The sequence below is a fragment of the Choloepus didactylus genome, chromosome 24 (assembly GCF_015220235.1).
Source record: "Choloepus didactylus isolate mChoDid1 chromosome 24, mChoDid1.pri, whole genome shotgun sequence".
Lineage (NCBI taxonomy): Eukaryota > Metazoa > Chordata > Mammalia > Pilosa > Megalonychidae > Choloepus > Choloepus didactylus.
In genome coordinates, this window is record NC_051330.1 from 4,341,943 (window position 1) to 4,413,058 (window position 71,116).

At 43.5% G+C, this 71,116-nt stretch overlaps 2 protein-coding genes and 3 pseudogenes across 4 annotated transcripts; 3 read left to right on the plus strand and 2 right to left on the minus strand.

Annotated features, from left to right (window-relative positions):
- The first annotated feature begins 24,078 nt into the window (after positions 1-24,078).
- On the plus strand, positions 24,079-30,769 carry LYPD8 (LY6/PLAUR domain containing 8). Its single transcript, XM_037817520.1, has 5 exons — positions 24,079-24,152; positions 24,546-24,668; positions 26,189-26,353; positions 27,807-27,944; positions 29,815-30,769. The coding sequence occupies exons 1-5, from the start codon at positions 24,098-24,100 to the stop codon at positions 30,066-30,068; spliced, it is 735 nt and encodes a 244-aa protein (XP_037673448.1). The 5' UTR covers positions 24,079-24,097; the 3' UTR covers positions 30,069-30,769.
- Positions 30,770-38,184: 7,415 nt separating this feature from the next.
- On the minus strand, positions 38,185-43,016 carry LOC119519787 (annotated as a pseudogene).
- Positions 43,015-43,707, plus strand: LOC119519789 (annotated as a pseudogene).
- Positions 43,708-52,764: 9,057 nt separating this feature from the next.
- LOC119520108 (protein RoBo-1-like) lies at positions 52,765-68,720 on the plus strand. Of its 3 annotated transcripts, none has more exons than XM_037817866.1 (6): positions 52,765-53,280; positions 63,138-63,229; positions 64,190-64,300; positions 64,819-64,965; positions 65,559-65,690; positions 67,528-68,719. In XM_037817866.1, the coding sequence occupies exons 2-6, from the start codon at positions 63,157-63,159 to the stop codon at positions 67,713-67,715; spliced, it is 651 nt and encodes a 216-aa protein (XP_037673794.1). In that variant the 5' UTR covers positions 52,765-53,280; positions 63,138-63,156; the 3' UTR covers positions 67,716-68,719. The 3 variants fall into 3 exon arrangements, with proteins under 3 accessions (XP_037673794.1, XP_037673796.1, XP_037673795.1); XM_037817868.1 differs by lacking the exon at positions 52,765-53,280 and adding an exon at positions 62,480-62,682 and having other exon boundaries at positions 67,528-68,720; XM_037817867.1 differs by lacking the exon at positions 52,765-53,280 and having other exon boundaries at positions 62,860-63,229.
- On the minus strand, positions 54,765-55,008 carry LOC119520109 (annotated as a pseudogene).
- Positions 68,721-71,116: the final 2,396 nt, after the last annotated feature.

A 71,116-nucleotide genomic window follows, 5' to 3' on the forward strand; every position in this document is an offset into this window, starting at 1 on the left:
TACAGGTGAGAAAGGAGTCGCTCAGAGAGGGGGTACCTGTCAGCCCTGGGCCAAAGCGATGGGTGCTGCTTCTCTCTTCTCTCCCTCCATGAGGGCTCGGGCAATGCGCTCTGAGCCTCACAGGAGGAAGCACAGGTGACGGGGGCTGGTGCACTGCAGGGCTCGAGTAGTGAGAGCCGCGGGGTGTTTGTGCATGTATCCTCCCAGGAAGCTCTGTAAGTCATCTGGACAAGCGTCTGTCCACTGATCACAAAGCCCATGCCAGGGAGCACGCTGCTTCATTCTCTGCTGTCATCATCATTATGGAAAACATGCTAAACTGTCCCTTCTGTTTGCACGGTTCTCCACAGTTCACGAAACAAATTGACAGCCCTGTGTTGTCTGGTCTGCTCTGCACAAGACGTCTGCTGGGGGGAAGCTGCCTAGCTGCAGTGGTACAGCTGCGGGCACTGCCTCCTGCGTGGTGTGCTCAGGTCCTCCGTCCGGAGCTGTGCCGAGGCTGGTGCCTCCTGCCTCTCGGGTTCTCGCGGCGTCCCTCATGGCCCAGCTGTGTCCGCTTAACGGACCTCTGCTGTTTGTGGGCGCGAGTCTGTCTCACCTGGAGGGCTTTTTTTTTTTTTTAATGAAATTCAGTTTTATTGAGATATATTCACATACCGTACAATCATCCATGGTGTACAATCAACTGTTCACAGGACCATCATATAGTCGTGCATTCATCACCTCAATCTATTTTTTGAACATTTTCCTTACACCAGAAAGAATAAGAACAAGAAATAAAAGTAAAAATGAACACTCAAATCATCCCCCCCATCCCACACTATTTTCATTCTGTTGTCCCCATTTTTCTACTCATCCATCCATACACTGGATAAAGGGAGCGTGAACCACAAGGTTTTCACAATCACACTGTCACCCCTTGTAAGCTACATTGCTATACAATCATCTTCAAGAGTCAGGGCTACTGGGTTGGAGTTTGGTAGTTTCAGGTATTTACTTCTAGCTATTCCAATACATTAAAGCCTAAGAGGTGTTATCTATATAGTGCATAAGAATGTCCACCAGAGTGACCTCTCGACTCCATTTGAAATCTCTCAGCCACTGAAACTATCTCGTCTCATTTTGCACCCCCCTTTTGGTTAAGAAGGTGTTCTTAATACCACAATGTCGGGTCCAGATTCATCCTCGGGAGTCATATCCTGCATTGTCAGGGAGATTTATACCCCTGGGAGTCAGATCCCATGTAGGGGGGAGGGCAGTGAGTTCACCTGCTGCATTGGCTTAGCTAGAGAGAGAGGCCACATCTGAGCAAAAATAGGTACTCAGGGGGAAGATACTCAGGCACAGTTATAAGCAGGTTTAGCCTCCCCTTTGCAGTAACAAGGTTCATAAGTGCAAGTCCCAAGACAGAGGGCTCTCAGCACACCAAATGGCCAGTCCTCAATGTTTGTGAGAACATCAGAAACAATCCAGGTGAGGAAGCCCAACACCTCCTCATTTCCCCCCAGCTCCTCAGGGGGGCCCTGCATATATGTTTTTATTCCCTGCCCAAATTACTTTGGGGGGGTGTCGCTATTTCACTCTAACCCATACAAACCTACCATATCTCACTACCTGGAGAGCTTTTGCACCACCTGCCACCCTCTTGGAAACCGCCAATCTGGAAGTCACAGTGAAAGGTGAAGTATTATATGTAAAATTTCCCAGAGCATGAAACTCATGGCTCCAAGAATGCTGTGAATGCAGATCCCAAATTGCTTCTGGAAGAAGACTGTGTGTATAAGAGCCCTTAAGTGATGAGGGTGGCCGGGGGGACCCTATGTGGGCACTGGCGATGGAAAGCTGAAGCTGGAGACCCCAGAGTTTGCCTGTCGGATTCCATAAGGATGTTCCTTCTGGTCTAGCTTCATCTTGTAGACAAGACACTGAATTCTTTCTTCCCATTAGACTGCAGCAGGTGTCTGTCCACAAACACTGCTGTCTTCAACCTAAACTTCCAGGTTAGAAGCCCTGGCGGGTTATGTCAACACAGTCACCCCTGTAGGGGAGATTCCATGTGGTGAGCAACTGGGCAGCGTGCTGGGTGCTGCCACTCAACGTGGGGCCACTTTCTCCTCCTCCTCCTGTCCTGGTGGGCCTGTAAGTTGGGGGAAATAAGCTAAATAAAGCCTGTCTTCACTCACCTTGGGTTCAGCTCTCTACATGACCACAGTTGTTTCTAGAAGCCTTGTTTAAGAGGGGTCTGTCTAGCTCTCTCTGGTGCAGACATTTGAGAGAAGAGAGGGACACATTTGCCCTGGGGGAGGCTCAGAGACTGGCAGGCAGTAAGTGGGAAGAGGAATGAGAGCGATTCACACAGAGAGAAAGGGAGAGAGACCGAGAGAGAAGGACACAGAGAGAATGACAAAGAGACAGAGACGGACAGACAAAACAGAGAGAGAGACAGAGACACAGAGAGAGGGGGAGAGGGAGGAAAGGAGGGAAGGAGACAGAGAAATAGAGAGAGGAAAAGAGAGAGAGAGACAGAGAGGCAGACTGAGAGAGACAGAAAAATGAGGGAAAAGAAAGGGTACAGAGCAGGGCAGAGGCAGAGAACCAGCTGAGCGAGTGGGGACAAGGAGAGGAGAGGTCTCACAGAGGGGGTGCAAGAGTCTAGAAGGCAGGGGACAGTTACTGGCCCCGTTTGCATCTGAAAACTTTGGTTTTGGTCTCCTTCCCTCATAAAGAAATAAACCTCCTCACAAAGTAAAACTGTGGGCCGGTGAGCTAGCTCGGGGCTTGTGTAAGCCCCAGTCAAGAGGCAAGAAAGATACGTCAGTGAGGCAGGAATTTAGATGACTTCCTGGTTTCTGGCCCTGCTGACTGACTGGACTGTGGAACCACTACCTGAAATGGGAGGGGACGTTGGAGAACGAGCATGTTTGAGGAGGGAAGCGGGGCTGGTGTTGACTGTGGTTGGAGTCGTACGAGTCTCCAGCCACCTGTTAACGTCCTGGTGGAACTTGTTGTGGACAGTGGGAGGGAGACGGGGAACGGCCCTCAGCAGAGAAACCTTCTGGGATAACTGGAGGGAAGGACCTTGAATTCACTGTGTTTAAGTAAATGACTCACAAGCTTTAGTTTTGCAGTCATTATTTATTAAAGATGGCTTGGGACACACCTCACAGCTTATTTGAATCCTGTAGAAGACACCACGGTTGAGGCGGCTGCCCCAGGAGAGGCTCGGTTTTCTGCGCTGTGTCTCTGTGGGTGTTTGTGTGATGCTGATTTTTTTTTTTTCAGGTTAAAGATGCCCAAAGCCAATTCTGAGCAGTGCTATCCCAAAGGGAGTTGTGAGGATGGCGATCCTCTTCCCGCCCCTCCCCAACGTCTCCCCTCTGAGGAATGGCGTTTCACTCAGGCCCCACCACAAACAGATGGCAGGGTTTGTGCCAGGAATTCCCTGGAGGCAGCTTTCTGTATGCTGGGGCCCCGGATTTTACAGTAACTCCATTAAAAATGTACAAGGAAGGGCTACTAATGATTAACTCGTTCCCATGCCTGTCCTTGATGCTCACTGTTAGTAGGTGACACCCATATACAAATGTCGAGGGGAGGGGATAGGTGGGGCTGGGAGGGAGCTCGTGTGCTCCTTCGGATCTCCAGTGTGACCTTGGATCTGTGCCCAGGTGGACAGCACAGGTGCTGGGGCCATTGTAGGATGTTCTGGGGACCCAATCTGGTCTGCCCAAAGTGTGCAGGAGTGGGACACATGGATGTGTGCAGGGTGCAGCTGTGGTCGGAGGGGAGGTTTGGAGTCAGAAGGCAGGATTCTGAGTCCCAGCTCTGCCACTCACAGCTGCGAGAACTGGACGACCCCGGGTCCCTCTTCTTTAGAGGGGTTGACTTTGAGCCCTTATGGGTATGCAGGGAAATGTCTGTTTTAGAGACACGTTCTGGAGTATGTAGGGAAGTAGGGACATGATATCTTGAATTGCTTTGCATTGTTTTCTACAAATTGAAGAAGTAAATAAGGCAAAAGTATGACAAAGAGGGAAAGGGAAGGAAATAAGCTGACTTCTCCCTCATTGTGCCTCCAGGATCCACTGGTGTCTCCAACTGGCCAAACCTAGTTGGAAGCCAGGGCACAAAGGAAGCTGGGAAATGCGGTTTGCAGGGGAAACCTCCTTTCTGAGCAGAAAGAAGAGTGAGAAATGGATCTATGAGCAAGTGGACTCTAGAGGCTGAGCTTAAAAAGATGGTGTTTTGGGTTGATGCCTCTCCAAAAAGATCTCCTGGAATTAAAACCACTCACCGGGTAACAACACCCTCTGAGCAGAGGAATGGAGAATTTTCATCCTGACGACAAGACAGTGAGACTTAGGGGCAGCCGGTTTAGAAAGATGAAGGCCAAGGGATTTGACCCACATTTATCACCCTAGGAAGGCTACGGAGAGATTCACCATGGATCCTGCCACTAATCCCACACTGTCAGAATCTTCCCTTCTCCAGACACCTGTTGACATTTGAGAGCCAGGGTTTTAGGAAAAGTAGAAGAAACTGCGCTTTCAGATGTGGGGTGATAATTTGTCTTATGTCTCTGAACCTTTTGTTAAATGGTCAGCCCTTTAAGGGAAAGGGCTGTGCATACCAAATGAGCTCTGAGTAAGGAGTAACATTTTAGGACTTGTTCTTCTCCTCTCCACAAGGCACTTAGAACTGGAAGAGGTTGTTGGAATAATCAGGACAACTTCGCTGTGTAGATGAGGAGTCTGAGGCCCAGAGAGGATCAGTGGTGGGAGCAAGGCCATATGATGAGAGGTGAGCCGGAATCTGTGACAGAAGTCCCTGCTCAGCTCTTCCAGGATGCCCGTCAATTACCGGAGGACGATCCACAGTTAGCCGTTGAGTGACACCCAGAGTTGGGGGCACTGGAGGTTGGCATCACGGGGAACAGCCAGGCCTTGCCCACACCACCACTCAGCAGGCCTCAGATTTGGAGGACTGACCAGGGGAACCATGCTGAGTGAAGGCACGAGAAAGTGGGCAGGAGTCACCCCCATCCCCACACTTTCAGGGAGAGCGTTTTCAAAGGGTCTGAGCTCACCGCCACCAGGCCCAGCGCTCAGGTTGGCTTTGTGGGGCCATTCCCCTCCCACCACTGAGCTGCCCGGACTTCTGCTCCCCACCCCCACTCTGCCTTGCCTTTTGAAGTCTGAAGACATGACTCCTTTTTCTGCCCCAGGAAGTACATATCTTGAGAAATTACTAAATGGGGATTGACGTTAGGGCTAAGGCGGAGGGGCAGCACCTGAGACCTTTGAGCCTCGTCCTGTTTTCTCTGCCTAGAAAGAGAAGTGACAGGAATATTCCATTCCTTCTGCCCTGCCCCACGGAAGAGGGCTGTGCGGGTTCTGGGGCTTTCTCCTCCCCTCGGCCACACAATCCATTGCCTGTCTGCGTGGGGCTGGTGCCTCCCCCTTCCCCCAACCCCCCAGCCATCACCAGCCTGTTCCTGTCGGGACTTCATCTTTGATGGAAGCTTCTGGAAACTCTCTTCCTTCTTGCCTGTCTCTCTTCCCAAGAAGGAGAAAGTGAAGTTGTGTTTCCCACCTTACAGCTCTCGAGGGACACATTGGTGACACATTCTGCAGTGTCTACAGTCGAACACTCTATTTAATGCCCATTTTACTAATCCTGACACCAAATGATAAGCCTTTTGAACATAGTAAACAATTAACAGTCCTCTAAATATTTGCACATGAATTTAACACATTAAATTTCTTCAAATACAAAAACACTGATTGGTTTAAAAACCTCTAATATTTAACTAAAATTGCATCAGTTTAGAACAGTTTTATATTAGTTTCTCATTAAATAGTTTATCCCTTTTAAAGAAAAGGAAAGCACACACAATTTTGCCATCATTACAAAACCCATTAGTGGGAGGACACAGAACTGCTTCTAAAAGCTCAAATGCCACCGGTTTACAACCATTAATATTCTTTTATATGGAACTTTTTCTTAGGGTTTGACTCTCTAGGGTCTCAGGAATTTCACTATTTTTACTCCTCCCCATGGTTGTGTAGTCTTACCAGACTCTTTAAACAGAAATAACATCTGCCAACCACATTCCTGGAATCAGGGAGGCTGAGCAGGTAGTTCTCGATTGGGTCCTGACACGGCTGTGGGGTTCCAGATGGTTCAAAACTACCCCACTGCTCTCTTCTTCACACTGTTCTTGTAGGTTTTGTTTTTTATAACATATTATCTTTCCCCAAACTGTGTTCTTTTGGCTTCTCACCTGGTCAGCATTGAGTACCCCAACGCCTCATCAGTATGATATGGAGACCTGACTCACTGGCAGTGTTAAAGTGGGACTCTTGTCAGTATTGTCCTATAATCAGCAAGGGTTCCAGAGGAGCTACTACTGGGAGGTGGGGAGGTGAGACTGGGTAGTGGGCTCTCCTTTTAGACCTTGAGCTCATTCTTCAACCCAGTCCACCTCTTCTGAATTCAGGTTCCTATTTTTTCTGCAATTTGGTGCATTTACAATTAGTTCCCAGTGTTTTTTTTTTTTTTTCCTTTCTGTGCACACAGATAAAATTCATATCTAACACTTTATAAAGAGACATGTACTCATTAGAAGAAACAAAAGATCCATTTTATATTGACACTCCTGTATTAGTATCCTATGGCTGCTATAACAAATAACCACAAACTTGGGGGCTTAAAACAACATACATTTATCCACCCACAGTTCTGGGAAGTCTGAAATCAGTTTCACGGATCAAAAATCAAGGTGTCTGCAGGACTGTGCTCCCTTCAAAAGCTCTAATGGAACATCTTTACTCTTTCATCTTCTCATGGCTGCTGGTTTTCCCTGACGGGCAGCTGACAGTTCCAGTCTCCACCTCTGTAGTCACATTGCTTTCTTTTCAGTGTCAAATCTCCCTCCACCTCTCTCTTATATGCATTTAGGGCCCATGGGGATAATCCAAGATAATCTCCTCATATCAAAATCCTTAATTTAATCACACCTGCAAAGTCTTTGCCATATAATATTCACGGGTTCCAGGGATGAGGAGCTGACATCTTTGGGAACCATCATTCAGCCGATGATACTACCCAACTTAGTAACATCAATAGCAATCAAACACATTTAATTATATTGATGTTTCTTATGAACCACAACTGACTTTTATAGTATACCAATATGAACGTTCTTCTTTTGAGTGTCATTATGAACTCATGGTCTTTCAGACACTTGTTTAAACATCTGTAATTTGGTGTTTGGATTGTCACATTGTGGCCAGGGGGCTGTTTTGGTTTGCTAAAGCTGCTAGAATGCAATATACCAGAAATGGTTGGTTTTTACAATGGGGATTTATTAGCTTACAAATTTAGAGTTCTAAGACCATGAAAATGTCCCAATTAAGGCATCAACAGGATGATACCTTCTCTGAAGAAAGGCTGCTGGCATCCATGGCTCCTCTGTCAGATAGCAGGGACATGGCCGGTGTCTGCTGGTCCTTCACTCCCGGGTTTCCTTGCTTTCAGCTCCTGGGTCCAGTGGCTCCTCTCTGAGCTTCTGTGGGTTCTCTCTTAGCTCCTCCAGGGCTTTTCTCCCTCAGCAACACTGGGAGCTTTTTCTGTAAGCTCTCTCCAGACTTCTCTGGGTGTTTCTCTCTGAGCTCTCTCTGGGCTTTTTCTGTCTTTTATCCTCATAAAGGACTCCAGTAAAGGATTAAGACCCACATTGAATTGGGTGGGTCACATCTCAATTGAAACAACCTAGTTGAAAGTTCCCACCCACGATGGGTCCACACCCATAGGAATGGACCAAAAGAACATGGCCCTTTCTGGGGTACAAAACAGCTTCAAACCAGCACAGGGCCCTTGTTGGTTGGCTCCTTTGTTCTTTCTACATTGCCTTAAACATTTGTGAAAGAATTCTCTCTTTCTGGTACAACAGGAGAGTCCAACCCCGTTATGCTCTTTCCTGTCTTGAGATATAGAACCAGCTGCCCTCCAAGGACTCATGCTACTTCTAGATTGAGACTAGAATTAGATTCCAAGAGCTGGTCACTCAGTGGTATGTAGTGCTGATGCTGGGGCCATGTGGCCATTTATAGGGTTTCAAAGATGGGTAAGATGCATCTTTTTAAGGCTTTGAGTTCCTACAGGCTTTTCCATCATAGCATACCATGTGGCTAAGCCTTACTTTTACCATGCTGTGAGGTTTCATCAGTATTACGGCTTTCTTTGATGCTGATAGTCAGCAGTGGTCTTTCTCAGGGATCCTCCTAAGGGATGACTATCCTTGGTCCCTACCCTTTTCTATTATGTTGACGCATTTCACCTGACCTCCCTCCTCTGACTGTAGGCTTCACATCCCCTGTCTCTGGCCCTATACTTGAAGGAAGAAGATCTTGCCATCTACATATCTCCCCTTTATTGTAAGGAGCAGATTATCCTTCACTGATGCAACCTCTGCACTCCAGAGTGGATCCCTTATGGGAAAGCTCTAAGAGGAAGCAGATGGCCCCAGGGTGTCCTGGTGAGCTGTGAATCAGAGAGAGGGGAGAGGGTCATGATGGGGGGAGCCAGCCAGTCTAATGCACCTGTCTGCACAGTGTGGTCCCGTTGTCCCGACTGCTTGCTTGGGTACCTGCCCACACTGAACACAGGCGTTCTCCTCTTCCATATTTCTGTGGCTGGGCAGCCTCCCCTCATCTGAGAGACTCAGTTCATGTTTGTTGGGGATTGAATCATGTCCCCCACAAGAGCAAGTTCAAGTCCCAAATCCTAGTCCTGTGTGTGAGGCCATTTGTAAACAGGATATTTGAAGATGTTATTAGTTAAGGTGAGGCCAAACTGAACGAGGCTGGGCCTCCATCCAATATGGCTAAAGTCTTTACCAACCAAGGAGATTGGTCACAGAAAGAGAAGTCACGGGGAGAAGCCAGAAGCGAGAAGTCAACGGAACCTGTAAGAGAAAGAAGATGCTGTTACGTGCATTTCCCTGTGAGGGAAAAGACAAAGAACCCCAAAAGTTGCTGGCTAGCCCAAAGGTATCAACCCTGGGAGGAAGCAAGCCTTCTAGCCTCAAAACTGTGAGGCAGTAAATTTCTGTTGGAAAACCGACCCATTGTGTGGCATTGTATGGCATTTGTTTTAGCACCTGGGGAACAAGAACAAGGTTTTAGTCTAGCCTAGGGATTCTTAACTCCTGGATCTGTCCCATTAGTGGGTTTTATGCATTGAATTGTGCCCCTCAAAAAGATTTGTTGAAATTCCAACCTCCAGCACCTGTGAATGTGACCATATTCCTTAACCAAATGGAATTAGTTAAGTTAAAATTAGGACATAGAAAAAATCTGGACACAGACTCAGACAGACACAGGAGGAAAGAAAGCCATGTGAGAGACACACAGAGAAGATGGCCTTGTGACGATGGAGAGGCAGAGACTGAGCGACACTGCAAGTGAACCAACCCCAAGGGTTGCCGGCCAGCAGAGAGACAAGGAATATATTCGTCCCTACAGACTTCAGAGGAAACATGGCCTTTCTGAAATCTTCATTTTTGGGCTTCTACCTCCAAAGCTGAGAGACAATAAATTTCTGTTGTTTTAAGCCATCCAATTTGTGGTATTTTGTTAGGGCAACCCTAGGAAACCAAGACAGCGGGTCATAAAATCAATATAGTGGTTCTTGACCAGCTTTGAAAAATAATGATTATTACAGTTATGACAAACATATAAACATTCCTCATTGTCAGGCTCAGTCTTAAGTGCTTTACATGTATCTACTCATCTAATCTTCATGAGTAAGGTGCTAGCATTATTCCGTTTACAGAAGGGGAAACCGAGGTACAGTGATCTTAGGTAACTCTTCATAATCTCAGAGCTAGTACATGTCAGAACTGGGATTTGAATATGGGAGGTCTGGCCCCACAATCTTTGATCTTAACTGCTGTAATTTCTGTCCCTCCATATAGAAAAAATCAGAATAAAAGCAGAAGAGACTAGAATAGAAAATATCAGATGGCATTGTATGTGGTAAGGATTAAGCATTATTTAGCGAATTTTTTTTTCAGTTATGTGTGTGTGTGCATGTGTATTGGGTCACAATGTAAAATCTATTTCTTAAGGTTCATTGTGATCAAAAAAGTTTGAAAGGTTCTTACTGGTCCACAAGATGTTCTGTCTAATGTGAATTTACAAATATCAGGTCTAGCCCAATGTAGAGTAAATTTATGGTTAAACTCCCAGATGGTAATGGAAATAATAAACAGTGATGTAACAGAAGGCAATGGCATTTGCTGTACTATGATGGCACCCACCATTTATTGAGCTTGCACTGAATTCTAAGCACTTTGCTCAAGTCTTCACATCCGCTGGGCAGGGTGGGAATGGGAGGTTGAGATGCAGGTAGATCAAAAGGCTAACTTAACTGGAATCCAGGATCTGCATGTGATTTCTTTCCAGAGATACGATCCCTCAAAACTCTCTTGCAATTTCCTGGAATTAGATTTGGACAGAAAAACTGCCCCCAAAGTGGATCTGCTTCATGGACAAACTTCTCATGTTCTTGAGAAAGCTTAGGAGAGAAACTCCCACATTTTCTTCATCCTCCAGGATGCTGCCTCCTCCATTCTAAGGTCCCTGTCTCCTCTGCACCTTTATGCCCTTATATATTCAAGCAGTGTTTCACCTCCGTGAGCCTCGTGTCTGCTTATCTGTGAAATGGAAACGGTTGCCTAATCCAAAGACGTGAAGATTTACACCTATGTTTTTGTCAAAGAGTTTTATAGTTTTAGTTATTAAATTCAGGTCTTTGAACCATTTTGAGTTAATTTTTGTATATGGTATGAGGTTCAGGTCCACACTCATTCTTTTGAACGTTGTTCCAACACTATTGTTGAAAAGATAATTCTTTCTCCATTGAATGGTCCAGCAACCTTGTTGAAAATTGACCATAGATATGTGGGTTTATTTCTGGTTTATCATTTATATTAAATTTAGATTCAATTGATAAGTCTATCCTATGCTGATACCATACTGTTATGATGATAATAGCTTTGTAGTAAGTTTTGAAATCAGATTGTTTTGGATATTTGGGGTCTTTTGCAATTTCAATTTGAATTTTAGGATCATCTTGTATATTTACATAAAAAGTTTGATAGGAATTGCATAAAATTTGTAGATCAGAAGATTGTTGCCATCTTAACAATACTAAATCTCCCAGTCCATAAGCAAAGGATGGCTTTCCACTTATTTAATTCCTCTTTAATTTTTTTAAATAATGTTTTACAATTTTCAGTGTATAACTTTTTATCTCCTTGATTAAATTTATTCCTAGATATTTTATTCTTTTTGGATGCCATTGTAAATAGAATACAACTGAGTTTTTTATGTTGATCTTGTATCCTGCCACTTTGCTAAACATATTCATTAACTCTAATAATATTTTATGGATTCTTCAGGGTTTTCTGCATATAAGATCATGTCATCTGTGAATTTACAATACAATGTTGAATGTAAGTGGCAAGAATGAGCACCCTTGATTTGTTCCTATCTTAAGGAAAAAGCTTTCAGTCTTTTACAATTAAATATGATAGCTGATAAATGCTCTTTTCAGAATGAAGATGTTCCCTTCTATTTCTATTTTGTTGAGTGTTTTTATCATGGAAAGTATTAGATATTGCCACATTCTTTTTTCTGCTTCTATTTGAAATGACCAAGTGTTTTTTTGTTTGTTTGTTTTCCTTCTTTGATTCAAGTAATGTGGTGCATTATGTTGATTGATTTTCATGTGTTGAGCCAAACTAGCATACCAGGGATAAATCCCACTTGATCATGGTGTATAATTCATTTAATATGCTGTTGAATTTACTTTGCTTGTATTTTGTGGAGGATTTTTGCATCTATATTCATAGAGGTATTGGTCTGTAGTTTTCTTTTCTTGTGATGTCTTTTTCTGGCTTTGGCATCAGGGTATTACATATCCCGAATATTGAGTTACGAAGTGTCCCCTCTTCTCTGCTTTAGAAGTGTTCAAGATGGTTTGATATGACTTACTTAATTCCATTAAGCCCATCTGGTCTTGGGCCTTTATTTGTTGGAAGTTTTTAAAATTACTGACTCAATCTCTTTATTTGTTATATGTTGACTCAAATTTTCTATTTTTCTTGAGTCAGTTTTGGTAGTTTGAGTGTTATTAGGAATTTGTCCATTTCATCTATTTTAGCTAATATGTTGGTATATGATTGTTCATAGATTTCTCTTTTTATTTTTGTAATGTTGGTAGTAATGTCCTAACATTCATTCATGAATTTAATAATTTGCATCTTCTGTCTTTCTCTCTCTTCTCCCTCCCCAACCCCCCTCTATTTTCTTTGGTCAGTCTAGCTAAAGTTTTGTTTTTTCAAAGAACCAACTTTTGGTTTCATTGATTTTTTATTCTTTTTCTATTCTTTGTTTCATTAATATCTGCCCTAATTTTTATCAATTCATTCCCTGTGCTTGCTTTACATTTAGTTTGCTCTGTTTTTCTCATGTCTTAAGGTAGAAAGTTATTGATTGGAGATCTTTCTTCATTTTCAATAGGGCATTTACAGCTACATATCACCCTCCAAGCACCTCTTTCACTGAATCCTACAGATTTTGATACATATATGTATTCATTTTCATTCATTTAAAGTATTTTCTAATCTTACTTTTGAATTCTTCTTTGACCCATTGGTTAAGATAAATTAAGTGCTGCAGCTTAATTCACACATGTTTTTGAATATCTGAATTTCTTCCTATTACTGATTTCCAATTTCATTTCATTGTGGTAAGATCATATACTTTATATTATTTCTATTCTTCTAAAGTTATTGAGGATTGTTTTATGGCCTGGCATATGGTATATCCTGGAGAATGTTTCTCATATTCTTGAGTTGTTGAGGCTCTTGGGTGAAGTGTTCTAGAGATGTCTGGTTAGTTTAGCTGGTTTTTAGTGTTGTTCAAGTCTCCTGTCTCCTTATTGATCTCCTAACTATTTGTTTTATCCATTACTGAAAATGGGATATTGAAATTTCCAATTATTGTTGAATTGCTTATTTCTCCCTTTGTTTTTGTTAGTGTTGCTTCATGATTTTTTTAGGTGCATGCATGGTGTGTAATTTTTATATCTTCTTGATGGATTGACACTTTTATCATTATAAAATGTCCCTCTATATATCTAGCAATATATTTTTTAAATTTTAAGTCTATTATGTCTGGTATTAGTATAGCCACTCCAGCTTACTTACGGTTTCTGTTTGCATGATATATCTTTTCCTATCCATTTACTTTCACTCTATATATTTGAATCTAACGTGTGTCTCCTGTAGACAGCACATAGTTGGATCTACATTTTTTTAATCCAGTTTGAAAATCTTTGCCTTTTGATTAGATTGCTTAATTCATTCACTTTTCATGTTGTTAGTGCTCGTCCCCTTGGCAGCGTTTGCCTGGAATGTGGCCTCTCAAATATGCAGCTGTAGGGAAAGAGAACTGCTGGCCCCAGAAAGACACTGTCACCTCCAACTGAAAACTGGATTCTTGGCTGCATCCACCGGAGTGGAATTTCCATCATGTTGATCTGGGAGAGAGTGACTGGATCCTAGTTAAACGCTTTCTGACTCACTCTTTTCGGTAGATTTTTAAAAATAAATATATTTCTTCCTTCACTGTATATCCTTAGCACAATTTCAGAGACTTTTATATGATGGCTGTGTTTTGTTTTTTTTTTTTAAATCATTTTCACCAGTTATGCTTATTTCCCTGAGGAGACATCCATGGGGCTCCTAATGCTGCCGTTCCAGAAGTGGAACCTAAATTCTACTTTTTAAAATACGGATTTTCTTTGGAGATAAATTGTGTTTGACCAGGGGTTTTGTCTTTATCCTTCTCTTCAATATTTTAAGCCCATTGGAACCCACGGAATAGTTTTGAAAGTCTTCGTATGATGGCTTCACACCACGACCATCTTTGGACTCTAAAAGGAGCCTTGAACTCTGGGGACTGAACCTTCAAAGCGGCTGGTTCTGTTGCAATAATACACCTGAAACTTGACAGGATTCTGGGCTTATCAGTGTTTTTCTAGTGGAACAAAAAGAGGAAGTACTTTGGTCAAAGTCACATAACCTATGAAAACCAAAAATAGAAATCAGCCTCCTAATCCCCTACAACCTTATTACCACCAACATGGAGACAGACCCTTCACAGTTTCACCCTTTGAAATCTCATTTACAATTTCTGAAACAGCACGACGCTCCCTAAAGGAGCAGGCTGTGTGAATGAGTCATACATTTACGGGAAACCTGTCCCCATACCTGTGAGCAAATAACACACATCCTTGGAAGGAAGACGCAGGAGACACCCTCATAGGTTGTCTTTTTTATTTTTTGCTTCTTTTAGTCCAGTCAGCCCTCTTTAACCCTTTCCAAGTCTAGCTGGTGTCTGTATGACAACCTGAATAAAAGACGACCATCCTTAGCCACCATCAGAGTGATTATCACATCCTTCCTTCTAAAATATGCCAATCTCGCTTGCCTCCCTCTGGACCAAACACACAAAGTGTTTGGTGGAGGCTGACTCAGTGACCTGCTGGGTGGGAGCAGCAGAGCAATATCTCCAGAAAGAGCAGGAAATGAGGCTAATTCAACTCCCTTCCCCGGGGCCCAAAGAGGAGGCAGGAGGAGGGAAGGCTGGTTCTGGAGGACATTTCTTTCTTCTGGTTCTTTACCTCTCCTTGCTCCTTCCTAATGCCCTTCATCTGTCTCTGAGGCCATAACTCCTGTCTCTCTCCTCCTTTCTTCTCACTCCCCAGGGGAACTCCACTTCTTCTCAAGGGGCACAGAGCTCCCCCCTCTCTCCCTTCTGGAGTCTCACTCTCCCCATCCCCTCAGGCTCTGGCCAGTTGTAAATGGGGCTGTCTGGAGGGTGGGAGGGTGACTGGAGTTAACTGGCTCCAGTTCAGTTTCCTCAACAGTGGTGATGGGGGCAGATCACCTCACTCATTACGTAGAAAGCAAAAAATGAGTGTTAGCATTTTTCTCAGGACAATGTAATTCAGTCTTACATTAGAAAAGCACATTCTTCCCGTCATCAAGTCTTTCACTCTGCTCCACATGGAAGCAATAACTTTGCATGACTGCTAGAGGATACAGGACTTGCTCCTAGCCTAGCTCACATATCTCATACCAGTGGCAAACTGATTCTTTCCCATTCCATTTCATAGATGAGGGGGAGGGGTTCACCATTCATTTTCCTCCTGGTGTGTATTACTCATCCTGTTTTATAGATAAGGAAATTGTAACTCATGTAGAAAAATTAACACGACAAAGTTAATTGCGCAATTAGATATTGAACACCCATTTTCTGCCAACAAGCCCAGTGCGCGTTGCACTTCATCTCAGCTGCTTGTGATAAATGACATAAAATGTTGAAATGGCCTTGGGAGAAAGGGTGTGACTACTGACCTTTCAATCCTTCAATAAACTGGTATTTCTTTGTCCGGTTCCTTGAGCAAGACACGATCTTCCTCTGCAGTGGGCCTTTTTGGCCTGTGCTTTTTGTCCTGGTTCTGGAGCCATCTTACCCTCTGCCTTTCTTTGCCTGGTTCCTTCTCATCTCTCAGAGAGATCTTCCTTGACCATACTCTTTAAAACTACCTCTCCTCCCCCAAAACTCTTATGTCCTATCTTGCCTTCCATTTTGTTTCTATCACAAACCTTTGATTTGCAGTTATCTTTGTCTGTTTACTTTTTAAAAAACCTGTTCACTCACTTGTTTGTATTTGTTGTTATTTGCTTAAAACTTGTTATGGATTGAATTGTGTTCCCCTGAAGAGACATGTTCAAGCCCCAAACTCCCAATCCTGTGAATATGAACTGATTTGGAAATGGGATCTCTGGAGATGTTATTAGTTAAGATGAGGTCAAACAAGATTGGGGTGGGCCCTCAACCCATATGAATTGTCCTTCTAAGGAGAGGAAATTTAGAGAGAGAGGCAGAGATTGCCACAAAACAATCCAATCCAAGTGAAACAGGCACTCTGGTTCCTTTTTGTTGATGAAGATACTGCAAACCTTAATCAAGTCGAGCAGCTAATAACTGGTGTAGACAGGAGTCAAGCCAGACCAGTCTGTTGTTTCTGTCCCTTCTTACCAGCTCGAGGAGAAGTTTACTTTAGTAGACAAAGTGGTTTTTAAATGTTGGATTCAATACGTCAATTATACCTTAAATTTAGAGGCTGACGTTTTAGGAAAATAGTCATATAGAAAACATCCTGAGATGATTAGCTGATTTGTTCCCAGACACATTGCCTGCCATAAGGAAAGCCCAGTGACCGAGTTAATGATAATCATATCAAAATTTCCTTGGGTTGAATTTATAATCTTCTATGCCCTTTGCAAAGAGTGTTGTGTGTTTTCTCTCTTTTCTGCTCTTTACGACAAATTACATATTATGGCTGTACTTTTCTCTCAGTTGCAGAAACCAAGTCTCAGAGAACGTGGAACCAGCCAAGGTCATTCAAATGGTAAGTGGCAGCGGCGGGCTCTGGGCCTGAGCCTCCGGTGCCCGCCCCTGGGCTGCAGTGTCACCAGCAAGAGTTCAAGGATTTGCATCAGCAGGGGGGGCTGCTATTTGAGCCCCTATGATGCGACAGGCACATGCTGAATGCTCCTTTGAGCATGAGTAGATCTCTTTTGAGCCTCAGAACAACTCTTAAGAAGTGGCTGCTTTTGCTTTTTCCATTTTACAGATGGGGAACCTGAGAGGGAGATAATCATTTTGCACGAGATCATGGACTGTTGGAAAAGCCGATCTCTCAGGACACACCTTTCCCCTCTGCGTGGTGGCTGGGGCCAAGAATGTCAGAGACGGTCTTTTCATGGTATGCAGCCTGTTCTCCTATTTCCAAGCTGCAGGAACGACCCGGCAACGAGAGCCCCCATGAGTGGACACAGACGGAGAGCAGGTGGGGCAGGGGTGGGGGTCCTTGACCGGACCCCTCCCTTAGCTTGCGCCTCGGACCGTGTTAGAGATGGATTTCTTGATCAGAGACCTGACCCTGCGCACTTCATCATGGTTTTTCCAAAACTGAACGGTATCCTCTGGAAAGAGGCCCACAAACTGCACTGCTGGTTGAGGGAAACCTGGGAGAGAAGCCCATTTCCCACTGAGGTCACCTCCCAGTTCTGCTCAGTCTTGCTTCCCCCGATGATGGCTCTCGGTGATGTGGGTGACTCCAGGGTTGGCCAAGGAGAGCCAGTGGTAAGGAAAGGCAACCTCGTCCTTGTTTTTTAGTTTGTTTGTTTGTTTTTTGGGTGGGCTGACATGTCATATTTTATTCTGGAAGAGTCCAACAAGCATTTGTCATGTTCTCAGTCCTATAATTAGAGCACTTAATAATTTTGCTGAGCAAATAGGGGAACAGAGATAAACTGGAAAGCAAGAGACGTTTCCCAGGAAAAAAAGTCTCACAGCCTTGTGTTTTCGGTCTTAGTTTTCATGAAAGTTGCATGCTGTCCCAGTCCCGTGGTCTCACACCCCTACGGTCAGGTGATCCCACAGACCCGAGTCTAATGGTCTGCAATGTGCTGTCTCCAGTCTTGTAATCCTGCAATCTTTTTCTTTTCAATGCAATTTTATTGAGATATATTCACTTACCAGGTAATAATCCAAAGTGTATAACCAGTGGTTCGCAGTGTCATCATATAGCTGTGCATGCATCACCAAAATCAATTTTTGAACATTTTCATTACTCCAAAAAAATAAAAATAAGAATAAAAATAAAAATAAAAAACACACACACCCAAATTCCATAACCCTTATTCCCCCCTATTATTTATTTATTTTTGTCTTTGTTTTCTTACTCATCTGTCCATACACTGGATAAAGGGAGTATCAGTTGCAAGGTTTTCACAATCACACAGTCACACCTTAAGAGCTGTATAGTTATACGATCGTCTTCAAGAATCAAGGCTACTGGATTACAGTTCAACACTTCCAGGTATTTCCTTCTAGCAATTCCAATACTCATCTTCTTTCAAGCAGCTGATGGAAACCGGTGTTCCTAAGGAGTCGTGCCCAGCACTATTCAGTTTACGAGTGAAAGTTGGGCTCTTCTGATAAGGGGTTGGCAAAGAGCTCCGTGTTGAGAGGAGCCATTTGTTGAAATCTGGCTTTTGTTGGGTCTCTTGAACTTCTTGGCTAGTCAAAAAGAGTGTCTTCTTTGGAGGTGCTTTACTGTAACGCCTCGTGACTGGGGTAGGGCCCTCACACCCTGAGAGCCCTGGGACCAAAACACAGAGGTGACCCTAGGGCAGGATTAAGTGCTCAGCTCAGTGCCCACCACCTCACGGACAGAGGCCGTGTCCCATGGGGCTGTGTCATCAGGGAGAGATTGCTGGCCTTGGCATCCAAAGGCCTAGGGGGGCCTCCTGGGTGGAACTCAGGGGAGGACTCTTTGGGCCTCAGTTTCCTCATCTGTGAAGGGGGATAACAATAGCTGTATACACACAACTCAGGGGCTGCATTTACAGAGACTCTGAAGCCAATCGTAGGGCAGGTCTGCATGAGACCAAGTATGCAGCAAGCTGTGAAGCTTATAATTCCCGAATGAGTGCCCCATTTCATCCTTATTGCATGGTCTTTGGAGAAACAGTGGCATGGGGTGAGGATTCCAAGAGTGAATAAATAATCAGCAGACATTTCTTTAGGTGCTGATCATTTTATAGATGGGGGCTCGGCCTCAGGAAATGCATTTAAAAAGGCACTTGCTCGAAGTGTGATGTGAGGGGCAAAGTTTGGATTCAGACCCAGACTTTTTTGGTAAGCTTTGGCCCACCGGCCTTGGTATGGTATCTGGTGCCTGATTTTGGTGTGATCGGCCTGACACCGGAGGGTGTTATCTCAAAGGGGACATGTGTGTGCCCCGTGAAACCCTCCACCTGCGGCTCAGGGACGCTGGGTGCGGGGCCCATCTCTCATCCCCATCCCTGTCTGCTGCCCCTGCACCCAGGTCCCCAACTCTGCCCTGAGTAAAGAGTTGTGAAATAACAGGATTTTCTTATGGAGGGAGCTGCCTTTGTTTAGGAAAATGCTGTCCTAAGAGGGCAGTAGTTGAGGACTGGAAGAGACAGCAGAGCCTCTGCTTATAAAAACAACTCACATTTCACCTTTTCCATGAGGCCAATCCTGACCTTGCCACTTAAAATTGGAACCTGCTCCCTCCCTAGAACAGTAGATCCCAGACTCTTCTCTTTCTGCCACAGCAGCCACCGCATTCTAATATACCCTGGGGTTTGCTTATTCGTTATGTTTATTTGGGTTGTCTGTCTCCCCATCTAGCCTGCACTCAAGGGGGCAAAGGCCTCTGTGTCTTTGCCCACAGACACATTCTGGAGCTCTGGAGCAGCTCTGGTACATGCTAGGTGCTCGGAAAATATTGTGGAATGAAAGAATGAATTTGGAGGGAGAGCTGAGCCACAGACTGGCCGAAGTGGGCAGCAAATGGCCAAGGGATAGTTAAAAAAGCAGAGAACTCCACTGCTGAACTGCAGGCTCGGTGGGGATGGTATGATGTGCACATCCCAGCTGGCATCCTCAGCAGAATGGACCTGTGTTGTGTGTGTGTGTGTGTGTGTGTGTGCATGTGTGTGTGTGTGTCTAACCTGGTAGGGACAGTGGATGAGGAGCAAGAGGGACTCGAGTCCACGCTCAAAGCACGGTGGCATGATGTGAGAAGAAGGCAGGGAGCGTGGGCTAACGCGGGACTTCCATTGATGGGGAACGGTGGTGTGGCCCCAGGTGAGCCGCTTTCAGTGTGGGAGAGGCTGGCGGCCACACCGCTGGCCCCGCACCTCGGTGTACAGTGTGCATCGCGGTCAGGGGCTCGCAGCCTGCACACTGCACCTCGACACTGTCCGGTGGATGTTCCCTTCTCTTGGCTGGAGGACCTGGAGGCTTAGGGAGGTTCAGCTGCTTGTCCGAGAGGAACCGAGCTCCTTTCCCTGAGCCAGGAAGACACCATGTGGCACAGGACATCAGGGCAGGGCATTTGCCACCGAAACAGCCTTATTCTGAGCCCTAGTTCTGCCCTAGCTGTATGACCCTGGGCAAGTGTGCTACATTTCTCTTCTGGGCCTCAGTTTCCTCATCTGTAAATGGGGCTAGTAGTGTCTATTTTACAAGGTTGGTGTAGGTGGTGATTGTGACTCATTAGCAGCTCATGGGATCATTTTGTTGATCGCCACGACTAACCCTGGACGAAACCACAAACACAACTTGCTCCCTTGTTTTTGCCAAATGTAGGCCCAGACCAAAGTTGCTCCCCATTCCAGGAAGCCTCAGAGAGGAAGTCTTGGGAGCCTTGGCACAGCTACCAAAGAGTTAAGCCACCTATGGCCCTGTTATTGGGCAGGGCACAGGACGACAGCCAGAAACCTGGGGAGAAAGGCCCACGTGATCCAGAAACCTCTCCCTGTAGGTGGCTGTTTTCTGATTGCACGGCCACCTGCTATATAAGGCCCCTCACACACCCATCCCAGCTCTGTGCCGGGCTCTGCCTTCTGCAGGGCAGTCTGCAGGCAGACCCAGAAGGCGAGGTAAGCGGGGCTGGGGCGTGAGGCCGGGCCGGGAGTCCTGGGAGACACTGACACAGGGATGGGCATTCAGGCCCGTCTGGAGTCCCGGGGCTTTCTCCTGGATCTTATCTTCGGCCCTGATTTCCAGTGTTGCAGGCACAGGAGGGGAGGGCTGGCCTGGTGGAGGGCAGGGGCTTGGGATGGGGTTCGCCTCTCTCTCTGTGCTCTCTGTCTGTGTGACACTGTGTCCACACAGCCTCTCTGAGCGCCAGTTTCCATGTGCATAAGACAAGAGCAGTTGTTGTGGGACCCTCCAAGACCACAGGAAAGGCAGAATGAGAGAACAAGTGACAAGAATGCTACAAAGGGATGTACAGAAGCTACTTGTCCTCATTCTCCATGTGGGGACCCCTGCTCTGAGCCCCAGCCTTGCCATTCCCTCTCTGCAGAGGCAGTGTCCAGAGCAGAGATTCTGGATCCTGTTTCTGGGTCACCTCCAGAATCTGCTTCTTTGCTGTGTGTCCCTGGACAAGTTCCTGACCTCTCTGGGCCTTTGTTATTTCCCTATGAAAATGAGGCCAATAATCCGGTCTATATCATAGAGCTGAGGCAGTTTGTGCACTTAATGTCAGCTGTTGAGGTCTGTGTACTCTCGCTTCTTTTTTCCCCCTTCTTCCTTTTCACCACCAAGAAAGCTCGAGAGGCCCTTCCCCAGGGGGCCCACAGTGCACAGGGGCAAACAGCCCAGGTGTTCAGACCTGGAGGAGTGACCGGGCCTGTGGCGGATGCCGAGTCCAGTGCGTGCCATGTCACCACGAGGTCCACACCAGATGCACTGGATTATTCTCCTTGTATTTCTAAATCGCAGGCCTTCAGGCCAACAGATGGGCCCTGCCTCTGCTGAGGGGACCGGCTTCTCTTCTACCCCACAGACCCATAAGTCCAACAGGGGATCCTAGTGCATTGTGTGTTGTGGTGAGATATGTGTGTGTGTGTTTGTGTGTGTGTGGTGTATTGAGGTGTGTTGCAATGTGTTATATGAGTGGTGTGTGTATATTGTGTTGTGGTGTGTGTATGTTGTGATGTGGTGCATGTGTGTTGTGGTGTGTTGTATTTTGTGTGTGTATGTTGTGATGTGATGTGTGATGTGTCTGACTATGGTGTGATGTGTGCTTTGTGTTGCAGTGAGGTGTGTTGTGGTGTGTTGTGTGAGTGGAGTGTATGGCTGTGTTGTATTGTGTGTGTCTATGTTGTGATGTGGTATGTGATGTGCTGAGGTGTGTGGTGGTGGAGTGAGTGTGTGATGTGCCTGACCATGGTGTGATGTGTGCTTTGTGCTGTGGTGAGGTGTGTTGTGGTGTGTTGTATGTGAGTGTTGTGATGTGGTGCATGTGTGTTGTATGTTGTGTGAGTGGGGCGTATGGGTGTGTTGTATTGTATTTGTGTATGTTGTGATGTGGTGTGTGATGCACTGAGGTGTGTGGTGGTGGTGTGCGTGTGTGATGTGTCTGACTATGGTGTGATGTGTGCTTTGTGTTGTGGTGAGGTGTGTTGTGTGAGTGGAGTATATGGGTGTGTTGTATATGAGTGTTGTGATGTGGTGCATGTGTGTTGTATGTTGTGTGAGTGGGGCGTATGGGTGTGTTGTATTGTATTTGTGTATGTTGTGATGTGGTGTGTGATGCGCTGAGGTGTGTGGTGGTGGTGTGTGTGTGTGATGTGTCTGACTATGGTGTGATGTGTGCTTTGTGTTGTGGTGAGGTGGGTTGTGGTGTGCCGTGTGAGTGGAGTGTATGGGTGTGTTGTATTGTGTGTGTGTATGTTGTGATGTGGTGTGTGATGCACTGAGGTGTGTGGTGGTGGTGTGCGTGTGTGATGTGTCTGACTATGGTGTGATGTGTGCTTTGTGTTGTGGTGAGGTGTGTTGTGTGAGTGGAGTATATGGGTGTGTTGTGTGTGTGTATGTTGTGATGTGGTGTGTGATGTGCTGAGGTGTGTGGTGGTGGAGTGAGTGTGTGATGTGTCTGACTGTGGTGTGATGTGTGCTTTGTGTTGTGGTGAGGTGGGTTGTGGTGTGCTGTGTGAGTGGTGTGTATAGGTGTGTTGTGGTGTGTGCATGTGCTGTGATGTGGTGTGTAGGTTGTGCATGTGTGCTGTGGCATGTGTGTGGTGCGCTGTGTGTTGTTGTGGTGTGTGTGTGCTGTAGGTGTGGCGGGGGGTCAGTTCTGCCCGACCAAGTGGCAGCTACAGGATGCAGCCTGGCTTTAGAGCGTGAAGGACGAGGACTGGAGCCCCAGGTTCCACCTTACAAGTCGGGGGACCTCGGCCAGAGCTTTCCTCAGCCCTCCGAGCTGCAGCCTCCTCACCTGCAGATAGCCCTGGTCAGCAGACCCTTCTGCAGCGATGGACACGTCCTGTGTGTGCCCCGCACAGATACGACAGCCACCAGTCACATGGCTCTGTTGAGCATTTGGAATGTGGCTGGCGCAGCTGAAGAATAGACTTTTTCATTTTATCAAACTGCAATTAATTAAAGCTTAATTGGTCACATATGGCTTGTGGCTGGGAGGATTACATGGAATAACAGTTAGGAAGGACACAACGTAGAGCCAGAACCTCCCCTTCCTCCTGCTTTGTTACACCAGCAAGTTGAAATTCCAACTTAGGATCCTAATATTTATAACTAAACCTTAGATAGCCTCAAAGGTGTGACCCCGACAATTTACAGGCACGGAAAGGGAGGCCTAGAGAGGGGTGGCATGGCAGTCAGAAATGTGTGGGATTCTCTGATTCAGCCCTGGAAGCCAAGCCCGTCACAGGCCTGGGCATCTAGACACCTTGGTCTGTTGGAAGGCAACGCAGAGTGGCTGAGACCTTGACTTCGTGTCACTTAACCTCGCTGGGGCTCATGGAATGAGAGTACCTGCTTCAGAGGGTTGAAGATCTACAGGAGATAACTCATGCAAAGTGCTTGGAACAGACCAAGCACTCGTCTGGTGTCACCTGTTGAGGCCATGGTGGTAGCAAGAGAACACATAAGCACACGATGCGAACACTGTGAGACACAGGCTGGAGGCTGGAGCAAGATGCTCGGAGAGGAGAGGGGATGGAATCCAGCCAGGATCTTTCTTCTTGAACCACATCCCTGGACAGGGCAGGCAACTGGCCAGCCTCCCTGTGTTGTAAATGAAGTGGCTGCCCTGGAGACGCAGCCCAGACTGGGTTTCACGTCTGTGTGCAAGTGCTCTGCAGGTATTCAAGACCAGGAAAGCCTGGCTGGTAGGAGGGCATCTGCTGGAATCTTCTCCATAGCTCTGTGCTCTGAGCTATAGACCCTGATTCTGTCCAAGTCCTGCGTGAGATCCAGTCTCCTTGGGGATGACATACCCCAGCAGCCTTCTGAGCCCTGCTCCCAGGGCCACATTTTTTTTGTGTGTCTCCAGGCTTGAGGCTCTGTGGCTGTCGACCACGGGAGAAATCAGCTCCATCGCCATGAAGGCAATCCTCATTGCTGCTGTCATCACAGCCCTCGCCGTCGAGGCTGTAGGTGAGGAAGCCACGTGGGCCCTTTTGGGGATGAAGACCCCTTATCTCATTCCACCAGAGAGTCGTCTTGCCCTTGGTGCTCCAGGTGTGGTCACTGGAGAGCAAGAGAACCCTCCGTGCAGACTGCCCTCAGGGGGGCCTCTCTGAGGGTCAAAATTGAATCTTTCCATTGGAGAATGGTGATACAGGAAGAGATGGGAAGGGTGGACAGTGGGGAGAAACTAAGGGGATGGCTCTATTCCGCAGTGTTAATTTTGGGAGCCCCCCAGAGAGCAGGGATGCCATCCTATCCGCCTCTTTCATCTCCAAGGTGGGTGCTGCATCTTGCCCAGTGTGCAGTCTGTAAGTGTCTACTGAATGTTGACTTACGTTGGACATCGCCTTGTCTCCCCAGAATCTCTGGGCTGTGTGCAGTATAATTCATGGAACACCACTAATGCCAACAGCAATGCTGCCTCTCCATGTCCCCAAGAAGCCAACATCAGCTGTACCAGCTCCTTGATGAACTCGACTCTAGGTGAGCTCGGGGATGCTCATATCTCTCACTTCTGGGATGTGCATGTGGCAGGAACCGGAGAGGGTGCCAGGGAGGAAAGAAAGACTGAGGTGGGGCTGAGACTGTGCACGGAGAGGGAAGGTTGGAAGTGGACTCAGTGGAGAAGCAAGGCAGAATAGACACGCATGGGAGTCAGATAGGAAGCACGGGGATAAAGAACTGGGCGAGCAGACAAGCCTTATGGCTTCTTGGAAATTGCTTCCCTGACTGAAGCCTTGTTCTAGAAAAATATTACTGGGAATGAGAAGCAGAAATAGTAGTGAACTATAAAGCTGCTTGCCCCACACTCATACTTCTCTCCCCCTCAATGTTCCTTCCTAGTCCAGATCGTGCATTCTTTCGGTCAAGACTTTCTTGTGGGTCGTTTTTACTGGTGTGATTGTAACCTCTCTTTCAGAGCACTTATTTTTAAAATTTAATTAATTAATTTTAACCTTTTAATTTCAAATGTACACAAAAACTGAAGACAAGTGTAATGAACTATGTAATCACCCATGTTGATAATTATCAACATTTTGCTATAGTATTTTCAAGCAAGCTTAGATATCATGTAATTTTTCCCACAAGTATTTAAAGAGTTTACTATCCATTTGTGATAAGAACTTTTTTTTAACATAATTGTCATGCCATAATCACTCATAAGGAAATTAACTGTAATTCTTTAATTTCTTCCAATTCCCAGTCCATCTTAAAAATTGCCCAATTGTCTCAAAAAATATTGTTTTACAGTTGACATGTTGGAATTAGGACCCAAACAAGAACCCCACGTTGCATTTTACTATTGCATCTCTTAAGTTTGTTTCCTTTATAAGAGTCCCCATCCTGGGTTTTGTTCAATACCATTGATTTGTTGGAGAAACTTGCTCTATTTGTCCTGTAGGCTCTCCTATATTCTGGCTTTGGTGATTGCTTCCTTATAGTGTCATTTAACTTGTCCCCCTTTCTTGGTATTTCCTATAAACAGGAATTTAGGCTAGACAGGAGAACGTTCTTCAGTGATGGAAATGTCTCTAGCAGTGTCATCCGATGTGATAGCTGCTAGCCATGCACTTGAAATATGGCTAGTGTGATTGAGGAACTGAATTTTAAGTTTTATTTCATTTTAGTTAATTTGGATTTAAATTTAAATAGCCACATGTAGCTAATGACTACCATATTAGATTGTACTGGTCTAGAGGCTTGAATGGATTCAGTTTCAGTTTTTGGGTGTCATATAGCACATAAGGCCCATCATGTCCACTCAACTACTTTTAGTGATGCTAAGACTGATCAGGGGTCCACGTGTGTCAGCCTGACACACATCTCTGATATTCTCCTTCTGACAGAAGGAGCTACCTGATACGGAAAGGCTTTTCCTTTTGTAGGAAACCCTCTCCTGTGGCTCTAAATTGCCCTTGTCTGAAGCAACTGCTATTCAGACCCCCAGTGCTCCCACTCCTCCTCCTCACCTGGGGTTGACAGTCTCTTTTGGCTCTTTGTAGGGGGAACCAGGCAAGAGTACGTGGACAAGTCCTGCTCTGCAGAGCAGTGTGACCTCAAGGAGAAAGTGGTTGCAGCCTTCACTGTCCAAGTGTCCGATGAAGACCTCTTCCAGTTTGCAAGCCTGTGCTGCACAGATGAAGGGTGTAACACCAAGGATGCCTCGGGTGGGTGCTGACAGTGCTGCCCCCCCTTCCCGTGTCCTCCCAGAGCCCTTCCTTCATTTACACTTGTGACCTTCACAAATCCAGGCACTTGAGTGCACTCCCGGATGACATTAACATATGATTTACAATGTTATTTGAGAAACAAATCTGAAAACAACACTATTACCATGCTTTTCCCCATTTCTCAGAAGAGAATTTATAAGCACTCAAGTTGTGTGGGTGTCTTCTGGAAGGGACATTGGATTAGACATTAGAATGGCTCATCAGCAGTTCTCAAACTTTTTGTTCTCAGAACCATAGATTAGTAGGGACCACAAAGAATTTTTGTTTACATGGGCTATGTCTATTGATATTTACTGAATTATAAAGTAAAGCTAAGAAAATTTAAAAATATTTATTTCATTTAAAAATAATATTTTATCAATACTGCCTTAATATATAATTGATAGTACCATTATATTAATTATACTAATTCAATGTATATTAATTATGTTAATAGAAAATTATATACATTGATCACACAATATAAATTATATTAGTTGTTAATGCTATTATTACTATTAATAAATTAATAAACTAATATTATAAAACATATTAACATTAATAACATTTAAAAATAAAAAGTAACTTCCCCCCACCAAAAAAAAAAAAAAAAACTAGCGATATGAGTGGTATTATAATACATTTTTGCAAAACTCTTTAGATACTGGCTTAATAGAAGACTGCTGGATTTTCCTATTTGCTTATGCATGTTGTTTGCTGTAATATCACATGTCAGGTAGCCTCCGGAAAACTCCACTGTATACTCATGAGAGAATGAAAGTGAAAAGGCAAATAATGTCTTAGTATTATTATGAAAGTAGTTTTGATCTCGTGGACCCCTGAAAAGGTCTTGGGGACACTCAGGGGTTCCTGGATCACAACTCAACAACTGCTGATCTAAACCAAAGCCCTCTTTTTGAAGAGGAGAAAATGAGGCCAAAAGACCAAGTTAATTGGCCATGGTCATATAGCACAGTTAACTAAAGGCAGAGTTGGGTCTCAGTATGAATTTTTTCCCTCCTGGTCACAATGCTAAACAACTGCCTGTGTTCATTTGTCCAGAGCAGTATTTAGTAACAGTTCACACCTGTTGGCTAATGTCCAGAATAGTGGACTAATGTTGACATTGACTATAGATGGTCTTTAGCTAGAAAGTGCCCCTTTTCCTTCTCAGCACCCCAATGGATCACAGTTCTTGAAGACTGGATGGTCTGAATGGGCAGGTCCACTGGGGTATGTGTGGGTAATGGGATATCTGGTGTCTTCAAGTCGTGATCTGAAGATCTGAGTGTGTGGTTAGCAGCCACCCCACTGCTCCGTTCGCAGGACTCTCGGGCTGGTTTCTTCCCAGCTAGAGCAGTACCACATCCTATGTGATAACTGTGCTGAGTAATGCCTCTTACTCTACCAGTGCCTCCAATGGAAAACATATCCAGGACCGTGGAGTGCCCTGCTTGTTATGGATCTGATGAAGCTTCCTGTAGTGGGCAAGCCCGGAAATGTAATACAGAAGAACGGTGTGTCAGTCTAGTTGCCGAGTTCAGTAACGGTACGTCTTGGAGTTCTGATTCCTTTATGGAACCTGAGGTGAAAACACAGCAAGTCTTGCGTCATAAATTCTGACTTGACAAAGAGGTACTAGGGAGGGTGGTGGACAAGGGGACAGGGTCAGGAAGCCTTTGAGGTGGAGAGACTGTTAATCTACTCATGAGCCATTTGCTGTTTCTTCCTTCTCAACCTAGAGGGGTTGCTTCTGACCTGCCCGTCTCTGGAATCCCTGGTCTCCCCTGGCTTGTACTCAAGCAATGTCACTTGTCTTTCCTTTGTCTCTCCCAGTAATAGCTCTCCTGGTCGTTGCTTCTTTACTAGATTGCTGTCATTCTGTAGGTAGGTGAGCGGGACTTTTCTGTTTGCATTTTTCTTCTCTGCCTGCCACTGGGAGGGGTTGGCATGTGGCAACTTGGGTCCCCCGGCCAGAAGAGTCCAACTGGGCTTTAATATCCCACCAGTTATGCTTTTCCACAAAAGCAATTTGATACAAGCCATTATAAAATACAAATTTCTAACATTAGCCTGAATATTTGAAGAATGATACATTTATTAGTTAGGGTAAGTTAATTGCTTCCAAGGGCAACCTCCAATTCCCATAGCTCAAAACAACAAATGTGTGTTTCTTGTTCACGTAGCAGCGCGGCACGGAACCCAGGGGCCTGGGCTGCCTCCACCTTCCATTTGTTCTGGCCCCTACATGCCCAGCACTTTGCAGCTCTCTGCCGTATCCTTTGTGTCTTGCTGGCTGGTGGGGAAAGAGAGGGAGCAGAGGCTGACGGGAAGATTTTTATTTGCTAAGCCTTGCTGAATCACTCTGATTTCTGCCTCCATCTTCACATGCTCGTCCTCTCTCGGTGTCTGCATGTCTCTCTCACCCTTTAAAGACATCCACTACAATATCATCTTAACTTGATTGCAGCTGCCAAGACCCTATTGCTAAGTAAGGACACATTCCCAGCTTGTACTGGGGTTAGGACTTCAACATATCCTTTTGGGGACACAATTCAACCTACAGCAACGTCTCAGGGCAAATTCAGAGTCTGACAGCCTTGAACTCAAATTGTAGGCCTTGCTCTTGACCAGTGGTGAGCCTGCTACTTCACGTCCTGGGACATCCCCCTCTGTAAACTGCCCGTCTCTCAGGGTCTGAGCTCTAGAGTGCAGGGAAATACCGGCATAGAGTAAATGCTCAATAAAAGGTAGCTGCTGTCATGATCACACATCCTTAGCAAAAGCCCTTGGCCCTCTTCTAAGACCTGCATCTTAAAACACAGCGGAGCACACCACCACTCGATTTTAGAGCAGAGACACGCAGTGTTCTCTCTGCATGCCTCTGGCTGTTCCTCGCCTCTTCTCAGGGCAGGGAGGTTGGATCTAGAGAGCAGTGGGGACTGACAGCAGAGCCTGCAAAGATGGAAGCCCAGGGGGGTGGGGGTTGGAGCAGCCAGTCTGCCAACCGTGCACCCGGACTGGAATCAGAGGGTGCCGTCCGCTGTTTTGGCATCTGCTACCTGCCAGCTCATCAGGGACACGGGAGATCCGAAGGCTGTGTCCAACCCTGGCCCTCACTTGTGAGCTTGGCTCATGCTCCACCTGTTTTTTTTTTTGAGCCTCAGTCTGCTCGAGGGTTAGGTGGGGAAGGGGTTGGGCATCTGGCCTCTGTGGTCCCTCTGGCATTATCATGTGTGTGCTCTTGACCCTAGTCTCTTTTCTTCTCCTCCCATTTCTGGAACAGACCAACTCTCGCTGATCTCTGAGCCACATGCTGGAGGCAGGGAAGGAAGTGCTATCAGGAGGAGATGGGGCAGTGGAGGGAGGAAGGGAGGAGTGACCTTGAGAAGTCCTTACTGTCTCCTTGGCATCTGCAGGGAGCGCGTCTGAGATCCTTGTGCTGAAAGGCTGTTCGAATGTCAGTAACGAGACCTGTGTGTACTTGTCTGCTGCAAACCGGACGGTTGGAGGAATTGTCTTCCGAAACTTTGAGTGCTCCAACAGCACCCTGAGTAACCTCACCAGCCCATCGCCCACCACTACCACCACTACCACCACTTCCAACACATCCAAGTTCTCTTTCACGCCCGTGGCCCTCGCCAGCCTCCTTCTGCTAGGGCTGCTGCTCTGAGATCCCGAACTTCTTTCCACCCAGTGCCCTGTTCCACCACCGCTCCTGTCTGCGGCCTGCTCTAGCCGCTTGCTCAGAGGCTTCCAAAAGGCTGGCACCCCTCATTGTTCTTCATTATTAAAGCTTTGGTTCATCTGCTGGCCAAATCTGTCCTAATAAGTTCCAGGCTTCATTGGAGCCAGTCCCTGGGTCCATGACCCAGTGCGGAATCCATGCCTCTGAAATCTGTGCACATCTGCGTCTGGGTTCTGAGGACCCCCATGTTCCTTGCCCTCCATGCTTCTGTTAAGCCCATCTTTGACCTTGCTGTCACCTTCTGCTTCCAGCCCTTCACCTCTGGGGACCGCCGTGCTGCGGTTGCCCCCTTCTTCCCCAGTGCACATGAGGTGTCCTTTTTTCTCCAGTGTTGATGTCCCAGTAATGCCCTGTAATGCCCAGTTTTGACTCCAGCTCTGATACAGACACTACAGTTACCCTTCAGCCTTGGGATATTGATATCCTGACTCTTCAAAAATTGTCCTGGCTGTCGTAAGAAGCCTACAGTGAGTGATGATGACAGGAATGCCAAGAACTCCAGTGATCCCAGTCATCCCAAGTTCCTATCACCAAGTGAGCCCAAAGCAGTGTGCAGAGGGATTGCTGAAGGCTGGCAAGCTCCACTGCCTAACCTCTCCAGGCAGGAAATCAAGTGAGACAGCAGACAACCAGCGACACTTTGCCCAGTGTTCCAGCTGACAAGGTTTCCGGTGGTCTTGCAGTGAATTGAATGTGGCTACAGAATGCCAGTCCTTCCCTTCAAAGAACCTACAATCAAACATGGAGCGGTTGTCTGAAGATCAGATACCCAGGAGGCAAGAAAATTATTTAATGCAATATGCACAAAGGTCAAAATTTAGTAAGCAAGGTGGGGTTTTCAGTAATAAATCTCAAAAGTGTAAACAAATGTAGGTTTTTATTGTCCAGGATTGCTGACAACGTATCAAGAGCGAAGCAAAGAGGGGCCATGGACAGTAGTAGCTCATCACCACATTTACTTTTTTCTTTTTTCTTTTTTTAGCTTTTTATTGCAAAATAATTTTAGACTTAACTGAAAAATTGCGTAAGTGGTACAAAGAGTTCTGGTATAACCGTTACCCAGCTTCTCCACATCTTACATAACCATAGTACAGCTATTGAAACTGGGAAATTAGCATTGAAACAATATTAACTAATCTACGGACCTCAATCGCATTTTGCCAATTTTCACTAACGTCCTTTTTCTGGTCCAGGATGCAATTCTTTGAATTTACTTGCCATGTCTCCATAGTCTCCTTCAATCTATGACAGTTCTGTATCTTTCAGGACCTTGATGATTTAGAAGGCTATTGGTTAGTTATTCTGTAGAATGTTCCTCAATTTTAGCTGGTCTGAAGTTTTCTCATGATGAGACTGAGGTTACACATTTTTGATGAGAATACTGAAGAAGTGATATGCCCTCTCAGTACATCACATTATGATGTTGATATGTCTTACCACTGGCAATGTTAACCAGGATCTCTCGGATAAGACGGTGTCTGGTGGGTTTCTCCATTGTAATGTTACTGTATTTCTCTTTGTCATTAATAATAGAGTAGTTTATGCTGCTGTAATAAAGAACTCAAAATTCTTAGGGGTTTAAAGTGTTAAAAGTCATTTCTCACTTACACAAACCTCATATAGATGTTCCTGGTTGGGCACTATTCTGGCTTTCTCTCCTCTGAGAGTGATGAAGCAGCCAGATTCCTTCTATCCTTTGGTTCCACCAACCCCTGGAAATATTTAGAATCCTCTTTTGATGGCTCTGCATTCAGCTGGGTGAAAGCAGAGACAGAGAGAGCTAGGGGGCCACCCAGTATGCTTTAGGAGCTAGTCCCACTGATGTTCATATTTCACTGGGTAGAACTCAATCACACAGTCTCACCAAATAGGAAAGGAGCCTCTTTGACTGAGGTTTCAAATGCCAGCTATGGGGCTCACACAAGAGACGTCACCTCTCTATGGTTCAGTTCCCCATCTGCAGGATGGGGTTAGTGATAACGCCTACCTCGTGGAGTCATTGACAGCTACAAATATGATTCTCCACGAAAGCGTTTAGCACAGTGCTTGGCAAGCAGTAAGTGTGAGCAGCTAGAAGAGCCTAATTTGGAAGCATCCCCCCTGGGACGCTGGGGATGGGGAGGCTGCTGTAAATGGTTATGCAAGAGGCAGAGCCCCGGCCAATTTCCCTCGGGGCATGCCAACTTCTTTGAGGTGACAGCTACTTCTTTCTTCGAGCCCTTTTTCACCCCCTCCCCAGACTCTCTGTGGTTGCTGCCACCCCTGCCCTCAGACCACAGGGGGGCCCGCTCTGCACTGTCACATGGGTTGGTGCAGGGGCGCGGCCAAAACTAACAGGGTCACAGCAAACAGTCCTGGAGGCCTGGGCTCTGGAGGGTCAGCTGGAGGGAGGGCAGGCCCGGATACCACGAGGTCTCGACAGCAATGCCAGTGACGCACATGAGGCTGAAGGCCCTGGGGAGCCATGGCAGAGGTAAGAGTGAAAGCAGGGATGGGGCTGGATTTTCATTCCAGGAGGATCCCCCAGACTTCAACGTGCAGCTGGATGAGATGACAGAAAGATGGGTCAGGGAGAGAGTTTAATAAGAAATAAGGGGGAACTTCCCAGAGGCCAATGTCCCATCTTCCTGTTACAGTCGAGAGTAACTGGTTCCTGTGGAAACACACTTCTTGTTGCACTGCTGGTGGTTGCAACCTCTCTCATTAAAGCCAGGAAGAGGGTAAAGCACCGCTACTGCTCAATGTCTACCTTCTTTACCCTGGTTACTCATGCTTAAAACTCTGGGCTTCTTCTCTCCGGGCTCTGAGGCAAGATCTCGGGCTTCCCATCCAGGTTAAAGCCCTTTGCTCCCAGTTATTCCTTGCCCCCAGCCAGGGCACTTAAAAGAAGCCCATAAGTTGGAGAAGTTTCAGGATCCTGCACTCAAACTGCATAGCTGGATTCATAACAAGTCACTGCCTTGTCTTTCTACAGCACTTTACGGTTAATAAAACTCTTTGCCCAGGTTATTTTATTTAAGAATCAAGATTTTATTTAAAAATATAGTTTACATGCAATAAAATGCACCTGTAACTGAAAAGTGAAAGAATTTGCCTATGATTATGATTACTGAATCATTACATAGATGCTTTTTCTTTCTATATTGTAGAATAGCCAAAAGTTATTACCTGAAATTACTGAAACTCAACTAGTTTCATCCTTGTTTATACCCTTGTTTGTAACTATTTTAGTGGTTATTCTGCCTAGTCCTGCCATGTTTATACTTGATACAGTAATAGTAACAACTCTATCCTTGTTTGAATCCATAAAAACTGTGGGCTGCTTAGATTTAGAGAGAGACATTTTTGGGCCAAAAGGCCATCTGATCTCCTACTTTGCACATAGCAATAAACCCTTTCTCTCTTTGAAACCCCAGTGTCATTGTATCAACTTGGTGACCATGAAGGGACAAAGTTTCCTAGGAAGCAAGGAGTCCAGCTGTCGGAAGTTCTGGAGCCCTGGCAGGCTGTGTAAGCAGAGGAGACAGGACTCTTGCGGTCACTAGACTCTTTCTGTTCGGAGGCTCTGCAACTGGGTTTTTCTCTGCTCTGCCAGCCCTCCAGACCCTTGGCATCTTTTTTTTTTTTTTTAATTAAATTCAGTTTTACTGAAATATATTCACATACCATACAATCATCCATGGTGTACAATCAACTGTTCACAGTACCATCTTATAGTCATGCAATCATCACCCCAATCTATTTTTGAACATTTTCCTTACATCAGAAAGAATCAGAATAAGAATAAAAAATAAAAGTAAGAAAGAACACCCAAATCATCCCCCCATCCCACCCTATTTTTCATTCAGTTTTTGTCCCCATTTTTCTACTTATCCATCCATACAATGGATAAAGGGAGCGTGATCCACAAGGCTTTAACCATCACACTGTCACCCCTTGTAAGCTACGTTGTTATACAATCATCTTCAAGAGTCCAGACTACTGGGTTGGAGTTTACTTCCAACTATTCCAATACATTAAAACCTAAGAGGTGTTATCTATATAGTGAGTAAGAATGCCCACCAGAGTGACCTCTCGACTCCATTTGAAATCTCTCAGCCACTGAAACTTTATGTTGTTTCATTTCGCATCCCCCTTTTGGTCAAGAAGATGTTCTCAATCTCATGATGCCAGGTCCAGATTCATCCCCAGGAGTCATATCCTGCATTGCCAGGGAGATTTACACCCCTGGGTGTCAGGTCCCATGTAGGGGGGAGGGCAGTGAGTTCACCTGCCAAGTTGGCTTAGCTAGAAAGAGAGAGAGAGGCCACATCTGAGCAACAAAGAGGTACTCAGAGGGGAGACTGTTAGGCATAATTATAAGTAGGCCTAGCCTCTCCCTTGCAGTAATGAGTTTCGTAGGGGCAATTCCCATGACAGAGGGCTCGGCACGTCAAACCGCCAGTTCTCAATGTCTGTGACAACATCAGCTTCAGTCCAGGCGAGGAAGCCCAACACTCCTGCACTTTCCCCCAGCTCCTCAGAGGAGCCCTGCAAATATATTTTAATTCTCTGCCCAAATTACTTTGTGATGTGTCACTGTTTCACTCTAACCTATACAGACCTACCCTATCTCACTTCCTGTTCAAAGTTCCATGTAATTGCGGTGTTTGAACAAACTGACTGTAGAGTTATACTGTTTAGAAAGTACTGATCTTGCACCAGATAGAAATCTCTTCCCTTGGTCTCACATGGAAGTTGAAGTTTTAAAACACAGTCAGTTTTGACCTTTACCCATTGACCTGGTTTGCCCTAGTTTTAACCAGATCTGCTTCATTCATATATCTAATTGAAGTCTGGGCTCTTTTTCAGCTTTTTTTTCTTTTTTTTTTTTTTTTATCAGTTGCTGTGTGTGCTAATACTGACATTCATATCTGCTGAGCGCTAGCTCTGAGTTTCAGGTGTCACACAGATACCCAAAATTCCAGAGACCAATCAGGTTATACACTAAGGGTCAGCATCTCAGAGTTTGGAGACAGCCAGTACAATTCAGGGATATAATTGACTGCTGTAAGAGTTTACAATCTAGGGACCATTACAATAATCGTTCCCCTCTTAGGCTGTGTTCTAGCATTCAATTCTGAGTTTACACATTGTAGTTAGTCCATATTGGTGAGGCATTATACTGTTTGTCTTTATTTCTGATGTACTTCACTCAACATGCCGTCTACAGGATCCATTCACCTCGTTGTGTGTCTCACAGCTTCACTCCTTCTCGTAGTTGCTCAATGTTCCATTGTATGCACACACCACAGTTCACCATTCTGTTCCTCAGTCAGTGCACCCTCAGGCCACCTCCACCCATTGCAAATCATGAATAATGCCTCCACAAACACCAGTGTGCAAATGTTCACCCATGTCTCCATTCCTGGATCCTCCAAGTACACACCTCACAATGAGGTTGCAGGACTCCATGGCCCCACATTCTCAGCTTTGTGTGGAGCCAGCACAGTGACCTCCAGAGAGGCTACACCATTCTGCCTGCTCATCAACAGTAGACAGGTACATCCCTCTCTCCATGTTTTCTCCAACTCTTTTACTCCTATTTATATTTTTTTCCTACAATTTTATCGAGTTATATTCATACACCATACAATTATCCAAAGTGTACAATCAGTTGTTCACAGTATTACCATAAAGTTGTACATTTATCACCACAATCAGTACTTGAACATATTGATTACTACAAAAGAGAATTTTTTTTTTAGCAAATAGTAAAAAAGATGATAAAACGAAAAATAACATGTTATACAATACAATGTAATAGTAAGGACAGAAAACAACACCACTACAAAGGATTTCATATCCCTCCCTTAAATCCCCCTCTCATCCACACTTAGCTTTGGTATATTGCCTTTGTTACATTTAATGGAAACATACTGGAATGTCACTATTGACCATAGACTCCGGTTTGCTTTGATTATATTTTTTCCTAAATACCATTCCTTTTTCAACACTCTGCATAGTTGACATTCATTTGTTCTCCCACATGTAAAAACATTTTAATATTTGTATGTTTAGTAACAGTCATTGGCCACTCCAGTTTTTGCCAAGTTATACAGTCCCAGTCTTTATCATCTGTCTTTACCTCTGGTGTCATACATTCCCCTGTCCCACCTTTTTCAGCTTGACTCACAGACATCTTTATTCAGTGTACTTACAATATTGTGCTACCATCACACAGTATTATTCTATTTATTTCTGGATCTATACAATCAATCCTGCTAAACATTCTGTAGTCCTTCAGCATCAAATGCCCTATCTTTACCCTCTTTCTATCTCCTGATAACCTGTGTTCTCAACTTTAACTCTCAAAGTTTGTTCATTAATGTTTGTTCATATTAGTGAGACCATATAGTATCTGTCCTTTTGTTTTTTTAGTGACTAATAAAAAAGATGATAAAAAGAAAAATAACACATCATACAATACAATGTAATAGTAAGGACAGAAAACAACACCACTACCAAGAATCTCATATCCCTCCCTTACATCCCTTATAAAGGATATATATCACTCAACATAATGTCCTCAAGGTTCATCCACCTTATTATATGTTCCATGTCTTTGTTCTGTCTTACAGCTGCATAATATTCCATCATGTGTGTGGACCACAATTTGTTTATCCACTTGTCTGTTGATGGACATTTGGGCTGTTTCCATCTCTTGGCTGTTGTGAATAATGCTGCAATAAACATCAGTTTACAAATGTCCATTCGTGTCTTAACTTTCAGTTCCTCTGAGTATATACCCAGCAATGGAATAGCTGGGTCATAGGCAAATCTATACTTAGTTTCCTGAGGAACCTCCACACCGTCTTCCAGAGTGGTTGCACCATTCTACATTCCCACCAACAGTGAATAAGTGTGTCTTTCTCCACATCCTCTCCAGCACTTGTCATTTTCTGTTTTTTGGATAATGGCCATTCTGGTAGGTGTGAGATGATATCTCATTGTGGTATTGATTTACATTTCCTTAATAGCCAGTGAAGTTGAGCATTTTTTCATATGCTTTTGAGCCATTTGTATTTCCTCTTCAGAAAAATGTCTGTTCATGTCTTTTGCCCATTTTTTAATTGGATTGTTTGTCTTTCTGTTATTGAGATGCAGGATTCCTTTATATATTCGGGATATTAAACCCTTATCTGATATGTGGTTTCCAAATATCATCTCCCATTGTGTAGGTTGCCTTTTTACTTTTCTGACAAAGTCCTTTGATGTACAAAAGTGTTTAATTTTGAGGAGATCCCATTTGTCTATTTGTTCTTTGGTTGCTCGTGCCTTGGGTGTGAGGTCTAAAAAACCACCTCCTTTCACAAGATCTTTAAGATATTGCCCTACATTTTCTTCTAAGAGTTTTATGGTCTTGGTGCTAATGTTTAGGTCTTTGATCCACTTTGAGTTAATTTTGGTATAAGGTGTGAGATGGGCATCCTCTTTCATTCTTTTGGAAATGGATATCCAGTTCTCCAAACACCATTTACTGAAGAGGCTGCTTTGTCCTAGTTTCTTTGGCTTGACCACCTTATCAAAGATCAATTGTCCATAGATGTGTGAGTCTACTTCTGAACACTCAATTTGATTCCATTGGTTGGTATCTCTATCCTTATGCCAGTACCATACTGTTTTGTTTGTGTGTGTGTGTGTGTGTGTGTGTTTGTTAAGGCATATTTTAATTAATATGTTCCAGAATTGCACAGTAATACTGGTCAGTGTTCCTATTTCCCCAGTCCTACCCTCACCCCACCCTTTTCCCCAGGGATCAAAATGGTAAGTCATGGTTTTGGTGACTATTACAGATTTGAGCTGGCATGCCACAGTGTATTCGCTAGGTTTTTCTGAGCATAAACATTAAATTGTTACATAAAATGTACCATAATTTACTCCACACTTGGATCTAAGATGGTTTAATGTCTTGACAAAAAGTGAGATGACTTAAGTACATTTTACATTTTGTGCATTTAGACCATCATATGCATAGATGTTCTAATGCTATTTCTTGTCTTCAGTATCTCATTGTGCTGGATGCTCAGAAGTATGACAGAAATTTGTAACACAGACCAACCACAAAGTACCAAATATTTCTTGCCATTTGTTATCTTGCAATAAAAATGCACCAGATTAGGATCACAAGGATAGTATTAAAACCATAACGTATGTTCCTCAAATTGTTCAAATGTTTTCTAGCTGCAGGGAGGACAGACATTTCTTCATTCAATACATATTTCTTAGTTTCCATACAGTAGTTCTCTATATATTCTGCCCAGTGTAATTGCTGTACATCAATACTGAATGTCTTTTTATCTTCAGGGTTTAATTGATTCATTAACATATTGACATTATTAGTATTCCAAACCCAAGAATTGCTTGTGAAATATTCAAGAAACACCATAGCTTTATGAAGACGAGTTTCTGTTTTCATCATCCTTGGGCTTCTTCTAGTCATACAGGAATGCTGGGACCTTACAGCTTACAGCAATCCAGTAATGATATAAAAGGTGATTGGAGGTTAGATTTACATTGGGCCTTCTGAAGGCCTGTTTGAGAGGATTCCTCTTGAAAGTGGAAATTACACGGTATTCAACTTCACCCCCATGGAAAGGATTAGTGCTGCCTGTTGTGCAGTTACACACCTTGATGTTCCTTGCTCTATTAACTCCGGAATTCCAGGCTGCTGCAAGACTCGTGTTGACAGCTACATCTACAGGAACAAGATCTGCAAGGGCATTGTTGGAGGCATGAATTGTTCGAAGAATTCCTTTCCCTGCTGCAATAAAGAGAGCACTTGGCCCATTAAAGTTATCAATCCATCCTGGAAAAGGTTCTTTCCAACTGGCACCAACAATCGATGGCCTTAGAATTGCCACATTCAGCTTTGCTCCTTGTTGTACAACATAGTCTCCAATGTTTTTGTGTATGTGTATGTATTAGGTCTGTCTCCTATCAATTTTGGAGTGATGTCATTTACTAGGCCATCATCCATCCACTCCAGAGAATCAACCAGCTTCTTGGGATCCACAGGGGGTGGGCAGACTACTCCATCAATATGATTTCAATTGCAGTATGCATATGCTGTTGATACAAGCAAGAACACTTTCAGATTCCTCATTTGTTGTGCAAGGAGAAAAAGCTGTCACATAGCAATCGCATTTAACTGAACAGCATCTCTTAAATTTTCATTAAACCTTACTGTAGCTGCACAGTGGAATATAATATTGGTAGAATCTACAATGACCTCTTTATCTTCTTCACTAAGAGCCAGTTTAGGTTGGGTGAGTTCACTGTTGATTGCTATAACTTTCTGCCTAAAATCTGGATTTTCATCTCTCAATCTGTCAAAGAGCTTGCCACTAATAACTTCTTCCACTGGCTCTTGGGAGGTTTGTCCAGCTTTCTGCTTCACCAAAACATACACTGAATTCACCTTAGGAGAAGACCTCAGCAACTTTTGCAGAAGCACCTTCCCTAGGAAGCTTGTAGCTCCAGTGAGGAGGACATTCTTGCCTTCATAGTATTCTGGGATTGAAACCACTCTGAATAAACACAGAGGCTCGGGCCTCACTTCCCCTGGATGTCCGGTGATGGCTCTGCAGTCATGCTCTCTTCACGTGCTTTTTCACCACCCCCAACTGGCTGCTACCATGCTGTTTTGACAACTGTAGCTTTGTAATATGTTTCAAAGTCAGGTAGTGTGAGACCTCCCACTTCGTTCCTCTTTCTCAAGATATTTTTGGCTATTCAGGGCACCTTGCCCTTCCAAATAAATTTGGTTATTGTTTTTTCTTTTTCTGTAAAGTAAGTTGTTGGGATTCTAATAGGTATTGTATTGAATCTATAAATCAATTTAGGTAAAATTGCCATCTTAACTATATTTAGTCTTCCAATCCATGAACATGGTATGTTCTTCCACTTTTTTTTCAAAGTCCTGTTTGATTTCTTTTAGCAGTTTCTTATAGTTTTCTGTGTAAAGGTCTTTTGTGGCCTTGGTTAAGTTTATTCCTAAATACTTGATTCTTTGGCTGCTATTGTAAATGGAATTGTTTTCTTGATTTCCTCCTCTTGTTGCACAGTCCTTGTGTATAGGAACACTACAGATTTTTGCATGTTGACCTTGTAGCCTGCCACTTTGCTGTATTCATTGACTAGTTCTAGTAGCTTTGCTGTAGGTTTTTCTGGATTTTCTACGTATAGAATCATGTCATCTGCAAAGAGTGAAAGTTTTACTTCTTCCTCTCCAATTTGGGTGACTTTTATTTCTTTTTCTTGCCTAATTGCTCTAGCTAGAACTTCCAGCACAATGTTGAATAACAATGGTGACAGTGGGCATCCTGTCTTGTTCCTGATCTTAGAGGGAAAGCTTTCAGTTTTTCCCCATTGAGTATGATGTTAGCTGTGGGCCTTGGCATCTTAAAAATCTTCAAAGGGAGAAAGAGTTTCTAGGTCTAAGTCTGGATATCTGACTGGGTGAGTGGGTCACCAAGGTAAAAGTGGATCAGGAAGCTGATACAGAGGTTTGAGTCATCCAGAATGATCCCCCTTTGCTCTGCCCTCCACACCTTTCTGTTTTTTGGGTACTGCTCTGTCTGGGGTTTGAGGCCCTGACCTTTTTTTGCCTGAATGGGGTTCAAGGCCCTGACCTGAGTTTCTGTGTTGACTAATACTCCTGGAATGTGGAGGCACAGAAGATTCCCTGGCTTGGCAAGTTAGTCAGTGAGACTGCTCCCTAAGCATTGGATGCCTGAAAGCAGGCACCAGGCTGGGAGAAGGCCAAAGCTTTGTGTTCCTGAAGGCAGGCCCCGAGGTGTTGTGCACCTGACAGCAGTCAGTTAAGTTAGAGAATGACGCTGAGCTCCTTCCGTGACCCTGCTTTCTCACCTGGTTCAGAAGAGATCATTCCCTGAGATTACTATTGTCCTCAAGCTTGCACCCGAAGATTGTAAACATGCTAGTCTTGTGATTTCCTGGAGAAACTGGAAACACAATTACGTAGCCCAAAGAAAGCTTATGCTATATAATCCTGTGCTAAAAAGCCAATAAAGAATTCTTGCAGGAACAGAGGGACGGAGTCGGCTTCCTTCTTTCACACTGGAAAGTAAGTAATCCAGCAATTAATTGGTATTTAATGAAATTAAGTAAGTATATGATGCCTGTTTTAACTGGTAATTGGCATGTTACTTGTATATAGTAAATGTTTAATGCCTGCTTAATTGTTAATTGGTGTGTTCAGTCTAGTTATTAATGGTTGTGTTACTTAAATATATAGTAAGTGTTAAGTGTTGGTCAGTTCGTGCGTATTAGTTGGTGTGTTACTGCATTTGTATTATTCAAGTGTTCCTGACTGTTCACTGATTGCAGAAATTCTTTAAAATGGGAAATTCTGATTCTAATAGCATTCTTGTACATAACCCTTTGGGCTGTATTTTGAAATATTGGAAAGATTTTAGTTACAAGCTTATGAAAAAACAAACAAACAAAAAATTTACTACTATAACAAAGTCTGGCCTCAATATGATTTAGAATCTGGAGAGAAATGGCCTGAGAATGGCTCTGTAGAAAAGAACACTGTATTACAGTTAGAGTTGTCTGCAAAAGAGAGCAGAAATGGGACGAGACAATGTATGTTCAGTCCTTTATTTGTCTATCCCAGAAATCAGTGTGGATGAGAAAATGTAAAATTTTACCTGCAAACATTAGGTGGAGAAAAGAAAAATGTCCTTCCTAATTCAAATCTGGAGGATCAAATACAAACTTTATTAGCTCCTTCATCTGCTCCACCTCCACTCTATAACTGAGGGGCCAATAGATCAGGAAAGGAGGAGGCTCCCCCCCCACCTCCTCCTCTGTATCCCTCTTTATCAGAGGCAAAAGACCCTGAGATAGAAATGGTCTCCCCCTCCCATACCCACCAGGATGCCCAATTTGGCCAGGGCTGCTCTCTAAAACCAGCAGCAGAGCCACCAGCTAAACTTCTACCCCCCTGGCAAGTGCCTCGAGGGACATCCAAGAGGATTTGTATGTGTGCACACCCCATTCTCTGCACTGGATTTATATAATTGGAAAAATAATACCCTAAGAGATTAGAAAATTTAATTACTTCAATATTAACAACCTATAAAATAAATTGGGCTAATATTCAAGCACACCAGAAAAAAGATGAAAAAATAGGGCCCAAATTAGTGAGTTTTATATTTCTAAGTTTCTGTTTTTTGCACATCTAAATTTCTAGTTGTGTCTGCGCAATGTATAATTTCCTACCTCTGGATGGTAAAACCAAATTGGCAAACAAAAATTCTTAAAAGAGCTGTATTGGAATTGCTTAAACATAAATAAGTCCCAAGAAGAAAAAGAAAAAGAAAAAAAACCCACTAGGTACCAGTGTTCAAAGCCTTAGTACCTGTAATCACTGTAAAAAAACCAGGATGTTGGAAAGAAACTGCCCCAGGAATTCCCCGAAGGCAGCAGAGGGCTGCCTTGGGAAGTGGGAAGGACTTTTCCAATTGTCTGGGCCACAGCTTTAGGCAAAATAGATCTAATAATTGGAAACAACTAAAAGAAGGGCATAGGCACTCCCATCAACACTAAGACCACCTTAGGGGTCTTAAATCCCACCTCCCTCATTTAAAAATAAAAACCAGGCCTCATTCTTTCTGTCTCACCTATCCTTACCCCCAGAGCCTCTTAAATCTTAGCTGAATATCAATGAACCAGCTAAAGCAGCTATAGGGGAGGGGTTGGGTGCAGAAAGATGGGGGAAGGTGGGCTTGGTTTAGAATTCTATCTGCTGAGCCCGGAGATTAGAAATGGTAGGCTCAGAGGAAATGTTGTGGAATACGTCATGTTTGTTCTGAGAGAATTCCCCAATTAAAATTTATTCCCCCTCTGATGAGAAGGCCCTGGAAGCACTTCTGACTTGTGGCACCTGGCAGCAAACCCTCTGCATGGCCAGCTTAGCTTTACCAAGACCAGCTGGCCAGCCTTGGCAGAACTCTAGCAGGAAAGCTAGTGGAGCAGTGGAAGCACAGTGATGCCACCACGGTTTTGGAACAGCACACCCAGGGTTATGAAGAAGCTATGCTCTTGCTATTAGAAGGAGCTGCCTGGGAAGAGCTCTGGGTATGGTATACCAACATAACAGACTGGCTACCATAGAAACCAACAAAAAGCCTTCCATTTTAGAAGCCCAGAAAAATATATGGCATTTCTTATGGCAGCCACATTCAGCTGCCATAAGAAATGTTTTCTGGTGGTTCAAGAGCTCAAGGAGCAAGCCCAGCAGGTGAAGCTGGACAATGAGGTGCCCCTTGGTCAGGGTCAGATGTCTTATCTGACACTACCAGTGTTACGAGTGGCAGTGACTGTAGTGGCAAATATTCCCACAGTAACTCTTGGATATTGGTGTGCTCATCTAAGAATCATTGCAAAGCAAGCAAAGAAGCACAGACTCAAAGAAGGGAGTCCCCTGGAGGACCTGGCCCCTTTGCAGATTTTGAATGAAGTGATATAGAGCATTGAAAAATTGAAAGATGGGATAAACCAGATTTTTTTAATAATTCAATTTTATTGAGATACATTCACAAACCATACAGTCATCCACAGTGCACAATCATTTGTTCACAGTACTATTATATGGTTGTGCATTCATCACCAAAATTAATTTTTAAACATTTTCATTATACACACAAAAAGAATAAGAATAAAAGTTAAACTAATAAAGAACACCCAAAGCATCCCATACCCCCATCCCTCCCTATTATTCATTTACTTTTTGTCCTCATTTTTCTACGCATCTGTCCATACACTAGATAAAAGAAGTGGGAGCCACAACATTTTCACAACCACAGGGTCACACAGTGTAAGCTATATAGTTACATAATCATCTTCAAGAATGAAGGCTACTAGGTTGCAGTTCAACAGTTTCAGGTATTTCCTTCTAGCTATTCCAATACTCTAAAAACTAAAAAGGGATATATATATATAATGCATAAAAATAATCTCCAGAGTGATTTCTCAACTCTATTTGAGATCTCTCAGGCACTGAAAATTTATTTTGTTTTATTTCTCTTTCCCCCTTTTTGGTCCCAAAGGCTTTCTCAAAACTGTGATGCCAGATCCAGTCTCATTCCCAGGAGTCATGGCCCACATTTCCAGAGAGATTTACACCCCTGGGAGACATGTCCCATGTAGGGGACAGGGCAGTGAGTTTACTTGCCAAGTTGGCTTAGAGATACAGGTCACATCTGAGCAACAAAAGAGGTTCTCTGGGGGTGACTCTCAGGCACTGTTGTAAGTAGACTTAGCCTCTCATTTGCAGTAACAAGCTTCATATGCACAAGCCCCAAGATTGAGGGCTCAGCCTACTAAACTGGTAGTCCCAAATGATTGTGAGAATATCAGGAATTCCCCAACTGGGAGAATTTAATATTTCCATGTTTTTTCCCACTCCCTCAAGGGGGCTTTGCAAATACTTTTTATTCTCTGCCCAAATTACTCTGGGATGTATCAGAGCTTCACACTAACCTGTACAAACCAACCAGATCTCACTCCCTGTACAAGGTTCCACATAATTATGATGTTTGAGTAAACCGACCATATAAGTTAAATTGTGTAGTGTGCTGTAGAAAATATAGATTTTGCACTTAATAAACCTCTCTTCCATTGGTCTCATACAGAAGCTGAAGCTTTAAAACACCATCAGTATTGTCCTTTACCATTTAGTCTGACCCACCTAATCCCAACCAAGTCCATTTCATTCACATCTCTAATTGAAGTCTGATGAATTTTTTAGATTCTTTAACAGTTGCTTTATGGGGTAATGCTGACATCCACAGCTGCTGGTCTCTAGCTCTGAGTCTCAGGTGCCACACAGACACCCAAAATTCCAGGGGCCAACCAGGACATACATAAAGAACTCAGCATCTCATAATTTAGAAACAACCATTACAACTCAGGAATAGATGTAACTGCTGTAAGAGTTTACAATCTATGAACCTTTATAATAAGCCTTCCCCTGATAGCCTATGCTTCTGGATTCATTCCTCAGAGCCTGCACGTTATAGTTAGCCCATATTGGTGAGCCATTATAATGTTTTTCTTTTCATTTCTGGTTTACTTCACTCAACGTACTGTCCTCAATGTCCATTCACCTCACAACTTCATTCCTTCTTGTAGCAGCTCAATATTCCATTGTATGTGTGCACCACACTTCACCACTCTGTTCACCAGTTGATGCATCCCTAGGCCACCTCCATCCACTGTGAATCTTGAATGCTGCCACCACCACAAACCCCACTGTGCAAATGTCCATTCATGTCCCACTTTTCAGTTCTTCCAGGTATATACCCAACAACTGAGTTGCAGAACCACATGGCAACACCATGTTCAGCCTCCTGCAGAACCACCACACTGCCCCACAGATGGCCCACACTGTTCTACTTCCCCACCAACAGTGATTAGGTACATCCCTTTCTCCACATTTTCTCCAACACTTGTGTTTCAGTTTGCTAATGCTGCCAGATTGTAAAACACCAGAAATGGATTGGCTTTTATAAAGGGGATTTATTTGGTTACACAGTTACAGTCTTAAGGCCATAAAGTGTCCTAGGTAATGCATCAACCATTGGGTGCCTTCACTGGAGGATGGCCAATGGTGTCTGGAAAACCTCTGTTAGCTGGGAAGGCATGTGGCTGGTGTCTGCTCCAAGTTCTGGTTTCAAAATGGTTTTCTCCCAGGATGTTCCTCTCTAGGCTGCAGTTCCTCAAAACTGTCACTCCTACTTGTCCTTGGGGCATTTGTCCTCTCTTAGCTTCTCCAGAGCTAAAGTCTGCTTTCAAAAGGCTGTCTCCAAAATATCTCTGTAAGCTTCAGCTCCTCTCTCAGCTCCTGTGCATTCTTCAAAGTGTCCCTCTTGGCTGTAGCAAGCTCATTCATTCTGTCTGAGCTTATATAGTGCTTCAGTGAACTAATCAAGGCCCATGCTGAATGGGCAGGGCCACACCTCCATGGAAATTATCCAGTGAAAGATCTCACCCACAGTTGATTGATCACATCTCCATGGAAACATCCAATCAAAAGTCTCTAACCCAATCAACACTGATACGTTTCCTGCCCACACAAGACTTCATCAAAGATAATGGCATTTTGGGGGACATAACTTGTATCCCTCTGTTTGTTCTCCAGAGAGTTTTGTTCACACACCACACACTCCATCCCAAGCAATCAGTGATTCCCTGTACAATCACATAGCCATGCATTCAGCACCACTATCGATATGAGGGCATTTCTATTTCTTCCACAAAGAAAGAGAAGAGGGGGAAAAGGAGAAAGAAAAAAAACAAATAGAAAGACAGAAAATGACAACTAAAAAGCAACAAAAGAAAAAATAAAATTAAAATAAATACAATAAAATATCAGACAACAGCAGTAATGCCAAGAATCCCATATCCCTCTGTTATATCCCCCTCTTATAGACATTTAGCTTTGGGATATTGCCTTTGTTACAATTAATGAAATCAGATTACAATGTTACTGTTAACTATAGACTCTAGTTTGCATTGATTTTATTTTTCCCCAGTAACACCCCATTTTTAACACCTTGCAAAGTTGACATTCATTTGTTCTGCCTCCTGTAAAAATATTCTTATATTTGTATATTTAATCACAATCATTGAGCACCATAAGTTTCACTAAGAGATACCATTCAGTCTTTATCTTTTTTCTTTCCTTTTGGTGTCCTACATGCCCCTAACCTTCCTCTTTCAACCATTCTCACAGTCATCTTTGTTCAGTGTACTTATAATATTGTGCTACCATCACCCAATATTGTGCTATCCATTTCTGGATCTATACAATCAATCCTGTTGAACATTCTGTACTCCTTCAACATTAAATGCCTGATCTTTACCCTCTTTCTATCTTTCTATCCCCTGGTATCTTCATTTCTATACTCTTCTCCAAACCTCTCTCTCTTGTCTTTTCCCATATATCTCTAGCACTCCCTATAGTATTTCTTGTAGAAGAGGTCTCCTGTTCACAAACTCTCTGTGTCTGGATTCTTGGTTGACAGTTTTCCTCTTTTAGTATCTTGAATATATCATACCACTGCCTTCTCACCTCCATGGTTTCTATTGAGAAATATGCACTTAGTCTTATTGAGCTTCCCTTGTATGTGATGTATTGCTTTTCTCTTGCTGCTTTCAGAATTCTCTTTTTGCCTTTGACATTTGGAAATCTGATTATTAAGTGTCTTGGAGTAGGTCTGTTTGGATCAATTCAGTTTGGTGTATGCTGGGTTTCTTGGGCCTGTAATTTTAGGTCTTTCATAAGAGATGGGAAATTATTCTTTCTGCCCCTTTGTTTTTCCATTCTTTTCCCTATCTGTTATTCTGTGTGTAGGAGTTCAGATGGCCTGTCCTCTAGTTCTGAATCCTTTCTTATGTCTCTCCAAGTCTGCTGTTGTATGTCTCCATTGTGTTTTTCATCTCTTCTATTCTGCCTTTCACTCCCATAAGTTCTGCCAATTGTTTTTTCAAGCTTACAAATTCTTTCTTATGATCACCAAGTGTCTTCTTTATATCCTTCATCTCTTTTGTCACACTTTCTTTAAAGTCATTGATTTGTTTGAACATCCTTAATTAGTTGTTTCAACTCCTGAATCTCAGTTGAGGTGTTAGTTTGTTCTTTTGACTGGACCATATCTTCATATTTACTGGTGTGACTCATCATTTTTTATTGTCAAGGCATCTGATTTTCTTGATTAGTTTATTCTGGAGGTTGTTTTCTCTCTTCTGACTTGGGTTTTCCTGTTTGGTTTTCTTTGATCTTTACATTTCTTTGTTTCTTTCCTTGGCCAGTTGTCAGATTGACTCTGCCCCCCAGTCTTCCCCCTAAATCTGGCCCTCACCATGACCTGCCACAGGTATGGGAGGTAGGCACTGGGCACCAAAGCAAGTTCACTGCATTTGGTAATATAGATCTGCTGGCTCCCAATGGTGCTGTTTTCTGCTGATCAGCAAGACCTGGGTTTGTTTTAGAGCCCTACTTTACAGTTGTGTTGCCCATATTTCAGCCAAAACCAGGTTGGGTTTCTGTGCAGGATGTGTAGACCACCCCTGTGGTTCTAATAATGGTGTGGAGCATCTTTTTGAAAGCATTTCTATGCCCTTCCTCCTCAAGGGCCAGAAGAATGGGTAGGATTTTAGGCACCATAACTGTCTCTGGAGAAAGTGTGGGTCAGAGATCATATGCTTTCTCAGTGCTGGTCAAGCCCACTGCCACTGTTAATCCATGTGTGTGTCTTCCCATCTGGGACTTGAGGTCTTCATACAGTGGGGGTATGTCTCACTGCTGTGAGAGATTTTATAGTCTGTGTTCCTGGTGGGAGGGTTTCCATCTGCTGATTCTGTGCCTTTCCCTCACTGAGTCCCTGTGATGGGGAGGGGAGAGGACTGGCTGGTCTGGGACAGAAGATTCCCAACTGCTATTTCTTCTCTTTCTTCAATTCAGCATCTGCAGGGTCCTTCTCCAGTCTATATTCCTCCTCCAGAGCTCCAAAGTTTCAAACAATTCAGAATTGTCCTTTTTTTTTAAAATGAACCTCTGGAGAGGAGTTTTCAGTAGCTGTTTACATTGAGGTGATGCTGATGACATCACCACAATCAGTTTTTGAGATAATGATTTTCATGTTAGAATCTAGTGGAATCTACATGATATTTTCCTATTTCTCATTAAGTTTAGAATTTCACTGTAATTGTCATTACTAAACCTTAAGTGTTCAGTATGTGCCAGAAGCTATGCAAAATATTTACATGTAAAATCTCATTTAACTTCAGAACAGCCCTGATAATGGTCCTATTTCACAACATTTACTCTTATCTTCATTACACAGATGAAAGATTCTCTCCTGCTCTTTCTTAAGTGGCATAGGTGCAATCCTGGAGTTTATGATTGCATTGAGCATCAATGATACATGATACTGTTATGGCTTGTGAAGAGGAAATGGCCCAAAATATTGTTATGGAAAATAACCATCTAGCAAATATGCAGGTGATATACATTCCTCAGCAAAAAAAAGAAAGAACAACAACAAAAAACCCCACAGACATATTCAATTATGAAGTATGTGGGAAGAAATAACTGTACCTTTTAACTTATGACCTCGCATTGGGGATACAAAACAGACAATGTATATGAAATTTTATGCCAAAATGAAATAATGTATTTTCCAATCTGCAAAGGAAATTTAGGCACTGTGAAAAAACATTACTATTGGAATATAGTCATTTTGTGGTCCTTTGGGACTGGAAATTTAAAATCTAGGCAGTGGTTACCCTGGACAAGATGAAATCCACAGGGTGAGAAATACTCTGTGTCTCTCTCCTCTTTATGGCCCCATCTGGGGTATTTGGCTTGGTCTGAATTTTTCTTCCCTTTCTACTTACTAGGTATGGTATAGAAAATATTTTGGAAACTACTATCTTGGCAGGTATCATCACTTAGTTACATCCAGGCCTCTGGAATTTTAAAATCATGTGGAAAAGAAAATATGCATTTAGAATACTATACAAGAATAATTAATGTTATTTTGTAGTGATTAGATGCTAGGTGGGAGAAGAAATTCTTTAAAATGCTAGACAAATGATTAAAGAGATTAAAATATTTCCATGATTTTTATCAGTTCTGAATTACTTAAAGATATGTCAGTAAAATCATGTTAGTAATGTTACACTTTGTGTCAAGGGTAAAGTCTTTGGGATTTACATGAATCACTACCTCTAAATACCAGATGATCTATTAATCAATATTTCTCATGACTTTTTCTACATCTATGTAATAAAGGATGCAGATAATACCATTGTCTTTGTTGAATCTGTTAACTTTTATCAAGTGCCTTCTGCTAGGTAGTCAGTGTTTTCCATGCTTGGTAGGATTATCAAAGTGGTGTAGGGACCAATTTCGTAAACTTCATCTGAGCGTTTGGATTTACAACATAAATCATATAAGCACACAGTACAAGACAGTGATGACTATCCCTGGCATTTATGTAGTGTTCTAACTCATTCAAATCTCATTTGATCTTCACATTGACTCTGTGAGGAGATAGGTATTTTTGTAGTGAGAACTGGAAAAAATAGAAGCATTGGTAAAGGGAGGACAATCCCAGAGTTTCTCTTAACTAGGGGAGCCACTGTCACTTCAATCCTAAATCCTCATGTTGCAATTTCAGAAATTTGAGTTTAGACATGTAGGCAGAGGTGATCAGTTTCTGTGGGACAAAACAGACACAAGTGCAATGGGCTGATATCCAAACCAGAACAGTATTTCAAGAGCCATTAGGAGCAGAACACTATTTCACATCCTCTGCAGGGCTCCTCTCCTCTTTTTGGTCCAGTGACAAAGTAATGGGGTTCTTCTTCCTCTTTCCATCTTGATTCTCTTTGGTCCTCACCTGATAGCAAGAGTCCTTTTCCAATGAAAAGGGCTTATGCTTAGATGAATCATAGAACCACAAGAGAAGCAAGGTCCTTTTTCTTGTGTTCAAAGATGGATTGTTAGTGTCTGAGACTTTTCTATCAGTGGGTCCTCTGCATGGACTTCTCTTACTGCTCATCTTCATGAGAAGCCACACAGGGCTCTTAGCTCTGTGTCACCCCTGCTTGATATTCGCATGTTTTTATCTGTTTAAAGGAACTGGAAAATACTTAGTAAAAGCAACCTGAAGAACCTGTTGATTATATATGAGTTTCAAGACTGTTCTGAAATATACAATAACCTCATTTGTTCCTCTCCACAGGGACATTTCAGGCCATCCTGGGACTTCCCCCAGACTCATCATTCCCTTTACAGCTGGCAGCTCCTTGGTGTCCTGGCTGGCAAGACAGATGTTCCAACCCAGATTAGTCCTAAGACCAAAGAACACACCCAGCATGGAATTACCCATGAGTTTAATTAGGGACTTACAGAAGACATCCTGATGGCAGCACATTGGAAGAGTGAAGTCAGCCTTCTGCCGTACCACAGAGAGAGAGGGCTGAAGGAACATCTTGAAGAGATCCTATTGACAATAGGTCCACACCCATCAGAATGTGGACTGAGACCAAGAACACTTCCAAACTTGGTGTTCTGGTTTGCTAATGCTGCCAGAGTGCAAAATACCAGAAAATGGATTGGCTTTATAAAGGGGGTTTACTTGATTCAAAGTCATAGTCTTAAGGCCATAAAGTGTCCAACGTAAGGCATCAGTGATAGGGTACCCTAACTGGAGGATGGCCAATGGCATCTGGAAAACCCGTTAGCTGGGAAGGCATGTGTCTGGTGTCTAGACTTCTGGCTTCAAATGGCTTTCACCAATGACGTTCCCCTCCAGGCGTCTGCTTGCTCCTGGGTTGCATTCTCTGTAAGCTGCAGCTCCTTCAAAATGTCACTCTCAGTTGCTCTTGGGGCGTTTGTCCTCTCTTAGCTTCTCTGGAGCAAAAGTCTGCTTTGAAAAGGCCATCTCCAAAATGTCTCTGTAAGCTGCAGCTCCTCTCTCAGCCCTGTGTATTCTTCACAGTGTCCCTCTTGGCTTAGCAACCTCGTTCTTTCTGTCTGAGCTTATATAGTGCTCTAGTAAACTGAGGCCCACACTGAATGGGTGGGGCCACACCTCCATGGAAATTATCTAATCAGACTATCAACTACAGTTGTTGGGTGGGTCACATCTCCATGGAAACACTCAAAGAATTGCAATCTAATCAACACTAATACTTCTGTCCACACAAGATGGCATCAAAGATAATGGCTTTTTGGGAGACAGAATACATTCAAATGGGCACACTTAGGTACACACTATTCAACCCAGTACAGGCTGGTGCAACTTCCTTAGGATAATCCTCCCTCCAGAGTACAGCCCACTATAAGGCCCCATTCACAGCACCTAAATTTAAACTCCAGGACCCACAGAAAACCCCACAAAGCTAAATCATCAAGAGGCATGCTCTAAGACCATCTGTAAAACTGGTTCAGCTGTGAGGTTTCCTGAACAAATGGGAAGGTCAGTTCCTGGACATGTATGGGAACTGTGAGGCCCCCTTTCCCCTTTTGCCCTTCCAGAGCTTGCTGATGAATGCCTGGTATCCAAACAGATCACATCGTACAGGCTACAGACTTGGGGCATCCTCTCCTGGCTTGTTTTAAAATACAATCCCATGCACCAGGCTAGGGACTCTGAAGTGGGAGGTGAGTCTCTGACTGCAGATCCCAGAGGTGGAAGACTCACACATGGATGAACATTGGTAGTGGGCTTGGCCAGCACAGAGAAAGCATGGGCCCTCCAACCCACACACTTTTCCCAGGGACAGTCATGGTGCCTAAAATCCCATCCATTCTTCTGGCCCTTGAGGAACATCTATTTCCCATGAAACATTCCTGGTAGGGGTCACTCTTTAAGCATTGCCAGCTGATATCTTATGGGAATAGTGGCTGCGTGGAGGGAGGGCCCTTAAGAATAAACCAGAAAGTGAGTGAGAAAACAAGGAAGGGTCCATGAAGGTGGGGGATAGGGAGAACAAATCAGGGGGTTGACAACCTCTAAGACACACATTTAAAAACTCCCCCAGTTCCCACCCCTGTGTGATGTGGAATCATCCCCAATATCAGTACTGACCATGATAATTGCAGAAAGAGTGATAGTAGAAGTTAGCACTCCCTTTGAGTACCTGACTTGACACCACACTTTATTCTCATGGCAACCCATTGAGGTAGGTTTACTATGTCCCTGTTTTCCACATGAGCAAACTGAGGCTTACAGAGGTCAAGGAACTTACCCAAGGTCACACAGCTGGTGAGGCAGAACATGATCACAAATCCTGAAGGATGAGCCATGGTGATGATCATGGCTTCACATGGGCTGACAGGTGCCTCAGGTGACCTGCATCTGTCTGTCAGTGTCTGGGGTTACTTATTTAATCTGTGAAATGATGGCCTCTGATATTTCTCAAGTTCCTTCCAGTCTGTGTCTTGTAATTACATTGCAGAGCCAGCCAAAAGGGGAACCATTTTTTCTTAAAATCTCGTAGTTGGTGTGAAGGGGCATCACTTGGACTTGGACCCTCTGCAGTCTTCAAGGTAAGTATGAGGGAGCCTGGAGATGGCCTAGCTCCTTCCTAAATGGATGGGTGCGGTCCTGAGCTCCTCTGTGTGCTCTGTTGTCATGTTGGCTGGACGTACACTCAACTGTCTTTCTGCCTCTGTCTCTTTTTATTTTTCTCTTGGAGTCTTGTGCCTTCTTAGCATTTCCCCCTACCCCATCTCACCTGCTTCCACCTTGAACTACTTACCTCTAAACTGGCCATAGTATAGAAGTAGGGTCTATCTTTTTCATTCCTTACAATGGACAGTTTCCACTTTTTCTCTATAAATAAACTAAATAAGTTGCTTTTTACCTGAGTGACCCTAGCTTGTCTGTTTTCATCCATCTATCTATTGCTATCTTTCTCTCTCTCTCTCTATCAATCTATCTATCATCAATCATCTATCATCTATCTATCTTCTATCATCTATCTATCTTTCTAATCTATCTAGCTATCTATTCTGCCTTGGCAAAAGATTCCCCCCATGCTGAGAGCTGTAGGGAGCTGTGAAATGGACAATGCTGAGTTGCAGAGGTTGTGCATTTTGCCCAGGACTTCACCATCTGGCTTGCCCTTCCATAGGGATCTGTATGAACTCTGGTGGGGGTATACTCCTCCCCAGTGGAGGACCCCCTGGACGGGCTAGGGCCTCTCCTGGCTTATTGCTTGTTCAAGTCAGCCCATGTGGCCATCACAGCTTTGCAGACCCCAACTGGGTAAGAGTGCCCACCCAGAGAATCGTCCTATAGATAATTTTCTGCAACTTTGCTTTTCCTCACTTCACATATATCCTGGAAATCATTCTGCATCTGTTCCTAGAGGGTCCCCTCATTTTGCTCTAAGGCTGCCCAGCACCCCGCTGTGTCACTGTGCCACAATTATTCAACCTTTCTACTGTGTCTGGGCATTTGGGTTGTCTCCAATATTTTGCAATGATAAATAATGTTTCAGTGACACCCTTGAGCATATGTATTTTTGTATTGTTGGAAGAATATATTTAGGATGGATTCTTAGAAATAGAATTTCTGGGTCAAAGGGTAAAGTACATATGCGGTTTTTTTAGGTTTGCCAAATCCCCCTCTAGAAGGGTTGTACTGATCTGCATTCCCACAAACAGCCTATGATAGGGCCTGTTTCCCCACAACTTGACAATGAATGTTTCATGCATTTTAATTTTTACCAGTCTAAGTGATAAATGATATTTCAGTGTTATTTAAATTTGCATTTCTCTTATGAATTTGAACACATTTCATGTTTAAAGGCTATTAAGATTTCATATACTTATGTGTATATATGTATTTATGTATATGCATACATACTTAGATGTGTATATATGGGTATGTGCTTTACCTGTTCATATCTTTTATCCACTTTTCTATTGGATTTTGGCTCATGGTCTCTCAGCTTTTTTTTTTTTTTTTTTCCACATTTTTATTGGGGTCCATAGAGGAGGGGCCTTCTGCCTGTCAATGGAAGGGTTCACAGATTCTTCACCCTCTCCAAGCTTGGGCCCTGGAGGTCCTGGGGATGGCTGGGCATGTTGCCGCCATCTTGGCCAGGCACTGGGGAGATGCAGGGTGTGGCTTGGTTGATCAGCCTGGCATACTTGATTGGGGGCCAGGTGGGGGCAGAATTACAGCAAGACCCTGATGGTGAAGGGCACAACCAGCTCAAGTGCCTTGGCCCAGGCATTCTTGAGGAAGCTGGCAACTCTCATGGCCATCCTGGCCTCAGCAGTGCTGGTGCACCATCCACCAAGTTTTAAGAGTTCATTATTATAAGAGGCCTGTGGTATATGCTGCAAATATATTTTCCCAATTTGTCAGTTATCATTAGCTTTGTGTATGTTTTTTTCTTTTAAAAATTAGTATTTATTAACATAATGTTGTTTGAAAGTTTTGAAATACTAAAGTTTCAGTTTTGTTTCTTCTCTTCACTCATTTGGAAGGCCAGACACTCTGATATGTCTAATATCACTAGAAAGGTTTATGCTTATCTGTATTTAAATAGATTTATTTAAATTTGCTCACCAATTTCAGTTTTCTGCTTGGAAATTTCTTCAAAGAAAAGCAGAAAGCAGAACAAAAACTCTCATTTGTTTTATTGGAGTCAGAGACAAGATACTTCTTTTTTAATATGGATGACATATCTTTTTGTACTTACAACATTTTACTTCTTTATGCATTTTTATGCATCTAATTGATTTCTCTTGTTTAATCGCTCTGAGAAACACGTCTAGCATGATGTCGAATCATACTGGATAACTCTTTTTAGTATTTCAGATTTAGGAACAACATAGACTTTCTGGAAATTGCTTCAGAGCAGTCTCATGCCTCACTGTTAGCTACCTTCTCTCTCCCTGCAGTTTTTTCTCCATCTGCTTTTGCAGGGGTAGGACAGGAATAGGGTAGGTGGTGAGGGATTTTGTCCTGGGATTTGGTGATTTTTCCTCTTTCTATTTACAGGTATTTTGAAGTTTTGGCATTCTTTAAGTTCTGCTGATGGTGTGGTTTTGTGTGGATTTAACTTTGTCTTTTTGCTCTTCTGTGATGTTTTCGGAGGATATAATGGGAAACACAAAGCTAGGTGGAGCCATTGTTTTGGCTACATTGCCTTTAGTTATATTCTTTATCAACATTATTAAATTATAATTGAAAATACCTGTCAGTTTTTGCTTCATGTATTTTTGGGCTCTGCTGTTAGGTGCGTATATGTTTATTACTATTACATCTTCTTACTGAATTGATCCTTTTTTCAATATATAATTTCTGTCTTTGTCCCTCATAACTGTTTTTGACTTAGCATCTATTTTATCTGATATTAGTGTAGCCACCTCAGCTCTCATATGATTACTAACTTGCATGACATATTTTTTTCCATTCCTTCACTTTCAACCTATTGATGTATTTGAATTTAAGGTGTGTCCCTTGTAGACAGTATATCATTGGGCTATACTTTTTTTTAATCCATTCTACCAACTTCTGCCTTTCGACCATTGGTAATGCAGGACTTTCTTCTCCCATGTTGTTATTTAGTCTTTGTAAATCGTATACATTTTTGCCCTTCAAGTCTTCTGTTAATGCCTATTTTCATTTTTATTTCAATTTTTGTATTGCATCATATTGAGCCTCTTTTCATTTTTATCTGGATGTATTTTTCATCTGTTTCCCTTGTGGTTACCACATGGGGTTAAAATTTAACACCCTAAATCTATAAGAATCATATTTGATTTGATACCAACTTGATTTCAATAGCATACACATATGTTCTTCCTAAACCCATCTGGCACCCCCCACTTTTTTGTGCGTTTTACAAATTATATCTTTGTATATTGTATGTCCAAAACCACAGATTTTATGCATTTGCATTTTAGCATCTGTATGAAGTAAGTAGTAGTGTTATATAACAAAAAATACAATACAATTGTACTGGCATTTAAAATTACCCAAGAAGTTGCCTTTACTGAAGGTCTCCATTTGTTTATACTGCTTTAATCCACTGTGCCGGTTTGAGTGTATTGTGTCCCCCAAATGCCATTATCTTTGTGGTCTTGTGTGGGGCAGAAATTTTGGTGCTGGTTGGATTTGCTTGGAATGTGCCCCACCCAGCTGTGGGTGATGATTCTGATGAGCTGTTCCCATGGAGGCGTGGCCCCACCCATTCGGGGTGGGACTTGATCAGTGGAGCTATATAAATGAGCTGACTCAAAGAGAGGGAAGTGAGTGCAGCTGCGAGTGGCGTTTTGAGGAGGAGCAAGCTTGCTGGAGAGGAATGTCCTGGGAGAAAGCCATTTTGAGGCCAGAGCTTTGGAGCAGACACCAGCTGCCTTCCTAGCTAGCAGAGGTTTTCCGGACACCATTGGCCGTCCTCCGGTGAAGGTACCCGATTGCTGAGGTGTTACCTTGGACGCTTTGTGGCCTTAAGACTGTAACTGTGTAGTGAAATAAACCCCTGTTTTATAAAAGCCTATCCATCTCTGGTGTTTTGCATTCTGCAGCATTAGCAAACTGGAACATCCACTGTCTGGTGTCTTTTCCCTTCAGTCTGAAGAACTGCCTTTAACATTGCTTGTAGGGCAGGTCTAGTGGTGATGAACTTTCCCAGATTTTTTTTTTTTTATTTGGGAATGTCTTAATTTCTCCCTCATTTCTGAAAGAAAGTCTCATCAGATACAACATTCTTGGTTGGTTTCCATTTTCTTTCAGCACTTTAAGTATTTCAACCCACTGCCTTCTTGCCTCCATGGTTCCTGACGAGAAATCAGCCCTCAATCTGACTGGGCTCCCTTGTACACAACACATTGCTTTTCTCTTGCAGCCTTCAGAATGCTCTCCTTGTCCTTAGCATTTGACATTTGATTAGTATGTGACAGAGTGTATTTTTCTCCATATTAGTCCTGTTTGGCGTTCTTCATGTTTTGGATGTGCATATTCACGTCTTTTGCTATGTTTAGGGAGTTTTCTGTCATTATTCCTTTGAATATTCCTTCTTCCCTTTCTTTCTTCTCCCACTAGGACTCCCATCATGTGTATGTTGATACACTCGATGGTGTCCCAGGGTCTCTTATGAAATTTTCACTTTTGTAATTCTCTTTTTTCCCTGCTTGTGAGCCTGACTCATTTCAAATATCTTATCTTTGCATTCACTGATTTTTTCTTCTGCCAACTCCAATCTGCTGTTGAAACTCCTGGGGATTTTTCCTTTCAGTTATTGTGGTCTTCAAATCCAGTATTTCTGTTTGGTACCTTTATAAAAAATTTTGGTACCTTTTTAAAAATCTCTATCTCTTTATTGAGATTCTCATATTGTTTATTCACTGTTTTATTGATATTCTTTAGTTATTTCTCTGTATTTTCTTTCATCTCCTTGAGCATATTGAAGATTTTTTTTAAGTTTTTGTCTAGTATGTCCATAGTCTGGTCTTCTTTGATGTTTTCTGGATTTTTATCCTCTTCCTTTGGGTGGGCCATCCTTTCCTATCTCTTTTTCTTTTTCCTATAATCTTCTGTTGAAAACTTTTAAATATTTTAAAATGTCATATCTGAGATTTATTTCCTGGGGTTTTTGTTTCTTCATCTTAACCAGCTGCTGATATGACAGAGATTTTTTTGTGTTAGCTCTCCTGTCAGGGAGGTCCATTTAAAGAGATTGCAAAATGTAAGGTCCTCCCTGTCTTTTATGGGCCTGTGTCTTGGGTTCATGCTTGCTGGTAGCCTTAAGTGCTCCCCTGTTTACAGGAGTTAGAATGCTCCCTCCACTTCCCAGCAGACAGACCTTCTCCCTCTTCCAGGTTTCCACTGCTGGACTTCAGGCAGGTAAACCTTTGCCCCAGGCCATCCATCTCAATCGTTTCTTACATTGATTTTATTGTCTCAAGCTGCTTTTGCTTGGAAGGCAATTTTATTTTTTTGGAGGGGGTTGTGCTGGAGAGGAGTTTCCCAAGTCAGTTTTTCCAACTGGAGCAAGACCAGGGGCCCTCAAAGGGAGTGCAGCTAGTCCAAACTGTCCTGAAGAAGGGATGAGGGAGGGCCCAAGAAGGGTGCCAGAAACTTCTTCCACAGCTCCCCAGATCTGTTCTTTCTGGACCTGCCCAGCAGATGCAGCTGAGGAAGTGTGCCATCTTTGTCGCCTCCTCCTTTGTCCAGGGCAAGTTGGAACCATGGTCTCCCTCTGAGCTGGGTCTTCAGTGATCCATTGCTTCTCTCAGATAAAGTTTAAAGAGAAACCTGGTCTCTTTAGCCATTAAAAGAAAAAAGAAAATTAGTTAACAGAAGGGTTTTAAATTCTTCAAAGGTGATATACAAATGGCCAATAAATGCATGAAAAGATTCTTAATATCATTAGCCATCAAGGAAATGCAAATCAAAGCCACAAAGAGATAACATTTCATACCCACTAGCATGGCTGCAATAAAAATAGATAGTTATTAACAGGTGTTGAGAGGATGTGAAGTAATTGAAGTCCTCATGCACTGCTGGTGGGAATGTAAAATAGTGCAGCCACTTTGGAATCTGGCAGTTTTAAAAAGAGTTCTAGATAGAGTTACCATACGACTCAGTTATTCTACTCTTGGTATATACTTAAGAGATTTGAAAACATAAAGTCACATTAAAACTTGTACACAAATGTTCATTAGAGTATATTATTCACAGTAGCTGCAAAGTGGAAATAACCCACATGTCCATCAACTGATGAATAGATGAATAAACTATGTTTTTTTTCCAAACAATGACATGTTATTTAGGCATGAAAAGAGATGAAGTACTAATACATGCTACAACTTGGATGAATCTTGAAAACATGTTAAGTGAAAAAAGGCAGAAACAAAAGAGCACATATTATGTGAATCCATTTATATGAAATGTTCAGAATAGTCAAACCCGTGGTGACAGAAAGTACATTAGTGTTTTTCATAAGGCAAGGGGAATGGGGGAAATAGGTGGTGATGGCTAAGGGGTGCATGGTTCTCTTTTTGGGGCAAGAAAATATTCTAGTTTTGATTGTGGTGATGGACTCACACCTCTAGAAATATACTGAAAATCATTGCAATGCACACTTTAAATATGTGAATTGTATGGTATGTGAATTATACATCAATGATCTGGTTAAAAAAGACTATTAAACTATATATATATTAGAAACATAAGAACATAATAGAGAAAAAATAAGTAATCTAAAGTGGATTCTAGGACTTTGTAGAGCAAGTGAAGCTTTGGGGCGTGCCTCTGCAGACTGTTTCTTTTTTGCCATCTGGACACTTTAAATACTTGCTTCCCAGAAAAAAAGTCTTTTCAGGAAAAGCCAAAGCAGGAGTCGCACAGATTCGGGAGATTCCTCCCCTGTTCTTTGGCACCCTACAGTAGCAAACATTTAAATAGTTGAACCTTTCCTTTTCTTTGCACATACAGAGTTTCACTGAAAGCTTTAAAAACTGTCCTTCCTTCTGTCAACATTCATTAGTGACACGAGGGAACAAGGACTTGGGGACCCTAAGCAGTGGTTGTTGAGTATTTTCCCTGATGGAAGCTGGGAGCCCTGCATCTGGTGGCACAAGCAGCCCTGGACAGGGAGGGGATCATCACGTGGATGCCCCAGATGCCTGCAGCCCTGCCCTGAAGGGACCGCAGCGCTGTGAGCCCACGGTTCACACAGGCTTGCACCACAGTCAGCCCTTCAGTATGGTAAATCCCGTGTACCCATGGGATTGTCCCTCCTGCTTTCATCTTTGGATGTGGATTTAGAGGGAATTGGGCCTTCTGGCTTAGAAATGCCTCTGCAGCTCGTGCCGTTCACAGCGGATTGGGGAGGATGGTCAAGCGAGTGGAGGAACCCCAATTCCACTGAGCTCCCTCTTCACGCTCTGGGTCTTGAGTCTTTGGTGTTTGGATGGTGGGTCTTTGATTTTTGGGCTTTGGGGCACAGGACCTAAAAATTCAACATTGTCATTAGGATTAAAATGTAGCCCAAGGATTTCACAACTACCAGTCTCTACGGTTAAGCTGTCAGGGTCAACTTGGAGTTGTACATCACAGCTTTGCAATGATGGCATGTCTTTGAGTAAAGGTATTTGTCAAGTAGAATTCAATCTTTTCAGGCACCTTTGATTTAGACTATTCTCCTTTTAATTGACCCCAGATTTTACATTATCAAGTTTTTTTTTTTTTTTATTTGAATCTCAAGTTGTCTTTGAAACCATCCTATTGTGGTCCTCTGATTTAAATAAATTTCAGCTTCTGTGCTTCTTTTACTCTATCTATGTGTCCCATGAGATATGGAGTACTCTCTGTCTCTACCCAGTGATCAGAAAGGTTTGGAAAATTTTAAAGTTCATAGATCAGGAACACCCAGTTGGTGAAACTTCAGGTCAGAAACTGGAATTTTGAAAGTATGTGTTTTGGGTTGAGGGAACACGGTTTGGGGAGAAGTTGTCTATTGGTTACCTATTGCTTAACTTTTGAGAATGTGGTGATGAATAAAAACAGGGTCAATGAACATTTGTCCAGACAAATTTCTGGCAGTGGCAGATGCTTCAAAGCTTATGGCTATGAAGAGTGTGGGCTGATTGTGCATGGCCCGTTTCTCTCCTTGGTGGCTTAAACTGAAATACAGACCTTGGGTTCCTACAGGACATTGTTTGATTTAGTATTTGGGAAACTGGCAGCTTTGTACCTGCTTACAGTGGGCTGATTTCTATTAAAGTCTGGTTTTTGACTGAAGAGTTGCTGCTAGAGGTCCAAAGTTCAGAGAAATCCCACTTTGAAGAGTTATTTATTTGTGGGGTATTCAAATTTGATTTCAGCTGCTTTTATCAAGGCTCTGTTGGAATACTGAATGCTATATTGGCCAATGGAGAGAAGGTAGTGAGCTACCAGATGCATACATTGTTGATGACTGCAGACTAAATGGCATGCTGATGCACATGTAGATGCAGGAGGTCTGGTGGCCTTGATGACTTGGCTGTTGGATTATTAGATTAGATGTAGGGCAAGGAATCCTGGGCCTAGGTTGTGAAAGTTGATAGGCTTTTTTGCAGGCTCAAGGGATTAAACTGAGACAACAGCCAGAATGCTGCTGGGTCTATGAAGTTGTGCTCCATAGAGATCAAATTGTCCTACAGACTATTAACACAGATGGAGGGACATCCTGCATGTGCAAATATGTAGGAGCATCACAGCCAGTTGGAATATTTCGGTCTAAACTTCCTATAAAGAGATTGAATTTGGGTTTCTTGAAAAAGGTTAGATGTTCCTTTGCTACCTAAGTAAAGTCCATGATGCTGAACTGAATTTAAAGCCCCAGATAGACTGGATATTCTAAAAGCATTAATGTCTTGGGGAGCTTGAGCTGGGGCTTTCTGTGGCTCCTACTGAAATCGTTCATTATGGGCTTGACCACTTTGAAGTTACCTATCACTGAGGCTTTGTGTTCTACTGCTGTTTTTCAATTTCATTCTCTTCCACGGTAGTAAACATTTTGTGGCTACAAATCCAGGTTGAGAGAAGTCATGCAATTGTGTAGACCAGAAATTCCAGAATCAACTGAAATAGTCAAGTCTCCTTTGTATTTAATGATGTAACAATAATGGCAAATTCTAATAGTTGGTAAATCTGGGTATCTGGGTGAGGGGATGCATTGGGTTCTATGTATTGTTTGTGCTATAATTTTTGCAACTTTCCTGTAAGTTTGAAGTTATTTCAAAATAAAAATTTTTTAAAATTATATCTAGATAAAATGCTTTATTGAGAGACCATTTGACCTTGATTCTATAAAAGGAAATGAAGGAGAAGAAAGAAAGAGATATTCTGCTCTTAGAATATTTGTTTGCCATTCTAGTCTCCTTTCCTTTTCAAGTGTCTCAGGCACAGTCCCTTCAAAAGAAGATTGGAAATAGTTGAAGGTAAGACTTTCCATTGTGAGGTGTTATGGGGTCATGAGTACAAACGCAGTGGGATTTGGCTCTTGTTGGGAAAGTGACTTTGGAATCGAGAAATCAGTGTCCTTGGCTAAGGGGCTGCATGCATCAGGGTTCTGGCACATGGATGGCCTCCATCCTCTCTCCAGAAAGATGATTTCTGCATTTTGACCAACTCATCCTATTTTAGCAAGAAGGAAACTTCACATGTGCATTCTTCCTAGGGAAGGAAGGCTCTTCTCCCCTGGGCTCCTTAAGGAAGGAGAGAACATCTTTTTTATCTTTGCATCCCCAACAAGTGGCACACATGGCACAAAGCTAGTGCTTGACAAATTCTTGCTTGCCAAATGGATGGATGAATGAATGGGCAATGCTGCCCGGGGTTTAGGTCACTAGATAAGAGACATTGACCCCTCACCTCTCACTTGTATCTTCTGCAGTGCATCAAAGGAGATAGCCATGCCTTTGTCCTCTACTCTGAAGAGCCTCCTCACCATCTGTGTCCTTGCAGATTTTGCTTTCAGCACCGTAGGTGAGAACGAACAAATGACCCTATTCTCCCTCAAACACCGAAGGGTAAGGTGGACAATAAAGAAGAGGAATATTCCCTTGGGAAAACCCAGGGAATAAAGTGATGAACACTGCAGGGGTGCTGTCTTAGTCTGCCCGAGCTGCTGTGACAAATACCACACAATGGGTTGGTGTAAACAACAGGAATTTATTGGCTCACAGTTTTAAAGGCCGGAAGTCCCAAACCAAGGCACTGGTAGGGCCACTCTTTTTGTTAGAGTCCGTCACATTCTGGTGATGGCTTTCTGCAATCTTTGGGCTTCTCTGACTCATGTCTTCACCTCTGTCACATGACAATGTTCTTGGTGTCCTTCTGTGGCTTTCTCTGCCTTCTGGCTTCCCTGGCTCCCAGCCTCTTCCCGTTTCTGGTTTCTACTGACTGACCACATCTGAATTTCCTCTCTTTATAAGACTTCCAGTCACACAGATGAAGATTTACCCTGATTCAACTGACCACACCTAAATAGTGTCTCTGACCAGCCTGTTCATAAATGAGTCCACTCCATGATTCGGTGACTCACCTTAACATAGTCAAATATACTATTTACAAATGGGTTCAAACCTACAGGAACAAGAGTTAAGATCAAGAACTTGTTTTTTGTTGGGGTACATGATTCAATATACCAGGGTTGGGGACCCTGTCTCTGAATGTGAGAGTGAGAACATTAGAATCCTAGGTTCTGGGCACCTGAGAAGGCCTTAGCCAGTTGTGGTGGGTCAGTGTGGTGCTAGTGTCTGACGGGGCCCGAAGTGGGTGCTGTGGGGAGAAACCATGGACAGTGTGGGACCCCCATGGCCCACTAGTGGATTTCACGGCAGCCTGACATCTGGAAATGTTTGAATATTGGAAATATCACATAAGACTCTTGACAGTTTTCATTCCTGAATTGCTTTTTGAATACTATTTATTTCCTTTCCATAGGGAATTATAAATGTGCCGTCTGCTTTCGTAATTCATGTATTGATGATGAGCAGAGGACATGCGAAGCCTCTCATGGCTGCTTCAACCACAAGCAGGAATTAAAGTTGCCAGGTATGCTGTGCCAGCCACTGTGCCTTGCACCGCTGGGCACCCCAGAAGGAAGAAGGTGCACACAGTCAGGGTGGTTGCTTTGTTAGGCAACTTGTAGTTTTTTCATTCCCTGTGCATCTTCTATTTTATGCTTAGTTCCTTATGCAGCATTCCACCAGATGAGGGCTGGGAGTGTGGGGTGGTGGGGAGCAGCAGGGATGGAGCACTGGGCCAGAAGGATACTCTGTAGAGAGCCAATGCATCATTCCAGAAAAAACCCCCAAGCAATCCTGTTCCCACATCAACCTTGTGGGGACCACTGAGATATAACTCTCCCCATTCTAACAAGCTCTAACAAATTGTTCCTCCATTGGTTCATTCCATGAAATGAACAAATTCAGAAGGACTTTTATGGAGAAGAGGAAAGACTAAAGGCAAAGGGAGTTGAGACACAGAATCCTTCAACAATGGGTGCCCATTGGGGCATTACTCTCTATGGCTCAGTGGGAAAGTTACCTTTGGGGTTTTGTTCTGTGCAGGGCAGAGCCCAATATTAATCCAGGAGAAGGGCTGTTCTTTACATGAGTGTGTTCCATTGTCATTTACGGCGTCACTGGGGAATAAGCTACTTGGGTATGGCATTCAGTGCTGTCAAGAAGAGCTGTGCAACAAAGGGGACATCCAAGGTGAGCTGGATGCCTGAGACTCCCCTCCTCCCTCCTGCCTTCTGTGCACCTTCCATGACCTGTCCCCCTGCTTCTACTCATTGTCCCTCCACTCAGTGTCCTCACTGGTTGCCTCTCCTTATCCCCGTGACTCTGGTGAAGGGTTGGGAATGGATACGCCCCATCTCCTGCATAGGGAGATGGAATGACTGTTGAGTGGTGGGGATTGCTCCTGAGGATCTCCTCTAAGTATGTGTCTGTAGACTTAAATTATTTGATTTTCTGTTCCAGCAGAGAGAGTTGACTTTCCTCACTATTTAAATCCTCACTTCCTTAACAGGAATTTTTTTAGACAACTGATTGTCTTGTGTCCCACTGTCTAAACACTTTTCCCTGGCCAGAGCAGAGAGAGGCTATCCATGAAATGGGCAGATAACACTGATTTCATGTAAGGTCTATTTTGCCTACATTTTCCCACCTACATACTCCCAGTTGGAAGAATTTTGCGTTTTGGTGGAAGGATCATGGGATAACCATGTTCAGGGGGGATGGAAATGCTCTCAGTGTGTTGTTATGCCTATTCCTTAAGATGAACAATTTCTCTCTTCATTCAGTGTCTCAGAATTCCTCAGTCCCCAATGGCGTGATATGTCCTGCCTGCTACATTGAGGATGACGTTTCCTGTGAACCAGTCCCCCTCGCCTGCACAGGGACAGAGACAAAATGCATTGAGGTTTTCGGTTCAGGTATGGATATGTCCCTAGGACTTTTGATGTTAGTCTCTTTTTAAAAAGGGTACGGTGTTTTAGTTATCTACCATGGTATAACAAATCACCCCAACACTTTGCAGCTTAAAACAGCAAACATCTATTATTTCACAGTTTGGGTGGACTGGGAATCCAGGAGTGGCTTAGCTGTGTCCTAGCCCAGGGTCTCTCGTGACGTTGCAGTCAAGCTGTCTTCAGAGGCAGCGATCATGTGGACAAAGGATCTGCCAAGCTCACTCTCGTGGATATTAGCAGACTTCAGTTCTTCTGCATGTCGTTCCCTCTTTAAAGATGCTGGGGTGCCCTCATGACCAATGATGCTTGCTTTCCACAGAGCAAGTGATGAGAGGGCAAGAGAGACAGGCCAAGACACAAGCTTCCATTTTAAAAATAATCTAATATTGAAAGTGAGATATCACCACTTCTGCTGTATCTTATTGGTCACAAAGACCAACCCTGATACAACGTGTGAGGGGATCACATAAGGGCACCAATAGCAAGAACAGAACTAAGGGGGCCCAGCTTAGAGGCTGAGTACCAAATACAGCAGTGGGTGGGACTCAGCTGAGTGCTGGCTGATCTACCCAAGATTTGGAGGGAACCATCTGGCAGAACTGATTAGGAGAATGCAACCCTTTCTCATAGCAGGGACTGAAACTTGGGAATATATAGTACCATGGTTGCCTAGAACAGACTTTGACTCATTGGTAGTGAAGGGGGTGACAACACTTCAGCTGTGGTTGTCATCAGCATGACTATCATTGCTATTATCAAAACCCCTTGATTAAGTACCATATAGTTTTGCATCATATCGTTTTGCATCATATGGTTCTGAAATCTGTGCCTGTAAAAGGATTTGTAATTTTCCTGAGAGTGGGAGAAAAGTATATATTCATGGTGAAGATCACATGTACTATTCAGATAGGAATTGGGAAAATAACTACAGTATTTTTCTGCCCAGATGGTACAGCTAGAAGGGGTGCTAGCTGTAAAGGGGTGCTTTCTGACAAACTTGTGAAAGGTCTCATGGAATTAGTGATGTTTGAGGAGGTGATTAAATGATGGGAGAGAGAGTTTGGTGGGAATGAGGGCAAGTCACATGTTTTAAAGCTATATGATGTCACTTTTGAGTCGAGTTTGAGGGAGGGTCTGGGATTGGTAGGTGAAGAGGCCTTGGCCTTGGCGTAGATGGGTTGGAGATGCTTGAGGAGAATGGGATGGTGGGACTATCAACAGCAGGGCTGCTTCTTTACTTCTACTTGCCATGGAAAGCACAGATCTGCCATGAGGTTCCGTGATGCTAATCTCCCAAGAAATGCATAGCCTTGGGAAGCAGGTCTTATATTCTGGAGAGAATGGATCTGATCTCGAAGGGGGTCTGTATTGTTTCCCTCTGGTTTCCCAAGTAAGCAACGATGAAGAAGAGGACAAGTACCACAGAGGCGTTTTAGCTGAACACATGAGGCATGGTCTCCAGCCCTCTTCCCTATCAACCATCTCCCCCATAATCAGGACACTTGGACTCCAGTTGCAGCTCTACATTTCAGGGTCTCTACAGAGATCCTCCTACACTGGGGAAACTTTGGGCTCAGAGGAAACCAGACTTGGTCTCTGGAAAGAGATGTATCTGGAAGGGGGTGAAGGGATATTCAGCCATTGTTGATGTTTCTCTCAAAGAAGAGAAAAGTCATGTATTCTGGGGCACTCTGAGCATCCTTTCCTTTTCGAAAGGATGCAGTAGGTTGACTGGAGGATGTGGGTGAGGAGGAGAGTCACGTGAGAGAGAGAACTAACTCCTGGCTCTTTTTCTTGGCAGTTTTTCCTGGAGTTGCAGTGTTTGCTCAGGGCTGTGCTACTGAAACTGCCTGCAACTTGAAGAAGATGAGCATAATGGACACCACGATGATTCACACTTCCTGTAGAAACCACGGCAGTGGGAGTTCCCAGTGGTACCCATTGTCTCACCAACTGATTAGTTTCTTCCTGCTGAAAGTCTTGCTTTGATCTCTCAGGCATTGCTGAGCCCATAATCCTAGAAACCCAAAACATTGGATGCCTCAGATAGCTTCCCTCCCAGTCTCCCAACATTGCAGAATTAAAGATACTTCCATAAGTATGGGTGCAATTACTTGTTTGCATTTAGGTAAAAAAAAAAATAAAACATCACTTTTCTAATGGTTACTTTCTTTATCCAAATTAGCATGTTTCAGATGACATCTGAGATGGCAGGGCTTTACACAGGGCCAGCTGTAAATATTACTGCCACTGTGATGTTGAAATAAAATTTGTGATGTTAAAATAAAATTCAAGAGGCCATTAGATTGAGGTGACTGAACTTGGCCAACCTCTGACCAACAAACCCATTGGCTTGATCGAAATTAGAGAGACTGCTTGTGCTAAGAAGTGGAAACAATGACAGCTAATCAGAAGTAGACACCTTAAGAAGGAGCTTTCCACTGGAAACAGCCCCAGTAAGGCAATGTAATTTAGATATCTAATCACACTATTTCCTTGGTGTTTTTCTGTTTGCCCTGTATAAGGGTCCCCTTTCCACTCCTTCAGTGGCGCCCCCCACCCCCCATGGAGCTCCTTAACACTTTCAATTTGGTGTTGCCTGATTTGCAAATCATTTGTTGCTCAGATAAACCTTCATTAAAATTTTAAATTGCCTCAGCTATCTCTCACAGTCAGTTAACATGAGCTCTGCCACACACCCCTAGAACACACCTCTCTCCCAATATTCTTAATTTCCACTACTAATCTTCAGCTGCCCATTTCCAAGGAAAATGGTTTTAAATGAACACTTCAGGGTCTGGAAAGGTCTTTCCCCACAATTCGTAAAGTCCCAGGTATAACAGAATTACTCAGAGCCATGCATGTAGAATTCTTGCCACATACTCTACTTTCAAGGATGGACAGTCCCGAGGGTGCCTGGGGCTGGGGGCACGTTCTGTTGCCTCTCTCATGGAAGCCTGTCCATGCCCTTATCCACATAGACTGATTTGGGCAGTATCTCCTCTTCGGGGCTCAACCAAGGAACGAGATAGAGGCTCACAAATCCTACCTCAGCTTTCTGTCTCCCTGAGCTCTTGAGGTCACGGGAGCAGGATTTATCTACCCAGATGTCACGAACTTTTCTCACATTGCTCTTGTTCTATGCATATGCTCACTGTGTGCTCGGCAGCATGCTGTGGACTATAAAAACACAGGCCCTTTCCTCAGGAACCTGGAGCTAAGGCATCGACAGTATATGTGCTGGTTTGAAGCTGTTACATACCCCATGTCGGAAATAAAGCGGTGCCTGTAAGGGAATAAACGCTCTCTCGGTTCTGGAAGAGAAAAGAATTTATTTACGATCTTGCAAGATGGGGCGTCCAGCCAAACACGCGGAAGGCTGGCGCCCCAGAGGAACAGAATGGCGATGTTTAAATCTCCTACTCCTAATTCACAAGTCCCTCCCCTGTTTCCCCATTGACTGGGTACTACAGAGGTTACAGCCTATCCGAGAACACTAACTAATTCATCTTTTGAGATTTTAATTTGTACAGCCAATCCCAGAGAGCCAACTAGCTCATTATTGAGATTTTGAACTGATTAGCCAATGCCCCCCCAAATTTTTATTTTTTTGCTGTGAGTTCCCGCCTCTGATACTACCTCATGTCTCTTTACATCAGGCAGATTCTCTCTTCTCTTTGTCTGGGGCTTGTTTAAACTGGTTTTGCCTCCATTTCCCTTATTCCATGCTGTCTCTATGTGAAAACGAAACTTATTCCTTTCTTACACCCCAGAAAATGGCATGTTCTTTAAATCCATCCCTGTTGGGACACACCTATTGTTGGTGGGACTTTTTGATTAGGTTGTTTCAATTGAGATGTGGCCCCGCCCATCCCATTCAAGGTAGTCTTAATACTTTACTGGAGTTCTTTATGAGAGGATAAAAGGTAGAGACATTTGGAGAGAGCTTAGAGAGAGAAATACCCTGGAGATGTAAGAGAGAACCCACAGACCCTCAGAGAGAAAGCCACTGGAATCAGCTGAAACCAATGAAACCCAGGAGAGAAGGACCAGCAGATGCCAGCCATGTACCTTGCTATCTGACAGAGGAACCCTGGATGCCAGCAGCCTTTTTTTTTCAGAGAAGGTATCCTCTTTTTGATGTCTTCATTTGGACATTTTCATGGCCTTAGAATTGTAACTCATAACTTCAAGTCCCCTTGTTAAAAGCCAACCCATTTCTGGTATATTGCATTCCAACAGTTTTAGCAAACTGAAGCAGTATGTAACTCCAAGAAATTATAAGCACAGATAATCAGTAGGGACCGGGACAGCTTGGTAAGAAGAGAGGAATTATAATCAATGCTAATATAAAAAGGTGGTAAACTGAGGCAGGGCTTTAGGGAGGGCTGTGCTTTTAAGAGGAGCCACTACTATGCAAGTTGGGAAATGGTGAAACAGCAAAATCCTCAGAGAGGCAGTAATTTAAAGCTGAGGCTGCCGGGGAGGCATTTTATAGGAAAACCTTTGGAATAATAATGGGGAACTCTAAGCTGGTTCAACTCCTGAAAGCTTCACATCAGCCCTGCCAGGGGAGCCTCAGGGTTATCATCCTACTCACTTTACAGAGGAAGAAAGGTAGCAGTAGCCTGGGGTACGAACCCACGCAGTCTGGCTCCACAGTCTGCCCTCAGCCCCTGTGCCATAAAGTCTGCTTGGTTACTAGAGCTACCATAACAAAGTACCACAAACTGGTTGGTTTAAACAACAGAAATGTATTGCTTCATGGTTCTGGAGGCTGGAAGCCCAAAATCAAGCTGTTAGCAGGGCCGTGCTTCTTTGGAAGTCCAAAGATTCTACTGGCTTGCTGGCATAACTCAAATCTCTGCCTCCATCACACAGCCGTCTTCTCTTTTCCTCCTTGTGTCCAGCTCTCCCCAGTTTGTAAAGACACCAGTTATACTGGATTAGGGCCCATCCTCATCCAATTTGGCTTTATCGTAACTTCTTCAAAAATCCTATTTGCAAATAGGATCGCATTCACAGGACTGGGGGTTTAGGACATGTCTTTTTTGGGAACACAGTTCAAACCATAACACTGCCATTCTAACAATTACAGGGGAACTAAGGTTCTCATAATGAGAGAGGCTTTTCAGCTATTGCTCAATTATAAAGACACTGACGTAGTATCAGGTGGTTCCAGTTTGTTAAAGCTGCTGGAATGCAAAATACCAGAAATGGATAGACTTTTACAATGGGGGTTTCTTAGTCCACAAATGTACAGTTCTGTGGCCATAAAGGTGTCCAAACTAAGGCATCAACAAGAGGATTCCATCACCGAGGCTAGGCCGATGGTGTCCGGAACACCTCTGTCAGCTGGGAAGGCACATAGCTGGTGTCTGCTGGTCCCT

What these genes read in the sequence shown, in the direction of transcription:
- LYPD8 (XM_037817520.1), top strand. Translation starts at nt 24,098, where the DNA reads ATGAAGGCAATCCTCATTGCTGCTGTCATCACAGCCCTCGCCGTCGAG. An exon ending in CCTCGCCGTCGAGGCTGTAG is followed by an intron (nt 24,153 to 24,545) that starts GTGAGGAAGCCA and finishes TTGTCTCCCCAG; the next exon opens with AATCTCTGGGCTGTGTGCAG. An exon ending in CTTGATGAACTCGACTCTAG is followed by an intron (nt 24,669 to 26,188) that starts GTGAGCTCGGGG and finishes GGCTCTTTGTAG; the next exon opens with GGGGAACCAGGCAAGAGTAC.
- LOC119520108 (XM_037817866.1), top strand. Translation starts at nt 63,157, where the DNA reads ATGCCTTTGTCCTCTACTCTGAAGAGCCTCCTCACCATCTGTGTCCTT. An exon ending in TTTTGCTTTCAGCACCGTAG is followed by an intron (nt 63,230 to 64,189) that starts GTGAGAACGAAC and finishes TCCTTTCCATAG; the next exon opens with GGAATTATAAATGTGCCGTC. An exon ending in CATTGAGGTTTTCGGTTCAG is followed by an intron (nt 65,691 to 67,527) that starts GTATGGATATGT and finishes TTTTCTTGGCAG; the next exon opens with TTTTTCCTGGAGTTGCAGTG.